This window comes from Suncus etruscus, chromosome 7 (assembly GCF_024139225.1).
Source record: "Suncus etruscus isolate mSunEtr1 chromosome 7, mSunEtr1.pri.cur, whole genome shotgun sequence".
NCBI lineage: Eukaryota > Metazoa > Chordata > Mammalia > Eulipotyphla > Soricidae > Suncus > Suncus etruscus.
In genome coordinates this window covers 40,566,837-40,638,925 of record NC_064854.1, presented here as the reverse complement: position 1 = coordinate 40,638,925, position 72,089 = coordinate 40,566,837, and the positions used below count along the sequence as shown (strand labels likewise).

General features: G+C 44.3%; 1 protein-coding gene, 1 non-coding gene and 1 pseudogene across 2 annotated transcripts; 1 reads left to right on the top strand and 2 right to left on the bottom strand.

The window, feature by feature from the left end:
- Positions 1-24,212: 24,212 nt before the first annotated feature.
- Positions 24,213-24,358, bottom strand: LOC126014939 (uncharacterized; annotated as a pseudogene).
- A 9,482-nt stretch (positions 24,359-33,840) lies between these two features.
- TLR5 (toll like receptor 5) lies at positions 33,841-36,441 on the top strand. The gene has a single exon (XM_049776470.1). It carries the CDS (start codon positions 33,853-33,855, stop codon positions 36,439-36,441), a length of 2,589 nt encoding a protein of 862 aa, XP_049632427.1. The 5' UTR covers positions 33,841-33,852.
- Positions 36,442-52,251: 15,810 nt separating this feature from the next.
- Positions 52,252-52,385, bottom strand: LOC126014788 (small nucleolar RNA SNORA51). Its single transcript, XR_007497781.1, has one exon. It is a non-coding gene; the product is annotated as a small nucleolar RNA SNORA51 (small nucleolar RNA).
- Between the last annotated feature and the right edge of the window lie 19,704 nt (positions 52,386-72,089).

The window sequence follows — 72,089 nt, the reverse complement described above, 5'->3', positions numbered from 1 at the left end:
TAATTAATAATAAATAAAGTCACAGGATTAAAACTGATTACAAGACACATTAAAAAGAAGACCTCTACTTCAGAGTGGTTTTTGAGGAAGTAAAACTAATGCCATTGAAAAATATTTTGAAGCCTTCAAAATGACAAGGATCTAGTCTGGGTGAAGTGAGGTCACAAGATTCACTTCCACACTTCCACCACAGCACCCTGCCTCCTGCAACCCAGCAGCAGCAACTCTGAAGTTTCTCATCCTGGGTGCAAATTTCCCCCAGGACCTCATCACCAAAGATTCCTGAGCCTGAAAGCAGCTGACCTTTTAAAAAGGCACCTCCCAACCTATAGACAATCCCCAGATGCACCCCGATTCTGTGGTTTTACAGCTTGTTGCCTTAAAGGGAACCTTTGTTGCTTTTAATCCTTGTCACTCTTTGAGAAGCACAGGGAACATGAGATAGGGTCTCTATGGGCCCTGCTCAAGAATTTCAGGCTTCTGTTCTCTGAAGCGAAAGGGGGTTCCCAGTTTATGCATGATAAAAGAGAGTAAGAGGGAAATAAGTCAACTCATGGCATGAATAAAAGAGGAAGGAGATGGGGAAATAACTTACTTTCTTATTTTTGGCATTGCTGGGCTGCAGAATGAAACTTGACTGGACTGACCTGTACCCACAGCCAGTTATGCCTCAGGCCAAACAATACCCCCTCTGCCTAAGGAGGAGGTTGGAAGAATGCCTCTGGGTGCCTGTCTATGTTTCCTGGAAAGAAAAAAGTTTTGTTTTGTTTTGTTTTGGGACCAACCTTAGAGCTTACTTCATGCTCTGTGCTCAGGGGACCATTTGGAGTAGCAAGATTGAACCTGAGTCAATTACATACTGACTCAGCACCTTACCTAATCCTCTATGTTATCTCTCCTTACTAGAAAAAAACTTTACTTTGGGGGCCACAAAGGGCTCAAAGGCTGAGCACATACTTTCATACTTCGTGTGTAGAAGTTCAGGATTCTGCGCAGCACATATCCCCGGGATAACTGCTGGGTGTGGCCCAAAAGAAAACAAACAAGTTTTGCTTTAGCAACCAAAGGAAGAAAGTAAAAAAAAAAAAAAAAAAAAAAAGTGGGGGGGGGGGGAATGAAGGTGAACAAAAAGTGAAAGAAAAGGGTAGAAGGCTTTTCCCTTTTTCTTCTTTCTTCTACCTTCTTCCTTTCTTTTTGTCTTCTTTCATCTTTTTTCTTCCTCTTCTATCTTTCTCTTCTTTCTTCTTCTTTCTTCCTCTTCTTTCATTCTCTTCTTCCTCCACTCTCTTGTTCTCTCTACTGTTTTCTACCGTGGTTTTGCAATATTGTTACAGAAGGAATATAATGAATATCACTTTATCTCCTTTCAGAACTAATTCTTGTCCACAGTGATCATTCCCAACTATCATTTTCATAACAGTCCCTTCTCTGTCCTAACGTCACTCCCCTATTGTTTTTGTGGCAAGCTCTCTATCATGAACCAGTTCTGTGTGCACTTAACTCTATTTTCTTTGAGTATTATTGCCATAATAATTTATTTTTATCAGAAATTTACTTTATGACATGTAAGAACTTTAAATTTATTTAGCTTTATAGTCCCAACTAAAACTGTACATCTGTAAAAATGTTTTGTATGTATCAAGAAATAATTTCTGTTCTATAGTCATGAGTGGATAATTCTGTGGGTATCTCTGGTAGATGTTTCATGTTGGGTAGTGTAATAGTTAGAATAGGCTTTATAAGAAATATGTTTGCTGTTCCTGGAACCACCTGTAGGTCATGCAATGGTGGGTATGGGACTAAAAGCTTTGACTTAAAAAAAAAAGGGGGGGGGTAGAAGGAAGCAATTATGAGGAGCATTTTCAAAGGAACAGAAATTGAAATTCAGCAGTAATTGAGCAATGTGGACACATCATGACCAAATCTGGGCAAGCAGAAATTTTCTTTTCTAGGTTAATGCATTGGCTAAAGGTTTCTTCAGAAGTTCAGCGACCAAACTGAGATTACATAAGCTTTAAGGTGTTCCTAAGATCTCCCACCACTGTAGCATGCCCTTCTATAATTAAAGTGTTAAAGAGCTATAAAAGAACAGCAACAAAATTCTATTAAAAACATTTTTTATCTCAAAGATAAACAGACATTCCCCTGAAGAGGACAAGTGGAAGGCTGGTAGGTATATGAAAAAATGTTTGTTGTCACTTGTTATCAGAGAAATGAAAATCAAAACAATAATGAGATATTATTTTATACAGGTGAGAATGAGTTTTATCAAAAAGAATGGAAATGACAGTGCTGGCAGATATGTGGAGAAAAAGGAACTGTCATTCACTGCTATTAGAAATGTCATTAGTTCAGCCTCTATAAAATTGTAATGTCTAAAAATACTGAGACTAAAGCTCCCATATGACCCAGCAATACCACTCGACATCTATCCCCTAAATGCAAAACAGTTAATTAGAAAAGATATATGCACACCTGTGTTCATCATAGCACTAAGTATAATAGCCAGGGTATGAAAAAAAATCCCAGTAGCCAATGACAGATGAATGGATAAATGATTTATTTATATAATGAGAATTATGTGGCCATAAAAAGATAAAATCATGCAGTTTACTACAATGTAGTTGGAACTGAAGGGTAAGTCAAATAAGTCAAAAGGAGGACAAATACCAGATGATCTCACACATTTGTGGTATATGAAGAAATAAAGCAAAGAATCAGAGAGTATTGAACGATGACAAACCCTTGACTTGGATTATAAAATAGAGATTAATGATCAGTGGAGGAAATAGAGAAGAGAAGAAAGGTGGACTAGAAGTGACATAAGAACAGTGAGAGAGGGACTAGGGCCCTTTGAGGACAATGAAGGCAAAGTAACTTTGCATACCAAGACTATAAACATAAATGAACACATCAAAAAAATAAAAATCATTTTACTCCTTCTTAAACAAAGCTACTCTGGCTGATTTTCTAAAAGACATTATTTCCCAGAGGAGCATGGTTAACTTGCTCCAGAGAAGAGGCAACTGCTGTCACCTATAAAGTTCTCTCAAAGCTTTCAGATGACCTGAGCAATACTCAAAGTTACCATGGAAAAAGTCAACACCCTAATTTCTTTCTTTTCTTTTCTTTTTTTTTTTTTTTTGGTTTTTGGGCCAGACCCGGCTGTGCTCATGGGTTACTCCTGGCTGTCTGCTCAGAAATAGCTCCTGGCAGGCACGGGGGACCCTATGGGACACCGGGATTCGAACCAACCACCTTTGGTTCTGGATCGGCTGCTTGCAAGGCAAACACCGCTGTGCTATCTCTCCGGGACAACACCCTAATTTCTAACGTTTGGTTCCTGGTGGTCATGAGAGTGACCTGCATCATTGGTCACACTCTGCCTGCATGTATCCAACACACACCATGCTTCATACTCAGAGTCAAAGGCCAGGCCCTCAAGGTGAAGATGAGGACTGTCCAGAGAGATGCTTGCTGGGAGCTCACAAGCTGGTGGGGACACCAACAGGACCAAATTGAATTTGAGGCAAGAAATGTGGCCCCAAGGACCAAGACAACATGCTATGGCAACACAGGCCAGAAGGAATGATCCATCAGGGCCAAATTTCTCAAGTAGCAAAGAGAGGGTGAGAGTCTAGAGACCAAGAAGAAGTGACACAAAGGCACAGAAATTATATTGGCACCCTACTGGAAAGACAAGACAAGCTTCTCCCAGTGACCAGCTTGGCACTCAGGTGATCAATATCCTCCTGTGTTGGCTTTTACACCAAGATCCAATTTGTGGGGATGAGGAAGGTTCAAACAATGTCCATTCTTTACCTTGAAGTGGCTGAGGGTCCTTAGGTGTGGAACTGAGCTTTTTGTTTAGAGCCTCCCATTCCTGCCTGGAGCTTGGGGTTGCTTATAGTATTCGGCTCCTGTTGATCAGAACATGGAAATTTCTATATTCTTGGAATATAGACCATTTTTAGTTCCTTGAGATCACCCTTGTGTCTTAGTCATGTGGTCCTTGCATAAGACACATAGTAGCATGTGTGTCAACTTCTTGAAAGTCTGACAGTGGCTAAGTCAGTTGCTGAGATAGAATTTTACATCATACAACTTCTCTCTCCCATCAGAGTCTCTGGTCCCACCACAGGGAAGGAACCTCCTTCTCAGGATTCCTCCTCAAGAGGAGTGGGTACTGCAAGGCATAAGAATCTCATCACCAACTCAATTCTGCCTAGTTATCTACAATTTAGCTCAGCCAATCAGAATACTTACTTAACTCTAATATTAATCACTCCCTCTTGATTGAAATCCACATAGATTCTTAACCTCCCTTGATTTTTTTATTTGTCTTTGCAATTGCTGTTTTAGCCTTTCTCTTTTCTATAATTTCTTAAAATGGGATATAATGCCCATACACCCAAGTTCATTAACAATAGTCATACATTGCGATGAACAAAAATAAATCCTGGGCCAGAGAGATAGCACAGTGGTAGGGCGTTTGTCTTGCCCTTGGCAGATGCAGGATGGACCTGGGTTCGATTCCCGGCATCCCATATGGTCCCCCAAGCCTGCCAGGAGCAATTTCTGAGCGTAGAGCCAGAAGTAACTGCCGAGCACCCCCAAATGTAGCCAAAAACCAAACCAAAACACAGCAAAACAAAAAATCCTGCATTGATGTTAAATACTTAGGTTGAGAAATGTAACAGAAGCACCCCAGAGCAGAAGTTTTATTGATAACCCTCTCATCCATGAAAGTTTTAATGGATACTAGGAATGTAGATATGTAACATCCTCTGGATTTGTATAGGGTTGACCTCACCGTTTAGAAGACCCCAGAACTCTTACCCAGTGGGATGCACTTTCTTTCTTGGGTACCAAACTTCCTAAGATGTCCTTTTCTTGACCTTTGAAAATAATTTATCGGGGCCGGGTAGGTGGCGCTGGAGACAAGGTGTCTGCCTTGCAAGCGCTAGCCAAGGAAGGACCGTGGTTCGATCCCCCGGCGTCCCATATGGTCCCCCCAAGCCAGGGGCGATTTCTGAGCACATAGCCAGGAGTAACCCCTGAGCGTCAAACGGGTGTGACCCAAAAACCAAAAAAAAAAAAAAAAAAAAAAAAAAAAAAAAAAAGAAAATAATTTATCAACTAGTCAGTATGCTAAAGAGTATTATCAGGTTTTAATTTATTGTTAAATTTTACATAAATAGAACTTAGTGACTGGGGCCTTGTTTCCTTTGCTCAGCAATTACATTTACTTTTACTCTGTGTTGTTGCATATAAAATCCGTTGACTTTTCCATGATATCTAATGCATCGTTGTATGATCACATTATGTGCTATTTTTGTCTTTTCAGGAAAGTAGGGGAACACACGACAGTGTTCAGGGCTTGCTTTTGGCTCTAAACTCAAGAATGACTTATGGTGATGCTGGGAAACCATACAGAATACAGGAGATCTAACCCGGGTCCATCATATACAAGGCAAACGCCCTCCCCACTGTACTATTGCTTTGGCCCTATGTACCATTTATTTCTTCTACTTTTTTTTCCTTGCTATCCCCCCTTCTTAATTTCCCTTTGTTGTCGCTGATGTTGCTGTTGTGATATGAGGTTGTTGCATGCATTCTTGGCTGTGGTGGTTTCGAATTGAGTTGTGGTACAGACAGAGACCTACATATAAGGCTGCATGCTTGGACGCAATACTGAACCTGAACCTGGACCCAATATACAGACAAATGTGATTACACATTGAGTAATAAATGGAACCAAACTACAAGGAGAGAGAATAGTAGGAAGCAATTGCTTCAAATAGAGTGGCTAAGGAACTTCTCTCTGAAGAACTGGCAGACAACAGGATACTCAGGGTAGGAAGGATTGCACCCACCATTGAGGCAAAAAGAAGATGCATTCTAGGCTGGGGAGGGACCTGATAAAGACTCAAAGAGAGAAGGGCAAAGGAAGAGGCCTCAGAGGTGGGATGGGAGAATGGCTTGGCCGGAGTGTGCAATTGGGATTTCCTTCCCAGTGCTGGGGAAGCCTTGAGGGAGTTTTGTTTATTTATCTATTTATTTACTTTTATTTTTTTAATTTGGGGACTTTTGGTGGTCATATCCTTTTAAGTTTAGAGGCTATTCCTGGCTCTGCATATGGAGTCATATGCAGATTCAGGGACTGAAATGGAGTTGGCTGCATGCTAGGCAAAGGTGGTAGCTTATACCATCTCTCCAGCTCCTATGCCTAGAATTTCAAGCAGAGAAGAAACTAGAGCCTCTAAAAATGCTCTACCAATGAGTATATTGCAGTGCTGCTCTAATTTAATGGATAAAATTAACTAATGGATAAAATGTAAGTTATCACCATTCTGGCTTAGATCTGAAAGGGGTTGGCTCACACCTGCCCCAACCTGTCCCTGCCCCAAGTAGAGAAAGTTAAGGTGTGTTGGGATGAAAGGCAGAAGATACACTAGTGATGGGTGTGGTCTTGGAGTTACATGCTTGAGAAGCCATTATTAACAGTTTTGTAAAACAGGGGCCAGAGAGATAGCATGGAGGTAGGGTGTTTGCCTTGCATGCAGAAGGATGGTGGTTCGAATCCTGGCATACCATATGGTCCCCAGAGCCTGCCAGGAGTGATTTCTGAGTGTAGAGCCAGCAGTAATGCCTGAGTTCTGCCAGGTATGGCCCCAAAACAAAGCAAAACAAAATATTATTGAAAATCATAGAATTTTGGGGCCGGGCGGTGACGCTAGAGGTAAGGTGCCTGCCTTGCCTGCGCTAGCCTAGGACGGACCGTGGTTCGATCCCCCGGTGTCCCATATGGTCCCCCAAGCCAGGAGCGACTTCTGAGCGCATAGCCAGGAGTAACCCCTGAGCGTCACCGGGTGTGGCCCAAAAACCAAAAAAAAAAAAAAAAATCATAGAATTTCAATAGATTTTTTATAAAAAGTTTAAAAAGTTAAAAATTAAGATGAGATTGTTCACAGAAATGAAAATCAAGAAGAAAATAAAGGTCTCCTCCAGGGCCACCTAAAAGAAGGCCCTAGTTGTCTAGGTCCTGCATGTAGGACTGTGCCCTAAGAGTCCTTCCCAGTTGGACTCTTAGTATCCTACAGCCAGGGGACTGGAACTTGTGCCCAAAGCCAATGGCTACCTCAGTGAGACCCTAAGTGTTCCTCCCTCCCCTCCAAAGGGGAGGGAATACCCTTGGGATACAGGACAAGACAGGATAAATGGCATCCTGTATTACCAAGCTCTCCCCATCTACTCTTGGCCCCATGGAGAAAGGGGAACCCTTCAAGCTGGTTTAAAGGCCACACTCTGGCAGCTCCCGGTGCTCCCGGGCGCCCTCATGTCACTGGCTTAGTGCCAGTGAGTACATGCTTTCCACCTGCTCGCAGTTCCACTGCCTTCATTGACGGGGTTAGGGTTGAGTAGGTAGGTGGTTCCGTCCCTCAGCAGGCAGCCCTTGGAGACCTACTTGAGGCAATTTGTCACTGGTACTTCAAGCTGCCTGCCAGGGACAGGCGGGAAGAGAGCAATGAGATTGCTGCTCTGTGATTAAGGGCCAGGCTCTCCCCCTCCATCCTTCCCACTCATGCTTGCCAAGCTCTGTGACTAGGAAGAGCTGTGCTGTGATTGAATGCGGAGCTACCAGGCTCAGATCACTGTGGAGAATGTTTGGGACATGGTGTCTGATCCACCTGCAGCATGGCTGTCCTACTTCATCTTATCCTGTACCTGTTTATTCTAGAATTGGTTTTGACCCCCAAAAGTATACTTCACCATTTATTATTATTATTATTATTATTTTTGCTTTGGGTGGGAGGTTGGGGCTACACCTGGCTGTTCTCATGGCATAGTCCTGGCTCTTCACTCAGGGATCACTCTTTAAGGGGCTCCTTGGAAAATCATATGCAGTGCTGGAGAGCAAACCCCGGTCTGACTACACCACTTTCTTTTTTAAAAAAATTTTGGAAGTTTTTTGTTTTGGGGGGTCACACCTGGCAGTGCACAGGGGTTATCCTGTCTCTGCACACAGGACTGGCAGTGCATGAGCCTCTGGTGAGTGTTTTCTCTGGAGCCGGCCTGCAAATTCCAGCAGCAGAGAAGTGTAGGGAGAAAGAAATGGGGATGTGGGGATTGAAAGGCTAGTGAAGCACTGATGTACCAGAGGATAAATCCTGTCTCTAGCACTTCAGAGAACCCCAGGCTTTCTCCACACAGCCACTCAGGCAGGTCTTGTCTAGGCAGTCACAGGGGGCCAGACAGTGAAGATGTTTTTGTGTATTTTTCTTTCCTCTCCTGAGCAGGATGTGGAGAGTAGTAGTAGACAAGCCAAAGTTGTCCCCTCAGCAACCAGTATCAACTGGTCCTCTCAATCTGGGTGCTGGAACCCTGAGCCAAGCTGCAATAGATTCTCAGTTGTCATGCTAAAATACAGTCCCTGAAAGGAGAATGAAGAAGCTAATGAAACATGATACACAAGGAATCTACTTCCGCTAACTCTGTAGAGCTGAGAGGGTTCCAGGGCTCAGGCATTTGTATGTGAGGCCCCCTTAAAGCTCCTTTGCTAATATGCTGCGTTTTACCACTCCAGTCCGGACTGAAGTTTTCAACCACATCCCCAGCCCTAATCACCCCAACTCTCAATTGTACACATGGCAAACTGGGGTGTATCTAGTAGTCGACACTGAAGGGTGAGTTTTGCTGCACTTGCATTGAGAGTCAGTGTGGGACAAAGGATTCCCTGTGCAGAATTCTGACTGTGTTTTCGGGTAAGGCTGCCCTGCTGTCCTGGACACAGGTTTCCTTGGCTATCAGATGAAAACAAGGAATCAAGGGCCAGGGCCGGCTGCAGCTCTGCCTTATCAATCCTCAACCTTCAGAAACTTTCCCTTCCCTCTTGTGTGTTAGGACAAATTAGCCCAGTCCCAACAGCCTGGGGTTCTCTGGGAGGCATCCAAGGGATGTCAGAAGTGGGCAGAAAATCAAATAGGGCACCTAGAAGAAGGGGCGTGATCACTAGGGTGGGCGTGGTGTTGGGTGGAGCTATGGGCAGGGCCTTTCCTGAAAGGGGCGTGCCCAGGGCTGGGCCAGTGGGATCAGTTTACCGCTTGCTTTAAAGGCGCCTTCTGCGGGGTGGAGCGAGCGCCCACGGCGGGGGAGACCCCTTGGAGGTGAGCGCTGGGGGGAGCCCTAGGGCTAGCTTGGACTGCACTTGGACTGTGCAAGATTGGACTATGCAAGGGGACCGGGCCGGGGCCTTAATCGTGCAAAGCAGAAGTGTCTTCCCGCGGAGTTGGGGCGCTGCTTCTTTGCAAGAGTGTCCTGGGCTAGTTTCCCCCTCGCTGCCAGGCCCCGCGCTCTCTGCGGGGTTTGGAGCGGCTCAGGCCCAGGGTGCAGAGAGGAGCGTGGCGGTGGTCTGGAGCTCATGGATTTTTCCTGTGCTTTCAGGCGGGGCATGGAGAAAATGTGTGTGACACGTATTTGCAATCCCACTTGGCGCTTGTCTATTCCAACTTGTTCCTTTTCATTTTTTCCCTGGAAGAGCAAGTGGCTGTCTTGGAACCACCGGCCACTCCTGCAGGTCATGGAAGTTGCAGAAAGTCATTGCCCCGAACCCCCTGCTGTAGACCCGCGCAAGCCAGAGGTCGAGGCACCTCTGGCTTGTAATAATTATTGCTGGGCTTGGTGTTTTTGTTTTCCTTTTGAGTCTTCCCTGAACATGAATTTATTTGGCAGCTGGGGTAGTATTTCCTAAAGGGTGAGGGTGGGTTTGGCTGATGGTTAGGGACTGAGGGGCTCTGATATCTGTCCCTGGAGACAGATCCACATTGGGATGGAGGAGGTGGGAAGGGTCCGCTATGAAATTTGTGTCAGGAACTGTTTCAACAGCACCTTAAACAGCCCAACTATCAGATGAGAGATGAATGAGACTGATGTTCCCATGGGCTTTTGTTGTTGTGCATCAGTGGTCCTGAGATGTCCTCAGGCCCATACCTGGGAAAGACCTTTAGTGACTACCTGGGACATACAAAGCTGTGTGGACGCAGCAGGAGCCTATGGGGGGGGGGGGGGGAGGTTAAATGGATTTTGTGGCTCCACATTTGTATTTACATCAACGGGGCAGAGCTGTCTACCCCCTCATTCCCTTCATCCTTGTCTTTGGGGAGGGGATGTTCTTTTTCCTTTTAAAATTATTTTATTTAAATACTGTGGCTACAAAGTTGTTCATAATACATTTTTAGAAATAACTTTATATAAGCACCATGATTACAAACATGTTACTAGTTGGGTTTCAGTCATAAAACAAACACCCCCCCCTTTCACCAGTGCAACATTCCACCACCAATGCCCCCCATCTCCCTCCTCCCCCACTTCTTGCCTGCATTCAAAACAGGCATTCTATTTTTCTCCCTCACTACCTTTGTCATGGGTTGTCAGTGTAGTTATTTCTCTAAACTGAACTCACCACTCTTTGTGGTAAGCTTCATATCGTGGGCCAGTCCTTCCAACCCTTATCTCTATTGTCGCTGGGTATTATAATGATTTTAATTTTTTTTAAATCTCATAGATGAGTGAGATTATTCTGTGTCTATCTCTCTCCCTCTGACTTATTTCGCTCAGCATAATAGTTTCCATGTCATAATATATTGTTTTTACAGTTACAAAGTTGTTCATAATTGAGTATCAGTCATACAATCAAATCAAATCAGTCATACTTTCAACAGCCCACCTTTCCCCAGTTTCCCTCCCACCTTCCCCCTGCCTACCTGCCTCTTTTTTCTTTTTCTTTTCTCTCTCTTTTTCTTTTTTTTTTCCTTTAGTTTACAATATCGTTACTAAAAGGGTAACACTTTTTATCCTTTCAGTACCCAGTACTTGTCCAGAGTGATCATTTCCAACTATCATTGTCTTAATGGTTCCTTCTCTGCCCTACCTGCACTTCCCTGCTATTTGTGGCAAGCTTCCTACTAGGTCCTTCTGGCCCTCGTCTCTATTGTCTCTGGATATTATTATCATACTATCTTATTTTTCTGTCCCACAAATGAATGCAATCATTTTGTTTATCCATCTCCCTCTGACTCATTTTACTCAGTGTAATACTCTTCATGTCTATCCATGTATAAATACATTTCATTGTTTCATTTTTTCCTAACAACTGCATAGTATTCCCTTGTATATCACAGCTTCTTTATCCACTCACCTGCACTAGCCTTCACCCTTGTTTTGGTGTCTACAGAGCAGTGGCCAGGATACAACCCGCTGTGTGGAGTCCCAGAAAACAAGCTTTGGATGGGCTGGGAGAGGATTTGTGGCACTATATGCAAAACTAGTGTCAGGGTCATGGTGGTGGTCCTGATGGGTTCCTGAGGTCACAAATACCTATCTAACCTGTACAACAGTCAGAGTGACCATGAAGCCCTGCCAGCCTCCCTGGTACACCAATCCAAATAAGTGCTCAGTTTTGTGCATCATTCCTGGGATTTTAGTACTTGGAGCAAAGCAAGAAGTGCCCATATTTTGCTGCCTGATTACAGAGTCAGTCTTGCCTGTGATTTGTCTTGGTTTTTAGTGGATGGAAGACTTCTGGGGAAGTAATGTGGGGCAGTCCAGAGCTGGGTTTAATCTCCTTGTGTTGGGAGCTTGGTCTTGGTGTAGTTAAGTCCAACTTAGCTTGTTAAACTCTACAGGCTCACAGCAAGAAAATCTCAACACGTACAGGTGCTTGAGCCGGCTACATTTATTTCCTCTTAGCTGCATGGAAAGGAATGCAGAGGCCTATCTAATCTTTCTGATCTTAAGTTTCAGGGTTGTGGGCATTGCTTTACAACCCCTGACCCCCTTGCCACATCCTCTGTGTGTGGCCCTACCCCACCCTGTGCTTAGTTCTGTGGCACAAACTTCAGTTGGAAGCACTAGAAAAGGCACTAGGAGTGACTGGGGTTTTCAGCAAGGGTCTTCAGGAACCCAGTTAATCTGGGAGCAGAAGCCTGAAAAGTGACAAAGTCCTTTCTTAGGCTAGATCCGGCAGCCTTTCTCACTTCTCCAGCTTCACTGATCTTCCAGTAGCTTTGCCTTCTCTTAAAACTAAAGGACCCAAAATGAAAGACAATCAGGCATCGATTTGTGATAAAGGAATTGCAGTTGGAGGTACAGGCTTTCAAGGACAAGCCTACTGTGTGATCCAAGAAAGAGTCAAAGTTGAAGGGAGGTGATGGGAAGAAAAGAGGAAGATGGTATGAGTGACTGAAAAAAAACTATACCAGCAATAGTAGAGAGGTTAAGGCGCTTGCCTTGTGTGAAATTGATCCTGGCTAAATGCCCAGTGGCACATCCATATGTTCCTTGAGCAGCAAGCAGGAGTAAGCCTTGAGCAGAAGGGAAGGAAGGGAGGAGGAAGGGAGTAAAGAAGGAAAGGAGGGAGAGAAAGAGAGAGGGAAAGGGAGTGAGGGAGAAAGGAAAGGGTGAGTCACCTTGACTTCCCTATGCCTCCCACCCACACTCAAACTGACCCACCCAGGCTAATCTTCAGGTTTGGTTGAGAAGTTTCTCCATGACCTTCTTTAGCTCTTGGCATGAATCTCTGGTGAAACTCAACCTACTGTGATTCCTGGGCCTCAAGGGTTCTTCCATTTCTCATTCCCTCAAGCAGGGTGAGTCTCTCTCCTCCAAAATCCCCTGAGCCAAAATTGCTGTCCAGCACTTGGCAGGCATTTGGCAAGAGAATCTCCAGCTGGAGCTGGGCACCATGAGGGGTATTTTGCCTGCTTGGAGCAGAGCATCTGTGTTGACTGTCAAAATTTGGGGGCTGCCAAGTCCCAGAGACCTTGGACGCATGGATTTTGTGCAATGGTTGTATTCAAATCCTTAGCAGCCCCCTCCCATCAAAACATACTCCTTGGTCTGGCCCCAGTATGTCCCTTCTCACCCACCTTCCACCTGTGCATGGATCTTCTGGGCCACTTTCACCAGGGACTCCCATGCCCAGGCTCCTATGGCAATGCTGATTGAAGCTTGGATTCCCTCTTTGGGGATGTCCTCCCAAGCCTCTGGACACAGCAAGTCTCTTCCTGAAAGATAGAGGCCCCACAGGTTGGTGATATGTCCTCTGTGCCCTTCAGCACAGCCTATAAGAACTCTAACCTCATCATGCCCTTGTGGAGCTGCCTCCTACTTTCCACTCTCAGCTCTCTGAGGTGGTGATTGGGCTGTCTTTGGTGGAACCCAACTTTGTTCATCATCCCAAGCAGAAGGCAGTGGGTAGAGATTAAACCAGGGCAGGGAAAATCTTAGTAGATGGGAAGAACTGGGCTTTGGTGAATGGTTGTTAGGAAAAGGCAAAGGTACAATAAGACATCCAGATGGTGATGTTTCAAAACATAGACACTGGTGTGTACCACTGGTGGTTCACACTTGAATGTGACTTATGAACGCAATTTACAGTCATGGCTAAAAATGGCACTTGAAAAGCAGGTGAGGTCAGCACAAGAAAGATATTGTGGATCCCAATGGACTTTGGTCCAGCTTGTTATCATTGCAGGAAGAGGCTGAAGCTAAGAATAAGGACTTGTAGAGAATCAATCAGCTGAGGGAACAGAGGCAAGGAAAAAGAAATGGTAGGGAATTGGAATGTGAGATGAAAATCAAGGAGGACATATTTTGGGACAAGGTAGGTGATTGAAGCTGCCTGCGGAGAGAAAAGATGGTGGGTTTGGGCTGTAGCAGAGGATGAGACAGACTTAGGAGACAAGGTTCTCTCAGAAAAGACAGAGCTGTGGGCTCCTTCAGGGGTTGTGGAGACATTAGGTGGAGTGTTTATACCTCATGCCTGAGGAATTTGGCCGTGAAATAAAGGGTGGTTGTGTGATTTCTCAGCCAAAAAGGAAGTGTAGTGTGTGCCAAGAGAGGATTTTTTTTTTCTGATTAAAAAAAAATCTTTTCAAGTGTGAGGGTAGGCAGACAGGAGCCTGTGCTTGCTATACATATAGATCATTGCCTCTCTTCAAGGCATTGTATTACACTGTACCTCCCTCCTCTGCCTTGGCCCTGTTGAGCTTCTGCCTGGGTCATCTTCGCATGCCAGAGTATTACTAAGTCCTATCACGGAATGTGACTATGCTGAGGCAGTTGGCTCTATCCTACCTGACCATGGTCTAATTCTCCCTCTTGAGAGCATCTTGGAGATGCTGGGAAGAACTTTTATCTATAACAGTGGAAAACAAACAAACCATAGTCATAATAATAGTAGGGCCAGAGAGATAATACTGCAAGCCCAGTACTTTCTTTTTATGAGCTTAATCTCTAACACCACATATCTAACATGGGCCAGAAGTGAATCAGAGTTAGGAATAAGTCATAAGAATAGTTGTGGTCTCCACCACTAATAAAATAGCAATTATTGTTACTATTAACAATAGTAATAATAATAACCCTACTAGCAGTAATAATAATAGTAGTAGTATCATAGCAATACCCTAGTATAATAGTAATATATATATAATAGTAATAGTAGTAATAATAACAGTAATAGTAACAATAATAGTAATAACCCCAGTAATAATAACAGCAAATAGCATTTACTTTGAACAGACACCATTCTGCACAGCATAGTTATTTTCATTTTGTGGCTCTTGGGATTTGCTTGGTAAAGCATAGCATATACAGGATAAACTCAGCTTCAAGCTAGACATGTGTGGAGTGAGAGTTCCTGTATTAAACCACTTGTGATCCAAGAGAGACAAGTTCCCTCTGTAGTGAAGATCAATACTCTTGTTCCCAATTGCACTTTGAGATTCATGGTCCAGCCCTGCCAACAGCATAGGTCAAGGTCCCCTAACCTGTCTCCAGACCAATTTTCCTTGTGAATCTGACAGTGAATAAGTAATTTCACAGTTACTGGGTAACCTACCATGTGCAAGGCCTTGGGAGGGCCTCCAAACTGGAGCTTCATATCTCATTTCATTCTTTGTAGCTGTTCCTCTTTTGTACATTGAGAAACTAGTAGTTGAACTCGGACAGAATGACCAGATTTCACTTCTGGCCCTAAATTGCCGGGAGCTGAATCAGATCAGGGCAGAATTGGTTCTAGAGAGTTTCCAGGTATCCTGGTCCTTTACGGCATGCAAAGTGAAAATAGAACAAGTGACATTTCTCAGAGCTAATATTTCTCAGAGAAGGAATTCTGCCTCTTTGCTTTCAAAGGTATCAGTTCCCTCTGGGTTGGTAGGTATTGGCCATGGCACTTTCATCTCAGCAAGCTGGCAAGAATAGAAGCTACACAGGGCAATTTAGGATCTTGGGAGTGCCAAAGAGGGTGCTGGGCTGCTGGGAGTGTGTGTGTGTGTGTGGGGGGGGGTGTTTCTATCTGGTCTATGGTGTTCTATGTAGCATATTGTTGTCCTTGTGTCCCTGGTCTCTATTTCTACATCCTACCACCATCCCTGAGATCTTACTGAAATCCTGGCACCTGTATATTTGGTTTCCTCTCTTGTCTGCTCCAAGCTTTTTGGTTTCTCCCCTACCAGCAGTCGCTACCCTCACTGCACCCTATAGTTCTCTAGCTCCTGGAAAAACCTCTACTTCCTTGATCTGTTAGAAGACAAGTCAGAAGAACCAATTTATTTTGGGGACAGTTCTGCCATGGACCTGGCCTGGGGCAGTGACAGAAACAACCTCCCAAGTTGGACAGGAAAGTGGGGGTGGGGGTACAGATAAACTTTTCAGTCCACACAGGGTTGAGCTCTTAGGCTCTCAGGGAAGGAAATTTGCTACTGGGGGTCCGGTCTGGCTAGAGAGGAAGCATCTTCTTCTCATTTTTTATTGTGCAAGTGGTGTTCATTGGCACTCACTCTTTCTTGCTCTTCTGTCACGGATGTGGAAATTTGCCAGAAGGAAGGCTGAGTGATTCCTATCCCAGGAGGGGTCTGTGGTTGCTCAGAGGATCCTCAATACATTCCATTAGAAAATTTGACAGAGTCCAGCACTAGGAAAATGCCTTTAGTTTCCTCCTTGCTTTGTTCACACAAATGAAAACAGGACATGGAAAGTTAAAGCATCCAGGACTCCTAGAGGATGATGGGTGGAGGGAATTAGAGCTCCTGCGTTCAGGGCCAGGATCTCAAGCATCTTGGAAACCTCTATCTCTAGCAAGTTAGATCAAAGTGTCTGTTGATTCAGGCCCCCAATGACAGGAGCCCAGCACAGCTAGGGCAGATTCTACTCTCAACAGCTCTCAAAGGCCCGGATGTTTGTACACTTGGCAAGGACACTTGTTGCTGTAGCCAACCCCAGGCACAAGCTCTGGAGCTCTGCCATGGAATTCTTCTCCTCTTGAGTTCTGCAGGTCTGGGAACACTGGAGCCAGCCCCTAGACCTCACTCCACCCTTCGCCTCCCCTTTACCAGCAGAGACTTAGCTGGCCCAGCACACAAGCCAAGTCCCTCCCAGTTTCCTAATCTCTCTTCACTTTTTCATTCCCTGTGTCTAATGAATCATAGATTAATATGGCCTTTTCTTCCATGCATTCCTTCCCTCCCTGCTCATCCTCCCTCTCTACCATGCTTCCATTTACATGACAATCCACATGATTTCTGCTGCTCCTAGCAGATTGTGAGTGTGTGAGTGTGTGTGTGTGTGTGTGTGTGTGTGTGTGTGTGTGTGTGTGCAAGAGCTCCTCTGTTTCAGCTCCTGACCTTGCACTGGCCCATCTTTCCTGCTAATTTGCTTTGCTGTGCACCACGCCAGGTTCAGCTTCAGGGAGGCGGCATGGAAGCCTGAGATATTAATTTTCTAATTGAGGTTATTGGTGCTGCTGGACCTGAGAGCAGGTGGGGGGTGTTCATTTCCTAGAGGAGCTATCTTTCCACAAGTACTTGACATAGGTCAAGCTAGTTGTTCATTTTTAAATATTGCTAGGGTGGAATTCTCTTTTCTTCCATCCAACATGTTAGAACTGTGTGGTAAGGATTTTAGAATGAGCCGAGAGAAGGGAACTTTGAACATTTTTATCTCCAAATTCTTTGAGTTGTCAACGTAATGTCTTCAGAATAGTGAAGAGGACTCTAGACAGTGTTGATTTTATTTTGTTAGTTGGGGGGATCATGAGGGAGAGAGGCTAGAAGATTACTTGAAGATGTTGCAAAAATAGGGGAAGCTTTTGTATAATTTCCCCTGAGTGCTAAAATGCCCCCCCTACCCCCAGCCTCAGTGTCTAGAGAAATTGCTTCCTTTTCTCACTGTCCTCTTGCAGCGAATTCTAAAAGGACCACGTTTCTGGTGAGGTAGGTTGGAGAAATGAAGTCTGTCAACCTAAGCAAGTGAGAAATATTGGAGCATTATGCCTTCCTGCTGGATTCTCTGGCTTGGCCAAGAAGAGATCCTCAGAGGCTTCCCCCAGGGAAGTAGAAACTATTTGTGGCTGCTTTTGCATCATTAAACTGACGCTCAGGCCCTTGCCCCAGGTCACACAGCTCTTAAATCCTGGAGCCTGGATTTGAAATCAGCTGCGAACTTAGTTGTCGTTTTGATCCTTAAACAAAAACCAAACCAAACCGTGAGCTCTACGAAACAGATACAGGGTCTTAATGGGTGCCCTGGAATTGGGGTGGTCGTGGATCATTCTTGCTAAAAAAGCGTGCTGAGGAAGCAATTACAGGTCTGTTTGGAAATGCTGTAGGGACCTAAGGAAAGATTGCATGCCAGGAGAGCCTGCCTGACTCAAACGTAAACAGCATCAGAAACCAACCACGCCTCCCAACCCCCACCCAAGTTCGGCTCTCCCCTCCCACCGGCCTTTTAGGGCTCCTTCCCTCCTCCTCGGTCTTTTTGCGCTCCCCCTTCTGGCCTCTTGGAGAAGCGCCTGTCTAGGAAACAAATGACTTCAGGCTCATTTCTCTAGGTCTAAGGCAGTGCTTCTCAATTATTTTCTGTCATGCCCCCCTAAGAAGAAGAAACACTTTTCATGCCCCCCCGTGCTACTGTAAATAGTATATTTATTAAAAAACTTTAACATGCAAAACAAATATATAAAATAATTTGAGCTGATTTTTAAATCAGAGGTGATGTCTGCATTAATGGCTACAATGAGCACATTTTTACAATGCATAGCTTTTCGAAGCGGGGTTTGAAGCAGGACACAGCAACTCTCAGCTCCAGAGACACACAGAGACATAAACACGGGGCTTAGCTTGTTATGACAGTGTTTGCTGAAGTCAAACACACCCCCTTCACTATTTGAAGAAGCACTGGTCTAAGGGAATTGTGGCCAACTCTCCTTTCTTAGAAAAGTCTTGAATAAATCCTCTGTATAATCTTCACCCTTCAGAACTGAGAGCTGGAGGGTAAAATATTACCCTTCTTGCTTGGGCCTATTTTATTCCCATAATGCAGAGCCGTGATTTGTAAGACTTGACAATAGTCCTTTACACAGTGGTCAACAGGCAGAATTAGGCGGCTGAGTCTTTGAGGCTCCCTTTGCTTTTTGTGGTGTCCTCAGTTTTCCTTAAAGATCTGAATGACAACTGAGGTTGCTGCAGAGTTTGATGAGTCAGACAATTAAACAGGGGTGTCATTTGGGGCTGGAAGTTACTTTCTTTCTCTGCTTTCAGTTTAATTAGCTCTTAACAGTGATTTTTCAACCTCCCGCCCCATTACCAGTGCTCCTCCACAGAAATTTCCTGCAGGTTTGAGGGAAAGTTATTGCCACTGAGCACATGATCTGTATGGATGGTAGAGCAGAGTGTCCCATAGTCCATGATCTATGTCCATGCGAGCTGTCCCCCACCATGAGTGTAGGCAAGCATTACTGTACCGTGTAGGGAGTGTTTCTTCTATTTTCACCATCTGCTGAAGTAAAAAGGTGGAAAGTTTGGGGTCTATAAAATGATGCAAGTATTCACATCTTCAACTCTCAGGCAGCTACCCTCACAGACCTGAGGACCAATGTCCCTTCCCTCATTCCTAACCTCGCTGCTGTTTTGAAAGGTTGGACTTAGTTCTGTTTTCCCCCAGAGATTTCAAGTTTTGCTCTCTTTGTAGACTGAGGGTTGAACTCATCGTTGGGTATGGGTCATTAGTAACAAATGACCACAGAATAACATGAAAGGAACTTCTTGGTCCCACATAGCAACTTCCTTTCCATCACAGTGAGATAACTGTTTTGTGCCCTTTTTGGGGGGAGTATTTGACCACTTTCTGTGGTGCTCAGAGGCCACTCCCAACTACATGTTTGGGGGATGTGTGGGGTATGAGGGATGGACACAGCCTCCTACATGCAAAGCCTATAGATTTTTTTTTTAATGCACTGGAATATAAAGGAAAGTGTCATTTCTTTCTTGGAGTGATGAGAGTAAGTTGCCCATCTGGTTTAGAATTATCAAAATGCTTTCAGCAACACTTATCCCATACACACACGCTGCCATTTACAAACTGGCATTGTTCTTTCCCAATAAAGAGCCCCTTACTCAGAGACAAACAGAAGTTTTTTATTCTTCTACAAAGCCACTGTGGGATAGTATAGAAAGAGAACTCCTAGTCACCTTTTCTTTCTTTCTTTCTTTCTTTCTTTCTTTCTTTCTTTCTTTCTTTCTTTCTTTCTTTCTTTCTTTCTTTCTTTCTTTCTTTCTTTCTTTCTTTCTTTCTTTCTTTCTTTCTTTCTTTCTTTCTTTCTTTCTTTCTTTTTTTGTTTTTGTTTTTTTTTTGTTTGTTTTTTGGGCCACACCCGGTGATGCTCAGGGGTTACTCCTGGCTGTCTGCTCAGAAATAGCTCCTGGCAGGCACGGGGGCCCATATGGGACACCGGGATTCGAACCAACCACCTTTGGTTCTGGATCAGCTGCTTGCAAGGCAAACGCCGTTGTGCTATCTCTCCGGGCCCCCTAGTCACCTTTTCAATTCTCTCCAAAGGTCTGTTTTTCTTTGTTTACCCACAGAACATCGACCCATGTTTTTGTGATGATGTCCCTATAGCCTCCTGACTGAAGGGGTTTAACTTTGTTTGTTTGTTTGTTTTAAGGAACTGAAGTTTTTTTCATGATCAGGGGACTGTATCCCTAGAATGAAATATTGGCATTCCTTTTATCAGGACTGGGAGGTGAGTATGTGTATTTTAAAGAAAATCAATCTTTGCAGGGCCAAAAAGATAGTATAATGGGTAGGGCATTTGCCTTGCATGTGGCTGACCTGGATCAGGTTTTCATCCCTTACATTTCCATCCCACCCATCAATCTTCAGTACTGGAGGGATAGTATAGTGGGTAGGAAGCTAGCTTTGCACAACTGACCGAGATTTGATCCCAGGTTCTACATGGTTCCCTGAGCATAACCAGGAGTGATCCCCAAGCTCAAAACTAGGAGTAAACCCTGAAACCACCTGGTGTGGCCCCAAAACAGACAAAAAAATCAATCTTTGAAGTATAAATCGGTAATATAATCTTGCAGGTGCGCTTAAATTGTGTCATGTACTTGCAGGAGCTCCTTAGGAAGGAACTGGGAACTTGTCCCAGACTTCTACCAATTAACCATGAAAGCAGAAAGTTAAAAATGGCCAGGGGGCCTGAGAGATAGTACAGGAGTAAGATAATTTTGCCTTGCATACATTCAGCCTCAGTTTGATACCTCAGTTTGAATCTCAGATGTGGTTCTCCAACACATCTAGAGTCAGGAGTAAGCCCACAGCAGCAGCAGGTGTTTTCCACCTCACAAAAATATAAAATAAAAAGGAAATATGGTGAAGATATGGTCAGAGAGAAGGAGAGGAAGTATGCTGGGGGTGGAAGGTAGGGAAAGGCTCAGGAATTGCTCCCAAGAGAGCCCTCGGGGTGAGCAGGAATTTGGTGAATAGAGGTGACACATCAGAGGCCCTTACCCCAGGACAGAATAAAAAGCCCTTAGAAAGACATTCTACCAAAGACACCGGCCAAGATTAGACAGAAGCAGGACTGTCCCCTCCTGTCAAATGAGGGGTTATGGCTCTACCCTGGTAGAGAACTTTGGTGCCCACACATGACAATGCTCAGGGCTTACTCATGGTTCTGTGCTCAGGGATCACTCATGGCACTCAGGGAACCGTCTCTGGTACTGGGGATTAAGCCATAGTTGGTTGTCTGTAAGGCAAGCACTTTTCTTGCCTTGTACTATCTTTCTAGCCCCACATACACTCACAGAGAGCAGAACAAAACCAGCAAGAACCCAAGGTCCTGCTCTGTCCCTGCGGTAAAACATGCTATAATGGAGTCACTGAAGTCCTAAGGCCTCTGGTCCTAAGGCCCCTGAAGTGTCACTGTGTCCTCTACAGTTGGCGAGAAAGGTATGCCTGGGGCCAGGCAGGAGGTGGTGGGCTAGGGAGCTTGCACAGAGGGTGATTGCACAGTTGGGAAAGGAAGTGACTGTGAGGGAGGAATTCCAAAGATGGCCCAGTGCTTGTGTGGAGGCCAGAGTGTCCTTGACTTCCAACTCCATGTTCAGATACACCTTTCCTTATAGTGGCACAGGAACCCCCAGCCAAGATGTGTATGAGGACCTCTTAGAAGACACACAGGAAGCTTATCCCCTTCCATGTACTCAGAGTTGAGGGGAAATGCTACTGAGCCCCTAAAGGTGTTTCATTTATCTGTGTCCAGGTGAGGAAGGCAGGAGGCAGCTGTTGGTAGGTGTTATGGGGTCTCTGCTTCCTGGGAGGGAAGAAACAAGGGCACCTGTGAGATGAAGCTATTCTGGAAGACATTTTGGCTCAGGGCTAGTGCCTGAGACCCCTGAACTGGCCCTCCCAGGGCCTATATTTCACTTAGTGCCACTGATTAGTATAATAAGTTCTAGGAGGAAGGTCATGAGAGAGAGACTCAGACACCCTCTACCCACAGATTTTGTGTGTGTGTGTGTGTGTGTGTGTGTGTGTGTGTGTTAGCCCACCCCTGGCAGTGCTCAAGGCTTACTCCTGGCTCTGTGCTTAGAGATCACTCTTGGAAGAGCTCAGGGGATACTATATGGTGCCAGGGATCAAACCTGGATTGATTACATGAATGTCAATAATACTATATCTCCGGCCCTAGAAATAATATTTTAATTTGCAAACTTCTGAATCTAATAGTATCAGTGAGCATTTTTAGAAGATCATTATCGCTTCTGAGAAAGATAGTGGGAACCCCCTTCATGTGGACATAAGCTCACCTGTAGTTCCTGACCCATCCATGCCAATGGGGTTGTTAGCTTCTCCACTTCTAGTCGGGCCAGCTTGGGATAGTGTCCCCTTCCCATACCCACCCTAATGCCCACAGCTACACAGAACCCCATTTAGGCTTGCACCCAGAAGATGCTCTATGAGGGGCCAAGCAAAGAGGCCCAGACTTATTTGATCTACTGCCCCATTTCAAGACACAGAAAAATGAATCAGAAAGCCCTCAAACACTACCCTGCAAACACCAGAGCAGCACTTTTTATTATAACACATGCAAGTGTGAACCAAAGGTGTTACAGACCTAAGTCACATAATAAGTGAACAAGCAGAGAGTGCCCCTGACTGGCATCTGAAGCCACTACTATTGCTTCCATTTTCTAGTAGCCCCTTGGGAGATAGCACCTACTTTGAGAAAGAGTGATTGATCTTGGCTTTTTTTCTGAGGCTAAACTTGCCTCTAGTATCCACCTTTGGAGTCAGTTCAGAACCTTCAGTGCTATATGAGCTTTGGAAAAACTCTCCCAAGCACCTCTAGGGAAAGAAGTCAAATGTTCACACAAGAGGCCCCAGGCTCCAGCAGTCTGCCTCTGCCTATCTTTTTCTTTGCAGAACTCCAGATACTGTTCTTTAAGGGCCAAGCTTTAAAGAGGAGCTTGAAGCCTTTCTAGAGGGAAGTGGAGGCTGCGTGAGGTGTAGGAAGAAGAGGGACCCTGAATCACAAGCTGTACCCTGTGGGGATCCAGGCCTGTAATGAACCCCAGTTTTGGTCAGGGGCTCAATGCAGGCAAAAAAAGTTAAGACCGGGAATCTGCTCAGCTAATGGCTGGATTAAAGCTGAGAGAATTCAATTCAGATGAAGGGAAGACTGACCCCTCTCCCTCCGGTCTCATTATCTTAATTAACAGACTTGGCAAGAGTATTGAGGCCGGCATTGATTGTGCAGCTTCTTTTTCCTTGAGTTGTCAGTCTGGCCTTCGGAACGAAAGCCCAGCAGCCTCTGAGTTCCCTTTCACCCTTCTTCCACTGGGAGGACTATGGCAGGCAGGGTTGGGGAGTTGGTGGGGTCTTCTAAACCAGCTCCCAAAGCCTGGAGAACCACCTATACCCAAGTTCCTGTGAAGATGCCCATTGAGACTCCATTAGGCCATGGAACCCATTTTTTTTATGATTTGGGCTTAAGGATCTTTAATGTTGGTTTACCATTAATATTTTTTTTTTGTGGGGAGACAAGGGGGGGGGGGAGCATGCCCTGCCATGCTCAAGAGCTCATTCCTGCTCAGTGTTTGAAAGTTGCTTCTGGTAGTACTGGGGGAACCATGTGGCGCCAGGGATAGAACCAAACCTCCTGAATGTCAAGTATGTGCCCCAATGCTCTGAGCCATCTCTCCAGGCTCCTCATTAAATTTCTTGAAGTTACAGTAAAATATACATGCATAAAATTAGCTTATTTTCAAAGATGGAATTCTGTTGCAGAAAGTACATTCACATTCTTGTACAAATATCACCAGCATTTTTTATTTCCAGAAACTTTTCCTCTTTTCTTTTTTTTTTTTGTTTTGTTTTTTGGGCCACATCCGTTTGATGCTCAGGGGTTACTCCTGGCTATGTGTTCAGAAATTGCCCCTGGCTTGGGGGGACCATATGGGACACCGGGGGATCGAACTGAGGTCCTTCCTTGGCTAGCGCTTGCAAGGCAGACACCTTACCTCTAGCGCCACCTTCCCAGCCCCTACTTTTCCTCTTTTCAAACTAAAGCTCTACACCCATTAAATAGTACCCTTCCCAGGGCAGGAGCGCAGTAGTAGGGTGTTTACAACCTGGGTTCAATCCCTGGTATTCCATATAGTCCCCTGAGCCTGCCAGGAGTAACCCCTGAGTGCCACCAGGTGTGGGCCCCAAACAAAAGCAAACAAGGAAACAAACTGAAAAACAGTAACCTTTTCTTCTTTCCCCCACAGCTCCAGAAATGCCCTCTCCATGAACTTGCCTATTGTAGGTGCCTTATGTAACTTTCGATGCGGTATCTGTCCTCCATGTGTGTATGTAGCATATTGTCTTCCAGTTCTTTCCATGTTGTATGTCATAGTTCCATTAGGGCGGCACACCCAGCAGTGTTTTGGGATTACTCCTGGCTTTGTTAAACTGATAAGAACAGATACTACACTTGATCTTAGCCAAAAGGCCGAGAAGCGATACTCCTGGCTTTGTTTTTAAGGTTTGCTCCTGGCAGTGCTCAGGGGCCCATATGGAGAACCAGGGATCCAACTCAGGTCAGCTCTGTGCAAGGCAAGTGGCCTATCTTCTGTACCCACCTACCTACAAGCTCCAAGACCCATTTCTTTTTAAAGGCAAGTCACGTTTCCTTCATACTAGAACACATTTCATTTAGTTCCTGTAAATAGATATTTGGCTTGTTTCCATCTGTCAGTTCTTGAGGATCCATTTCTATGAGTTTAGGAATACAAATTACTATGCGAAGTCCTGCTCTGTTCTTTCAGGTTTAATTCCCAAACTGCAATTATGGGGTCAGGCAGTAATTCTTTGTTTATTTGAAGCAAACAGGGCCAGAGTGATAGTACAGCAGTAAAAGCACTTGCCTTGCACCTAGTTGACCCTGTTTGATCCCTGGCACAGCCAGGAGTGATCCCTGAACACAGAGCCCAGGGTAAGTCCTGACCACATTTGCCTATGGCCCCAACGCAAAAATAAATAAATAAGCAACCGAGTAGTTTTGAGGTGAAACCAAGATGGGTCCATCCTACTAGACCCCTTAAAGACTTAATAACTCTGCTTGTGTTGGCCATATGTTAGGCCCACACTTTTCTCTCTCAGAAGAAATCCTACAGCCTGTATTTTAGTTTTTCTCTCTTTTTTAAATTGATTTTATTATAACATTTCAAATCTTTATAATTGCATGAAACATTTATGGATTGATGTACAAAAGCTCCCCAGCGATTCCAGTGTTTCCCACCAGCTAATCTTAAATTTGACTGTGCAGAAAATTCATGCACTCATTAAGAGTATTCCTGAGACCCATCTTTAAAAATCACTTAATTTTTCTATGGGAGCTCCTTCAGGTGGAGTACCAGGGATCCAACCCAGGTGATCTTTATGTGGCCTGGATCCAGAACTTTTAGTTCTGTTTAGTGTTTCATGGAAACAGGAGCACTATGGGGCTGCTGGAGCTGATGTGAGTCTCTGAGTCTTTTAGACCCAAGTCAGTACAGCCCAGACATGGCTCCCAAGACAGTCCCACAAGGTCACCAAACTTGGCCAAACAGGTTAAGAGGATCTGGTATCTAACTGTAAATATACTGATTCTTTTCAACCCTTGAATTTATTTTGTTGTTGTTTTGAGGCTACACCCAGTAGTGTATAGGGCTTACTTCTGGCTCTGTGTTCAGGGATTACTCTGGGCAGTTCTTGATGTGGGGTGCCAGGGATAATACCTGGGTCAGCCACATGCAAGGCAAGCCCCAGCTATATTGTGTACCACTTTGGTCTTCTACTTTTGATCTTAGCCTTGAATAGAATACAGTTGTTCTACTTTAATGCTTGTTTTGACAGCGAATTTCTTCCAACTTAATTGGCACATCAAGGAACAAAATTGCTATGTTAGAAAAGATTATTGATATATTAAGGAACAATATTAGGAAATTAGTGAATGAGTATTTTAGTTGCTTATTGATAATTCTATACATTTAAATGAGGAAAGCGGCACAAGTAGATTCAGCAACCCATGTATAGACAGAATACACTTCAAATCTAGCAGCTGCCTCAGACTGCGGCGATTGTTCTGGGCTTGGAGCCAATCCCCTTCCCACAGATTTGACATCACAACATCCTTGTTGATATTAGATTCCCTCTTGGTCAAAAGTAGCATCTCTTTCCCTCACACTTCCATAGATAATGGTGAAGATTTCTCTAGAGGGCACCGTTGATGGCTTGGGTCATGCCTTTCTTTTACCATGGACTATGCAAAAAGTGTTTTTCAGGAGGTAATTTTTTTTTTACTTTTGAAATTTTAATTTATCAAAACATTATGATTTACAAGGTTGTTAATATACAGTTGGGTTTCTTTTCACAGTTACAAAGTTGTTCCTGATTGAGTTTCAGTCATATAGTGTACAACATCCTTCATCAGTGCATGTTTCCCACCATCAATGCCCCCAGTTTCCCTCTCTTTCTGCCCTCTCTCCCTTTATCTCTCTTCCTCTAGTTTTTCTTTTAGACATTGTGGTTTGCAATATTGTTTCTGAGGGGTATTCTATCACTTTATCACCTTTTAGTACCCAGTTCTTGTTCAGAATAATTACTTCCACTATCATTGTTATAGTGATCCCTTCTCTGCCCTAACTGCACTCTCTGGCCATCTGTGGCAAGCTTCCTTTCATGGACTGGTCCTTGTGACCCTCATCTCTATTATCTCTGGATATTATTTTAATGTGTTCAGTCCCATTTGCTTCAACGTGTTTGGTCAGTGGTGTTTCATCCTTAAATATGCCTTTAGCTTCAGTGTCATGAAGTGTTTTGCCTATGTTTTTTTTTATAGTTTCTTGTCTAATATCAAGGTCTTTATTTATTTATTTATTTATTTTTTTAATTTTTGGGTCATACCCGGCAGTGCTCGGGGTTACTCCTGACTGTCTGCTCAGAAATAGCTCCTGGCAGGCATGGGGGACCATATGGGATACCGGGATTCGAACCAACCACCTTAGGTTCTGGATCGGCTGCTTGCAAGGCAAGCACTGCTGTGCTATCTCTCCGGGCCCATATCAAGGTCTTTAATCCATTTTGACTTTAATTTTGTGCATGGTGTCAAAGAGAGGTTGAGTTCATTTTTTTTTTGCATGTAGTTGACCAGTTTTCAGGAGGTATTTTAGGTGTCAATTCCAAGCAGGTTTCCTTTTACCCTAGAAGCCTAGTGATTTTTAATTGTGGGATTTTTTCAGAGTGCAGTGACCTATTTCAGGACAAAAAGCATGCCTTACCCTACGGAAGAACTGATAATAGGAGTATTTGTGTATGTTGCATCTCATCTTTTGTTTGTTTATTTGTTTTGTCTTTTGGGTCATACCCAGAAGTGTTCAGGGATTACCCCTGACTCTACTCTCAGGAATTACTCCTGGAGTGTACGGGATACCATATGAGATGCCGAGAATCGAACCTGGGTCAACCGCGTGCAAGGCAAATGCTCTACCCTCTGTACTATTACTAAGATCCTAGCATCTAATCGTTTTAATAATTTGACCGGTGTGCTAAACCAAACTCTCTGCCCACTGACTCGGCGGTGACCTTGCTATAGACACCACAAGGTGGCGCTGGTCTCTGAATTTGGGGAACCTCAGCAGCCCAGGCTTCTCGACCCTATTACAAATATTCTCACCTCCCTAACACCCAGTACTCTCATCCCTTGACTTTGACGTCCTTAGAGGCTTTAGATTACTCATTTCTCTCCCTTGGATTCCTCCATGTCCACACCTGGGCTCTATTAAATTTTCTTAGGACCTTTAGATTAACATTTTAATCTCTGGAGTTTAACCTCCATGAATCTAGTGCCAAAAGTGGAGAAAAGAAGAGACACATGGACTGTCAGGGACCCGGGGGTTGGGGATGGAAGAAACTCATGGAGGCTGAGGTCACTGAGAGAGCACAGAGGAGGAGGAGGGAGAACAGCAGAGGGATGACTTGGGTCATGGCGTCTTTACTCCAAACTTCTCATCTTTCTGCTCATCCACTGTCCTGACCTCTGATGAGACCTGCCCTGTAGCAATGTCCCTTTATTCACATGGTCTTCACACTGTCTGGCTTCTGCCTCTCCCTAAAACACAATCCCAATATTTTTCTTTAAAAGCCTCTTTCCTCAACTGGCTTTCTCCACCTTCCTGTGTTATTTTCACGACAAACAGGGTATGTTGAAACATCTATTGGTGGGGACTTTGACACGTTGTGGCCACAGTCCAGGTCAAGCCCCCTGCCTCTGTGTGTGCATTGGGGGCCAACACTGAGCCCTCTGTAAAGAGACATTTAACCCTCTTCTCTGAGAATGTCTGCATCGCACTCCTGTGTCTACAGGGATATTTTTGCGTGGTGACCTAAGAGGTGGATTCTGAGGTTAGAACAAAGCAGTGGCAGCAGCCTCTCTCAGCTTTGTGGGGGAACCAGTTTAGTGCTTCCTGTGAATTCGCATGCTCTAGGTTCAGAATGGTTTGTTAGAAAGTCACTTTCAACCTTCCTGCAAATCAAGGTGTCTCTTCTAGAAAGGAGATCTGCACCCTGGGGTCTTTGGATAGTAGAAGCTAAAATAATCACTAGATGATGCTGCAGAATAAGTTTCCCATATTTTATTCTGGAACTCATGAAAGTTATTCTATGTGTATACACACACACACACACACACACAAACACACACATATACACTAGGGGTGTCTTGAGGAAGAGGGTGAAAGGGGCAGTGGAACCTTCTGAAATTGGATGTAAGGGTTTTTTGGGGGGTTGTTTGGTATTTTGGGGCCACAACCGGTGATGTTCAGGAGTTACTCCTGGCTATGCACTCAGAAATTGCTCCTGGCTTGGGGGACCATACGAGATGCTGGGAGATCTAACCGCGGTATGTCCTAGGTTAGTGGCATGCAGGACAAACACCCTACTGCTGCATTATCACTCTGGCCCCTGAATGTAAGTTCTGGTTTGTGTTGCATAGATGCCTTTGGGGATGCAAAGAGGCTGAGCTATCGCTGGACTCTCAGAGGGATGATTATGGCAGCTCTCATGAAGAAAGTACAGACAGTACAATCTGTAGGAGATGTTCTGTTTTCATGAACATATATTTTCCTATTCTAGTTTTCTCATCTCCTTAGACTCACCATAAGAACCACTAGACTGGAGAATAAATAGTTCATACTTCTTACCATGTGGCTAATCTGTGACTCCTGTCGCCCACATCTATACTGTCCAGAAAGGTTAGTACCCTTTAGTACCCTTCTAAACTGTCAGTACCTACTTTTTCTCACATTCTGTGATATCCCTCTCTCTCCTGATTGTTATATTCTGGAGGTGTTAGGGGTCCTTAAGGGAACTGTGTAAAATGTCAGTTGCAAGTGCCTTGATGAAGATGGTAGGGAGGTGGATTCCAGAGTCTGCCCCTCGAGAGGACTTGTGCCAAAATACAGGATAGTAGGGATTTGGGTTTGTCATTGTGAATTTCTTTGAACAGAAGAGTCCACATCTGCTCCAGGTAGTTTCTGTTTTCATTTTGGTTTGTTTGATCTTTTCAGTTAATCCACTTCCAACTATTAACATTTTTTTGTTGTTGTCTACTTTTTTTGGTGGTTGGCCAACTGTGCTTTGGGCTACCAAGGCTACTGCTGACAATAGTTGGAGGACCTAAGCATACTAGGGTCCAAAGCCAGAACCTTGCACGTACTAGACATATGCTCTACTACTGAGCCACATCTACGGCACTTAAATGTTTTAATTTGAGCAATAGCATATATATGCTCCATTATGTTCATTCTCTTTGATCAATAAATGACATTTTTGTCTGATTTACCTCCACCTATCATTTTCTTCTGGTGATCAGAATTGATTTGATAGCCCCAAAGTTTATTTAATTAATTAAAATTTTAATGTATGCATAGGAGTGAACTTCTCCATTTGGCTTACTTCACTAAGCCTAATAACTTTTTGTGTCATTTGGGGTGGTAGGATTTTGTTTTCATTTACAGCTGAATAGTGTTTCCTGTGTTATTTTTTTATCTGGTCATCTCTTTATGGGTATTTAAATTGATTCCAACTCTTGGCTCTTGTGGATAACTCTTCATACAGTCCCAAACTCAACAATGTATTTTTCCTTTCTGAAACATTCAGAATAGGGCTAAAACAGTGTGATTTCTACTTTGCTGGCATGTAAAAACTGAGTTAGGCTCTGAGGTCATTTTTTTAAACTTTATTTGATTGATTGATTGGCTGGTTTTTGGGCCACACCTGGCACCACTCAGGGGTTACTCCTGGTTCTGCACTCAGAGATCACCCCTGACAGGCTGGGGGGACCATATGGGATGCCGGGAATCGAACCAGGGTCAGCAGCATGCAAGGCAAATGCCCCACTGCTGTGTTATCTCCCTGGCCCCCTAGGTCATTTTGAGTGGAGACTTTATCTTTACCTATCTGACAGGACCCCTAAAGTACAATGAATGCCAGACTGTTTGTTTCAGAATGTTTGAGCATGCACTGTTAGATCTCTAGGGATATACCACCCCATGATGACTGCGTGACATATTACTAAGCAGAATGCTCCCTCAGGGCTGATTAGAGAGAGCTCAAAGAGCTAGCACACAGGCTTTGCATGAAGGAGGCCTGGATCCCGGAACCACATGACCAAAGCTACTGAGAGTAGCTCCCTAGGTCTGGTCATAGGTATAACCCAAAAAATAACCCAAAAAAAAAACCCCAAACAAAACCCTCTTGAACATTCAGCATCCACATTCAGAGTCCCTGTTTTACATGGAAAGTTGTGTGTGTGTGTGTGCGTGCATGTGTGTATATGCATGTGCATGTGTGTGCACATGCTTGCAAAACTGGGGCAGAACCAGGAGTTCACACACAGAGCCTCTTCCACGGTTTCCCCATGGAAAAGTAAAATGTCTTCCTTAAAATAGGGAAGTTTCTTCCCTGTACCTCATGGCTTTATGTCTCTTTGGTGGCAGGGTGTTTATTCAGCTTGCTTTTGTTTTGCTGAACACTGTTCCTTCTAAGTACTTACTGAACTTATGGAGAATAGAGAGCCTCAGAGGAGAGCTGTATGGTGACTAAAGTTAGACAGGATCATTAATGCTTTGTGAAAAATGAGGTGGTTTGGAAGAGCATAATTAGGAGTTGGGGAGACTCTATGAGGAAATGTTGGCTTGAGAGATAGCCTCGGGAAGAGGAGAGAGAAAAAGTTCTTTCAATGAGCAGAAGTTCTCTAATTTACATGCTGTCCTTTTTCAGCAAACAACAACAAGAACAAACCATCTCTGTCACCCTCCTGAGAGCTATCTTCTTTAAGCCAGCAAACAAAAAGTGCCCATCTCTCACTCTGCACCCAATGCTTCTACCACCTACCTCTCAAGCTGATTCCTATGCCCCCTCCCAAGTGGTATAGCCCCTTTGGAAAAAGTTAAGCAGTGTGTGCCACGCTCAGCCCCCACCTGAGACCGTCCCTCTGCCTCATTGCAGGCTCTCTCCCTTCCTACAGATAATCTCCTGCTCAAGAAAATGGCATCAGAGAGGTCTCTTCTGATCCCCTGAATCACTTGCTCTGGCATGCCCCAACTCCCTTGTCCTTTGTGATTCCTGTTGCAAGTGTTTCCTCTTTTGTTGACATTACTCTCCATGGGAATGTCAGCCCTGTGAGGACAGTCGTGGGCACTGCTGCCTGTTCTTATGGGGCTGGTGGTAGAGTGGAGTGAGACACAGACAAGAATGACCTAAATTGTGTCCCTCTGTGGCCTAGATGCTCTGATTTTTCTGGTCTTTCCTTTCCCAAAAACAGCACTCCACAAATAGAGTTTCCATGAAGACCAATTTTTGGAGTACGTTGTTGAGAAGAAAAGTGCTGAACGGACAGGTGGGACTCAATCCTGTGAGTCCTGATAGGACTTGATTCTGAGAGCAGTGGGAGGGAGTAACTTGCCTGTATGGAGAGAAAACACATGAATTGTTTTGTTTTTATTGAAAAATTTCTTTACTTTAACATTGTATTGTACATTCAGGGGAAGTTGAAATCAAATAAAAACAATCCCCCACCCAAAGAGGAAGATTAAAAAGCCATGCACTTTTAGTGAGTTTCATATTTATGTCATGTATAATTACAACTAGTACAATATCAAAACCAGAAACTTGGACTGGAGAGATAACAGAAATTATAGAGCATGCACCAGCTCAATTCTGATATTGCATATGATCCCCCAAGAAGATTTAAGACTAGAATATGAAACTAGAAATAGGAGTCTTCAGTTGATGTGGAATGGAGTGGGATTGTGAGGGGAGACTTTCTAACATGAGATGATGATCCCCTCAAGCAGACAGGGTGATATGGTTATTGTTAACCTAGAGTCTCTTGCAAATAGATTGAAGAGATTTAGTATACTAGAAAACATTTTTCCTAGACGTCTCTAATCCACAGTCCCCTGCACTTACGTGTGAGTGGTTTCTGAACTCAAGGCCAACTCACTGTCCATGTTTCTTTCTAGTTTGCTGTGAGTGGTCTCTTAATCACAAAGGTTTTGTGGAAACTGCATCACAGGTCAATTCTAACCCAAAACATAAAAGCTCTGCAGAGCCCATTCATGATCCTGGGCTAGATTGTGCTACTTAAACACCATGAATGCTTGGTGCTAACTTATCTTGAAAATAAACCTGGTCCGAAACAATAGTACAGCAGGAGTTAAGGCACTATCTTTGCACTCAGCCATCCTCGTTGCTCCATAAAGTCTCCCAATCTTGCCAAAAGTAATCTCTGAGCACAGAGCCAGGAGTAAGTCCTGAGCTTTTCTAACTGCGACCTAAAAATGATTAATTAATTAATTAATTATAAATAAAATGAACCTGGACCAGTGAAGAGCACTGTGTAATGAAAGCACTTTGTGACTAATTCCTTTTCCTTGTTTATTTTAATTTGCCTCTTTTGTTTAATTTGTTTGTTTGTTTGTTTGATTGATTTGGGCTATACCTGGTCGTGCTCAGGGCTTAATCCTGACTCTGTGCTCAGGGGTGATTCCTGTTGATACTTAGGGTATCTAACATGATCCCATGTCCACCCCTGCCCCCATGACATTTTCCATCATCTCTTGCCCTATGTCATGTTATGTTTTCCTCACTTACTAGAGAATTCTCAGGATTCACACTTAGAGAAAGTTGAACATGCCAACTAGAGGATATGCCACAGACACCAGACATAAAGATTTTCTGCAGTGGTTAGATATTGTGTTAGATATTCTGAGGGAGAGCCTGGAAATGTTTCTTCTGCACTCCTAGCAGGAACCCTGTAATGCTCAGAAACTAAGCCATAAAGATTACTTGAGCACCTTTTGTTGTTGTGTGATGTTGACACACGGCACAGTCAGAAGGTGAATCCTGACTCTGGCTCACCCAAGTAGTTTACTATCATCACACACTTCCATAAGCCTCCCAGAGGTCCAGCAGGATGTGGGTCTACCATAAACCTTCAGTGAGGAAATCTGACTCTTGGTACCAATTTTTGTACTATCAGCTGGCAAGATTGTATGTAGAATCTGAATGGTGGTGCACTCTTGACTCGTCAGAAGAGAAAAATCAGTGGATTTATGTCCCACTCATTAGGGGTGGTACTGGGAATGGGTCCCTGGCTTAGGTGAACTAAAATGAGTCTCTCCAGCTTCCTTCAGTAAACTGTGTGTATGAACTAATGAATGAATGTAGTCATTAGTATAAAGATTAAAGGAAACCTGTCTACTTCCAATGGTGCTGACTGGAAAGTGTCACCAGAGTCAGAGAAAGAAAAAAAAAAAAGCTGTGTTTGTACTACATTCACATCCATGGCGCTAGAGGAAAGAGGGAAAAGAGAGAGCAAATGTACACAAAACCATCCCCAAGCTTTGAGAAACCAAGTAACCATGCCTCAAGCTCTAACATGTGTTTTTATTCTTCCTTCTTCCTCATAGGATCATGAGAGATCACCTTGACCTTCTCGTAGTAGTGCTGCTTGTGGCTAGTTCGGTGCTTGGAATTTCCTCCTGTTCCTTGGAGGGTCAGATAGCCATATACTATTTCTGCAACCTCACTTCTGTTCCCCAGGTCCTCAATACAATGGAACGCCTCCTGCTCAGCTTCAACTATATTAAGAAACTCACAACAACGTCCTTCCCCTTCCTGGAGAAACTGTGGTTGCTAGAGATTGGGGCTCAATTTACTCCCCTGACTATTGACAAAGAAGCCTTCAGAAACCTGCCCAATCTTAGAATCTTAGACCTGGGCAAGAATCAAATAGACTTCTTGCACCCAGATGCTTTTCAGGGACTATCTCATCTGTCTGAACTTAGACTGTTCTACTGCGGACTTTCTGAAGTTGTATTAAAAGATGGTTATTTCAGAAACTTAGTATCTTTGACCCACCTGGACCTCTCCAGGAATCAACTTCACAGCCTTGAGCTTCATCCTTCATTCAGAGAACTAAATTCCCTGCAGACCCTTGATCTTTCCTTCAACAACATACCCAGTGTGTGTGAGCGGGATCTCCAGCCCCTCCAGGGGAAGACCATCTCCTTTTTAAATCTGGCTGCCAACAGTCTGTACAGAATGTACAGAGGAGTTTCCATGAACTGGGAGAAGTGCATGAACCCATTTAGAAACATTGTCTTGAAAACCCTAGATGTTTCTCAAAATGGCTGGAGTGTGGACTTAATCAGAAACTTTAACAATGCCATCAATGGAAGCAAGATAGCTTCTTTGGTGCTCCAATACCATGTTATGGGTCCTGGGTTTGGCTTCAATAATTTAAAAGATCCTGACTGGGACACATTTCTTGGCTTGGCCCATAGCTCCGTGATACATTTGGATCTTTCACATGGGTACCTCTTTGCCCTCAACTCTCAACTTTTTGCAGTCCTCAAGGAGTTAAAGGTTCTGAATCTTGCCTCCAACAAGATAAACAAGATTGCAGAGAATGCCTTTCAGGGCCTTGGCAACCTCCAAGTTCTCAACATGTCAAATAACCTTCTGGGGGAACTCTATAATTTTCATTTCCATGGTCTTCCTAAGGTTACTTATATTGATCTGCAAAAGAATCACATTGGAATCATTCAAGATCAAACATTTGCATTCCTGGATAAATTGAGTACCTTGGACCTCCGAGATAATGCTCTTAAAACAATGAACTTTATGAAAAGCATAGATACCATTTTCTTGGGTGGCAATAAATTGGTGGATTTGCCTGACACCATCAAATTTACAGCCAGCTTTATCCAATTATCAGAGAATAGGCTAGAAGATTTAGCTAATCTCTATTTCCTTCTGCAGATACCACACCTGCAAGTTCTCATTCTAAAGCAGAATCGTCTTTCTTCTTGTAACCAGCACCATTCCCCTTCTGAGAATCTCAGCTTGGAAAAGCTTTTTCTTGGAGAAAATATGTTGCAGCTTGCTTGGGATACAGGTTCCTGTTGGGATGTTTTTCAAGGGCTTTCCCATCTCCAACTACTGTATTTGAATGACAACTACCTGAATTTCCTTCCCCCAGGGGTATTTAGTAAATTGACTGCATTAAGGGGACTTAGCCTTAGTTCCAACAGGTTGATGGTTCTTTTTTCTCAAGACTTTCCCCCTAATTTAGAGATCTTGGATGTATCTAGAAATCATCTCCTATCTCCTGATCCAGAGGTGTTTGCCACCCTTCAATTTGTGGACATAACTCATAACAAATTCAGTTGTGAATGTGAACTTAGCAATTTCCTCCATTGGCTCAATCATACCAATGTCTCTATATTTGGGTCTCCTGAAGATATGTACTGTATGTTCCCCAAGTCACTCTTAGGGGTTCCCCTCAACTTTATTTCCACAGAGGACTGTGATGAAGAGAAAGTCTTAAAGACCCTCAGGTTTTCCCTTTTCGTATTATTCTCTGTCACTATAACTCTCTTTCTCACAAGCATTCTCATAGTCACAAAGTTCCGGGGATTTTGTTTTGTCTGTTCTAAGAGAGTCTGGAGACGGATATTTAGGGAGCAGGCCCAGGGAAGAGAAGCAGACCAGTATAAATACGATGCCTATTTATGCTTCAGTAGCAAAGACTTTGAATGGGTACAGAATGCTTTAATCAAGCACCTGGATGCTCAGTATGACCATCACAACAGATTTAATCTGTGCTTTGAAGAAAGAGACTTTGTCCCTGGGGAAAACCACATCATCAACATCCAGGATGCTGTATGGAACAGCAGAAAGGTCATCTGTATTGTGAGCAGACACTTCCTTGGGGATGGGTGGTGCCTAGAAGCCTTCACGCATGCCCAGAGCAGGTGCTCCTCGCACCTTACCAGCAGCCTCATCATGGTGGTGGTGGGGTCCCTGACCCAGTACCAACTGATGAAGCATCAGAGAATTCGAGGATTTGTACAGACACAACAGTACTTGAAATGGCCTGAGGATCTCCAAGATGTTGACTGGTTTCTTAACAAACTTTCTCAGTGTATACTACAGAGAGAAAAGGAAAGGAAGAATGACAATAACATTCAGTTGCAAGCTATAGTCAGCACCAACTAGTCAAAGGAGCCAGTTCAATTTACCTCATAGTACAACTAACTTTGCACCTAAACTCCTTTCTGGAGTTCCTGTTCCACTTCCCAGTTGGTTATCAATTTAAGGGGGTGAAAATGGGACCACCAGTGTTGTTCAGAGACTCTTCCTAGTTCTGTGCTCAAGAGTGACTCCAGTTTGTCCTCAAGGTACCAGATGTGGCACTTAGGATAGAAACTGGAGTAAGTGGAGTGCAAGGCAAGCAAGCACTTTAATCCCGATACTGACTCTCCAGCCCCAATATAATTTTTTTGATTTTTAGAGTAACATCATGTTTGTCTCAACAACCTCCAAGTGGGTAGAAATAGGTCTAGAAATTACAGCTGCCTCCAGAGGTTCCCACCCTTCAATAACAATGTTCTCTCCTTTTTTTCCTACCCAGAACCATTTGAAAAATATATAATTTAAATCATGGACTTTGCAACAAAGGCAGAGGTCAAAGGCAACCAAAGCACCTGTATTTCCTGCCACATGCCATCTGACTTCACAGGCTGTATATGACCCGTAGGCTAGACATTCTGTACTCTTGATTCAAACCCAAGGCAGGTATATGAGAATTGCCATATAGCTTTACACACACACACACACACACACACACACACACACACACACACACACACACACACATATATATATATATATATATATATTATATAGCCTCAAGCTGACTATTTCCATTTGAGGTGTATACCTCAATCTAGACACATATAGAATCCCTTTCCACCTCATTGAGACCCCCAGTCCTCCAGTTTCTTTGACACTCTTGTTGTAAGATAATGACTTTTTCTGCTGTTTAATGGATAACAGTTCTTCATATATTAGAATTGACCTTCTTAACACCCCTTCCCCCCCCCCACACACACACTACCCCTTCAGATAGAGCCTTCTGTCTCTGTCCTTTCATCCTGAAGGGTCTTCCAACCTAGCCTACTAAACCTTCAGGGATGCCTGCACCCCACAATCCTCTCTCCCTTTGTGTCAACTTAGTGCATATTATCTTTTCCATCATACACATGTATGGAACTTTCTGTCCCCTTTGAGGATGGTCAACAAGTCTGAGGATGATCCAACGAGTCTAGGGCTGACCCTTTGGCCTTCTAGGGGGAAATTATTCAAGGTTTTTACCCTTTGTGGTCATAATAGAAAACATGTGATTTGGGGACCATGTATCACTCGCCTAAACATGTCGATGCTTCTTACCACCCCTGGAGGTTTCTTCTCCCAGATGCATAAAAAGCAAGCCATAATTTGTCAAAATAATACATTTATCTGAAAAGAAAGATTCATTTTCATCATGCAAATAGAAAAGAACCCCTATGTATCTTAAGAGAAGAAAAATGGACAATAGACTTAAAAACTCATCATAGGGAAGGAATAAAAAGAAAAGATATTTAGCCTCCTTTAGCCATCATGAAAATGCAAATGAAAGTATGTACCATTGAACACCCACAAGGATGGCTAAAATTAAGATGACTGACAGTACCAAGAATTGGCATGGATGCAGAGCCGTGAAGTCTTACATCTGTTAATAGTGACAATGTAAATTTCTATAGCTTTAAAACATCTTGTTATGTACTAAAATGGTGTCCACCCATGCCCTATGATACTGTCCTGCACTTTAGAAATCCAGGTTTTATGCTCCAGAAGATGAAAACGGCGATAGCAGCATTATGGCAGCTGCCAACAATGTAAATAATCCTCTTACCCATCACTTATTTAAAAAATGACAAATAAATGATAATTGAAGTGACCAATAAGTGATAATGACCAATTCTAGGTCCTTGCAGTAAAATGCATGAATTTCACAAAGACGTTAAGTCAAAGAGATGAGACATAAACAATACATCTTGCGTCATCTCACATTTAGAAATTTCAAAAAGATAAACTCATCTATTATGATAATGAGGATATATTCCAAAATGCTGGAAAAATACCATTTGCTTTTATTTTATTTTATTTTTATGTCATACCCAGTATGTTGCTAGTGGGCTACTCAGTGCTCAGAGGTCACTTCTAGCAATGCTCAATAGGAATTGAATCTGTATGTGCTCCCTCTCTTTGAACTATTTCCCTGGCTCTTGCTCAATTTCTCTGGGATAGGTGAGAGGGTTTTTTTTTTGCCACACCTAGCAGTGCTGAAAGGCTATTCTCCCTCTGTGCTTGGTGGTCACTCAAATGACCATGAACTGCTAGGGCTTAAGCTCAGGTCTCCTACATGCAAAAAATGTGCTTTAGCCTGTTGAGTTCTCTCTCCTTTGTTCCCTAGGTGATGATAGTATAGTTTTGTATACTTTGTGATAATACATTTTTTTACTATGTCAATTTGTGCAGTTTTATGTATGGCTTTATTTGGGGGGGTGGGCATACCCGGTGATGCTCAGGGGTTACTCCTTGCTATGTGCTCAGAAATTGCTCCTGGTGAATGGGACTATATGGGATGCCAGGGGATCAAACCATGGTCCATCCTGGGCAGCCACATGCAAGGCAAATGCCCTATCACTGTGCTATTGCTCTAGCCCATGTATGGCTTTATTCTTTTGGGAAAGTGCACCCAGTAGTACTCAGGGATTAAGGCTATACCTCCAGAGATCACTCCCGATGGGCTTGGTGGTCCATATGTGTTGCTAGAGATTGAACCCAGGCAAGTTACATGCAAGACAAATTCACTACCCCATGTACGATTATGATGACCCCTGCATGGCATTATTCTTTTGTCTTGTTTTATTGTCATATATAATGATGCTCAGAGCTTATTCCTGGATCCTCACTCAGGAATTATTTCTTGCAGTGCTTAAGGGACCATAGGGGTGCTGGTGATCAAATCTGGGTCAGCTGCAAGCAAGGCAAATGCACAATTCACTGTTCTATGGTCTGAGCCCCTAATTTTAAGAGCCAGGCATAATTTTTTATTTAAGGACTAGAAGACGTGTAGCTGGCTAGTTCATGTAAAGCTGCTGGGCCTCTTCCCTCAATACTTCGCATTATTAGGAATGTCCTCTGGTTCAAGTGTTTTCTTTTCTTTTCTTCTTTTCTTCCTTTCTTTCTTTCTTTTTTATTTTTTTTATTTTATTTTGTTTTTTTGGGTCACACCCGGCAATGCTCAGGGGTTACTCTTGGCTCTATGCTCAGAAATCATTCCTGGCAGGCTCAGAGGACCATATGGGATGCCAGGATTTGAACCACCATCCTTTTGCATGCAAGGTAAACACCCTGCCTCCATGCTACTCTCTGGCCCTCTGGTTCAAGTGTTTTCTTACTCATCTCAACCAAAGGAAAACATAAGTGACTGTTCTGAGGGCCCTGGGAAAATTGAGAAGGTAAGTGATACAGGGAACTGAAATGATTCATATGAGACTTTGCTATCATTTAGTGTTCTTCTTGCATGCATCCATTAAAACATTTTACTATAGATCAGAATAAGCAATCAATACCTAGACACATTAAGTGGAAATGGTAAATTCTGCCTGTAGCAAAGACAGAATAGGAAAAATTTAGCTATCCTTTCAAAATTAAATCAACAAAGCAAAACAACATTATTCCCAGAGGTGAATATGCATGTGATTGATAGATTATGTTTTCCTTTAAGTTATTTTTTTTAGGGTTTACTTCCCAGTGATGATCAGGGCTTACCCTGGCTTTGTACTCAGACAACACTCCTGGTGGTGCTCAGGAAACCATATATGGTGCTGAGGATTGAATCCAGGATAGCTGTATGCAAGGCAAATGCCTTACCCACTGTGCTATTGCTCCAATCCCAATTTTTCTTAATATTTAAGAAATTTCACTTAGCAGTTAAAATATTTTTTCTGCTTGGACACAACAACTTTCATTTATCTAATCTTGTGAGAGATTAAATATTTTGTTTTATAGAAAATATTTCTATAAAATAACGGACCCCACTGGGGCCGACAGTCCAAGAGAGTCAATGTGGCTTTATTTCTAAGACACGAAGACCTGGCCCAACAGGCCTGGAAATGAAACTTTTTTCAGCTCATGACCCTGATTTCCTGTTTTCTCTGGGACAAGTTTTTTGGGGGAGATGTAATAAAAATAAAGTCACATCTCATTGGACCCTTTGAAGAAGCAGGTGCTTGGCCAAGTGGAACTGGACCCATTCTGCTGACCTGGGTTTGCTGCTCAAGCTGCCTTCAGGTCTAACACACACTGGAGGCAACTCTCTTGGTTTCTCCAGTGACCTTGACTATGAATGGGCTCCCATTCTTTTTTGGGGGAGCACACCGGTGACGGTCAGGGGTTACTCATGGCTATGTGCTCAGAAATCTCTCCTGGCTTGGGGAACCATATGGGACGCTGGGGGATCAAACTGTGGTCCATCCTAGGCTAGCGCGGGCAAGGCAGAGATGCCTTACTGCTTGCACAACCACTCCAGCCCTCCAGGCTCCCCATCCTTTCCCCAGCTGCAGCTGTGTTAGAATACCATAACCTCTGCAATGTAGAATGTGCAGATTTTAGGATCTTTAATACAGGAACATGATACCAACAACAGAGACTGTGTGAAAAATAAAAGTGTATTGGCACTACAGACAATGACTTGGATTGGACAAACTAGCTTGCCTGGGGCCTAGAGATACCAGGAAACTTCAGGGGTAGGGTCTCCTTGTATTTAGGCCAAGGCTTTTTTTTCTTTCCATGTCCCTCATATTTTGGTGGGCCTATGCAAATAATAACTGCCACTCTAACACCGTTTTTACTGTGCTCCTTTGACTCTAATCCTCAAGAAAAACAACCCACTTAAACTTTTGAGGTTAACTTAAACTAATATGCATGTGCATGGAAATGTAAAAAGGTACTATGCCTTCAATGTTTAAGGAGTTACATAAATTTTATGGCTTTAGATTGCTTTGTGTGCTGCTAAGAAATATTATGTATTACAATCTGGGGACTTGTGGGACAAAGTAATTGTACATAGGTTCTGTTTTATTTTTCTTAATGTTCTTTGGCTGAAAGTTCAAAGTTAAGATATCAGCAAGGGGACTTCTGAGAATTTTGTTTATGGGTGATTGTCCTTCTACTGTAACTTTACCTTGTCCTTTTTCTTTGCATCTTTGTTCTCATAATTAAAAATAAAAAATTAATTAAAAAAAAGAATACCAGAACCTTCAAGGTCTGCAGGTTGTGCCAAACTCGGCATATTTTGCAAAACTTAGTCACCAGGTTTCTGTGCTTTTCCAGCTGAAAACTAGGGGACCCTGTGGAACAGGGCCTTCTATGAATGACTTCCAATTTTCGTTGTCAGATAAAGGAAGAAGAGCTGGGGGAAGACCCGGCCCAGCGCGTCACTACTAGCCGAGTAAGGGTTGCTGACTCAGAGGAGCCTGAATAGGACTGAGCTGGAGGCGGCAAACATCCTCCCAAGAGAGGCCTAAAGAATCAGAAGTGCTCAGGGCTTGGCCTCAAAGTCAGAGTCCAGCTGGTGCTGTTGAACTCCTTGGGTCTTGAGGTCTGAGTTTTTGCTATTGTCTGTCCTTTCTCTCTTCCAGGATCAAAAGATGTGTAGAAACGACTGTCATCATTCCTAGCACAAAATAAATGTCCATGAATCTTGGTGAGTGTAGAGGCAAAGCGAGGCTGATGACATAGGCCCTGTGGGTCTCCCAGGTTCTCTTAGCTCTGTCTTCACTTCCTGGTCTGCACACTCTGGTCAATATTCTTGGGAAAAGCCAGGGAAAATTGACCTTTTAGGAGGTCCAAGCACTACCTCTAGAAACCTGAGAAAGAAAGAACTTGTAGTGGCACCGGTGGCCTTTTAAGATTCAAAGAGGGGGGACTGGAGTGATAGCACAATGATAGGGCCTTGCATGCTGTCAACCTGGTATGGACCTGGGGTTCAATCCCCTGCATCCCATATGGTTCCCCCCTAGCCTGCCAGGAGTGATTTCTGAGTGCAGAGCCAGGAGTAACCCCTACCTGAGTGCCACAGAGTGTGGCCCAAAAACAAAAAAAAGAAAAAAAAAGATACAAAGAGGTAGAGCTCCTAAATTTACATTTTAGTGTGTTTCCACATTCATGTAAACATTGCCTCAATATAAGGGGTTTATCCATCATTTCAAAATTTCTCTCTTGTCCTTTTCCTGCCTCATTTCACCCCGACAACAATTTCCAACAGTTATGACGAACTGTACCCATTTTAGAATGTCACATAATGAAAATCATTCAACCTATTTTGGTAGCTGGCTTGTTTTATCTTCTTTCCTCCCTCCCTCCCTCCCTCCCCCTCCCTCCCCCTCCCTCCCTTCCTCCCTTCCTCCCTTCCTTCCTTCCTTCCTTCCTTCCTTCCTCCTCCCTTCCTCCCTCCCTCCCTCCCTTTTCTTTCTTTCTTTCTTCTTTCTTTCTTTCTTTCTTTCTTTCTTTCTTTCTTTCTTTCTTTTCTTTCTTTCTTTCTTTCTTTCTTTCTTCTTTTTCTTTCTTTCTTCTTTCTTTCTTTCTTTCTTTCTTTCTTTCTTTCTTTCTTTCTTTCTTTCTTTCTTCTTTCTTCCTTCCTTCCTTCCTTCCTTCCTTCCTTCCTTCCTTCCTTCCTCCTTCCTTCCTTCCTTCCTTCCTTCCTTCCTTCCTTCCTTCCTTCCTTCCTTCCTTCCTTCCTTCCTTCCTTCCTTTATTGGGGTGTGTGGTTTGGGTCATATGGCTGTGCTCAGGGATCACTTCTGACAGTGCCTGAAGTTGTTCTACCTGAAGCCTGTTATATTCAAAGCAAGTACCTTAATCCCTGTACTATTTTTCTATCCAGGGGTCATTTCTTGAATTATAGGTTCTGAAAAGCAGGCAAGTTCCAAAATATTTTATTTTATTTATTTTTAAATTTTGGGCCACACCTGGTGACACTCAGGGATTACTCCTGGCAATGCGCTCAGAAAAGGCTCCTGGCTTGGGGGACCATATAGAATGCCTGGAGATCCATCCAGGTTTGTCCTGGGTCAGCTGCATACAAGGCAAACACCCTACTGCAATTCTATCACTTTGGTCACAAGTTCCAAAATATTTTTTTTTAAAGATAATATAGTGGGGAGGGTGTTAACCTTGCTCATGGCTTACCTGGGCTTAGTCTTCAGCATCCCATATGGTCCACTGAGTCAGTCAGGAGTTAATTCCTTTGCAACCTCTGAACATCACCAGGTGTGGCCACAAAACAAAACAAGTAAACGAATGAATTTAGAAATAACATTTATTTTATTTTGTTTTGGGAGTCACAACTCTTGGTTATCAGGGGTTAGTTCTTGGCTCTGCAGGCTTGGAGGACCAGATGGGATCCATGTAAGCCTGTGCAAGGCAAATGCCCTACCCATTGTGCTCTCACTCTGGCCTCTAGAAATACATTTATAAAAATGATTTGCTTGAGTTCTATAGATTGCAATGGATGTGTTTGGAAAGGGAGCATTAAATACCCGAAACTCTGTTATGAAGTGCTTTATAATCATGCTGTCATAATCATCATCAATGGAATATTTAAGAAAAGGATTTTTATATTTTTATTTAAACACTTGGTTACAAGGTTGTTAATATAGTTTTTTCCACAGATAAAGTTGTTCCTGATTGAGTTACAGTCATACGATGTACAACCTTCACCAGTACGCATTTTCTGCCACCAATGTCTCCAGTTTTCCTCTCATCCTCCTGATGTCCTCTTCTCTCCCACCCATTCTCTTCTGCCTGCCTCTGGGGCAGGAATTTTACTTTCTCTCTTTTTTGACACTGTGGTTTGCACTACTGTTAATGAAGAGGTGATGTGCATATTGCTTTATCCCCTTTCAGCACCTTCAACTATCACTTTCATAATATACCCTTCTCTACTCTTAACTGCACTCTTCACTCTTTGTGGCAAGCTTCCTACCAAACACTGGTCCTCCTAATCTTCATTTCTATTATCTTTGGATATCATTATTTTTAAGAAAAGTTCTTAACAGAAAATGAATATAAAACAAGTACTAAAATGCAAAATATTGATGCAAATCAAATAAGAATTATTAAGTGGGAAAAACTCATTGAAAAACTAATAATAATGTAAATAGCGGCAGGCTATGAAAAAGGAAACAACTTAGGGATCAATACCAAGTCTACTCTCCCCTATTCCCACAGATAACATGTCATTCAAAAAACTAATGAAGTCAGGTGGGACACTTTATGGCTGGCATTCTAAGACTGTTCCAAATTTTCTACCCCATGTCGCTTGTGTGGATGAAGCACAGGCTGTTCAGAGCAGTCACTAAACTTCCTAAACCAGACCAAACAAATGATTGTCCTGAAGATGCATAAGTTTTGTCTCCCTGGAAGGGAAGGTTGCTGGACAGAGAAGCAACCCAAGACCCTGGGGCAGCATGGTCATCCTTGGGCCAGCATCCCTCCTCAAGCAGTTATTAGGTACCCATGAAGATCAAAGATCATGATAGCCAAATAGGAAGTTTTAAGGCATGTGACATCACACAAGTTTGAGTCATAATTTCTGGTCACCCAGGAATTTCTAACTGGTCCCTTTTTCATTCTATTTTCTTGGGGAAGCCAGGTGACAGTTTGCTTGGTCAATGGACTTTCTTGCTTCATGAGTGTCTAGGTTGGACATGAAAATAAAGTGAAATAATGCTATCAGGGCTAAGATGTCATTGATTTTAAGATGCTCCTGGAGTTGACATATCAGCAATAAATATTTTTAAATTGTCATTTAAATAATGCTGAGAGTTTAATGTGAAATATGGGGGGGGGGCATTGTTAATGTTTCCAAGTGGATTGGAGGCTGGTAGTAAAATGCACAACTTCCCTTCACCCCTCACCCAAAATGACCTCATATGCACACCCTATACCCCCATACCCAACACACACACACATACACACAAAAGATGATCAAGACCTTCTCTATGGCCTTTTGGGTTCCCTACTCTCCCTCCAATTTGGGTCCTGTTCCTCTTTAGGGAAGGTTCCCAGTGTTTCCAGGGTCCAGGCCCTCTGCTGAACTGGAAGAGGAGTGCTACATCCCTGTCATTTACAAGACTCTCAGTTACCAGGGGATTTATAGCTCAGGGTATCCCAAATGTAGATCCTGGCCTCCATGTTGTCTCTTGGGCCAAACTGGAGGGAAGTGTTTTGGTTGTCAGGAGTGCAGAAGTGGAGCTGAGGATTAGGCTAGAAGAAGTTGGGAGACCACCATTTCTTCCTCTGGAAAGGAACCTCATTTTTGCCTTCTCTCCTGCTAAGTTCCTAGCCAAGGTCTCTGAAAACAAAACCCAGCCTAACTAGAGAAAAACAAAAGGAAGTGTATTTGCTGGCCAACCAAGCTCTAGCAGGCCTGGGAAATAAAGAATAACACCTGGGATGATTTAGCATTTAGGCTGAAATTCCATCTTACTAGGGAGAGCAGAGGGGCTGTAGCTTTCATGAAAATGGAGGGCCTTGGTGGCACTTGGGAAGATGAATGGGCCCTCTAGGAAGGTGGGGGGGCGGGTGATCATTGCTGAGCAGGCTGTTGGGGTGTGGTTCCGGGCTGCTGAGTCAATGCATCCAGGTTGGTGAGATTTATGAGCACTGAGTTCCTTTTGGAGGATTTGTCTCTGGGTAAATAAGGGGAGTTTGGAGCTAACGACAGGCACTGACAGCTGAAAAATAATGAATATGCCGAAGCAGCATGTTTAGAGGAGACAATTCTGCCAGCCTTTCCCCATGCTCAGATGGGGAGAACTTTTCTTTCCTCTCTTAGCCCAGACTGCATCATCCATCAGCAGGCTCTATCATTGCCTCCCTATCCCCTAGGGTAGCTTTCCAACTCAACCACCTGCCACCCCACAAACCCTTCACACCCTGGATCCTTGCGACAATTCCAGAAAAGCCGTGCAGAGTTGGAAAACAACACCAAGGGCTAGGCATGTCACCCACTATAGAGCTCTTTGCACGTGAGAGGCCCTGGGTGAAATTCTGAGTATCTGAATAAAAGTAGCAAAGGGCTTCTGCTTTCACTCTGCTGGACTCAGCTGTGGCAAGACAGTGGAACTCCTGTGATAGCTGTCAAACTGCAGGCCATTGCACTAGACTCCTTGTGAGCTGCCTGGGGACCCAGAGCATTAAACGTTGGAGTGCTGCTCTGGGTGTGAGCCCCATCTTCTAATTCAGGGGTCTCAAACTCGAGGCCCACGGGCCATTTGAGGCTCTCCATACAACAATTTGTGGCCGTGCCCTAGAGGAATCTTTTTTTTGTTTTGTTTTCTTTTAGCTGTTTGGGTCACACCCCCCAATGTTCAAGGCTTACTACTGCCTTTGCACTCAAGGATCACCCCGACCTTGCCTCCTGCGGCCCCCAGGTAAATTGAGTTTGAGACCCCTGTCTAATTCCTCCAAGACGCATCCTGAAGGGGAGACAGAGCCCATGACAATCCAATGGGTAGGAAAGATACAACTTGAGGGCAGAAGATTTTAGTTAAAAGATGTTTTTATTTTTTATAAGGGCACTCGAGTGAGAAAAGATAAAGACTCAGCGAGCCTGGTATTGGGCCTGATCTGGATTTGGGTTTAGGGAGTAAATGTGGGGGTGCTTGCTGTGAGGCTGTGAGCTGAAGCAGAAAAACAGATCAAACCCAAGAGGGGGGTTAGCAAGGCAGGTGAGAGTACCTAACAATGACCATGTGGGGTCCAGTTTTCTCAGCTGTAACACTGGGAGGAAGAGGTTGTGAGGATGACACCTATACTCCTTCCGGCACTCAGTGGTGCAGTAGTGCTGCCCTTGTGAGCTGTGTGCATGGGTATTTACAGCACATAGGGTAACACCTGGTTTGTGAAAGAAGCGGGCTGGAGGAGGTTGAGGAGAGGTGTGGACTGAGACCTTTAGGCATTCCCGGCTGCTTCCCTGAGCAACTGTTGGGTGGTGGGCGGATCCAGTTGTTTTTCCCAGCAGTGGTGCGTTAAAGTAGAGCAGAGTGAGGAAGGAGTCAAGCACAGACAAGGAAGGCGGCAGGACCAGAGTCCTTCCAGGGCATACTTTTGTCATCCCACAAAGGGAGAAGTGAGAGTGTGCCATGGACTGGCCCCAGGGTCCAGGAGGAAGAGAGCTGCAAAAGGTGTTGATATTTAAGGTAGAAGTGGGGAAAGAAACCAAGAGATTGGACTTGGGGCTGGGAAGCAAGCAGAGACCAGTTCTGAAAACAGACTTCAAATCCCTAGGTAGGGATGTTAGTGTGTCTGTGGTGTCTGTGTGCACGTCTGTGGTATGTGTCGTGTATGTGTATTGCTGTGTGCATGTTCATGCACATGTATAGAATATGGGCATGCTATGTGTGGTAATGTGTGATTAAGTACGTGGGGTGCCATGGTGTGTGTATGTTGAGTGGGTGTAGTTGCGTTTGGTGGGCTGTGTGGTTGTGATGCATGTGTGTATATGTGTGTGGTATGTGGTAATATGTATGTATATGTGCTATGTGTGGTGATAGAACTATGGTTATGTCATATGTGGGTGATTATGTGGGGAGTGTGGTGATAGCATCTGTGTGTGGTTGTGTGTGGCAATGTGAGTGCGTGTGTAGATGGCCAGATGGCCAATGGATGCATGAGTGGTTGGCCAGATGGGCGGACAGATGGTCATTGTCAAGCCCCGGCGTGGAAATCCCATCATAGCAGACCAGACTTTGTCTCCATGGAGTGTCCCGCTGCATGCAGAGCAGTGTCAGGAAACCATACGGCAGTTGTTTGGGAGATGACTGGTGGTGAGCGTGTGTAGAATGATCTAGAAGGCTGTGAAAGTTTTTAAGAGGGAGATGCGTGATTTGGAGGGTTTGGTTCCAAGATGGAAGAGCCTTGAGGGTGTTGACATGGTCATGGAAAGACCTGGCACGGAGGGGACATCTGAGGGCCTGGCAGAGCGAAGGGTTCACCATAGGGTATGGCTAAGAAATGACACTGACTGACTCAAAAATAAGCCACATGAATTGAATGAGTGTAGGCAAGAGGGAATAAGACAGATGAGGCCATGCAACAGCCTCTCTGAAAATATCCGTGACTGTTTATAGACAAGGCCATAGGGGTGCATTTGAATTTGGAAGACAGAAGCCAGACACAAATAGGATAAAACTCACAGCCTTCACAGTGCTGGCTGCTTCCCAGTGTCAATAATAAAAAAACAAGCAAAACACTGAAGCTGTTTTGCATTTAGACCTCAACCCCATCCCCCATTTAGCACTTGAACGCATATTCTTGGCTGAACTGACTTTGTGTTAGCAAACTCTTTTCATCAATATTTTCAAAGACTATAATGTGTGTGTAACTGTGTGATATTTTGTCATGCTTCAAGTTTCAGTTAAGCAAATGAAACCATGCAGATTTTTCGGGGATAGAAATGTTCCTTTCCCATTGTTGAGTCACTGTAGAGGGACCAAGTAACTGGACTGGGACATGCTCAATATACATGCATCAGGGTTGAACATTAGTGACGGCACAGGGATCCACAACCATCTGCCTCTCATCAGCCCCTCTTGGTTAACAACACTTAACTTTTGTGTGGAGGGATTTTTCTCCTGACACACTATCTGAGTCATTCTGGTAAGAGAATCTTTTGAAGAGAAAGAAAGGGAGTCAGATTCCTTTAACTGATTTTGGACTTAAGGGGAAAAAACACACACACACGAGCTCTCTTTTTTAGAAGAAGAGGAAAAACACTGACCTATTTTTACCCAGTTCCCTAACAGTGGAGATGTAACCCCCAAACTTGGCAAGACTGGGCCTGACATCTTTAAAGAGGCAAATCCAGCTGACTCAAAGGAACCAGGCCACAGATAGCACAGAAGTTTTAGATCCTGCATTGGAGTCAAGAGAGCTTCAGCAAACCTTGTTAGAGGAGCTCACAAAAAAGCTGCAGGAACATTGCCAGGCGCCATTTCTTTTCATTAAAAACAAATCTGGAAGAAGTAGCAGCAGGAAAGAAAACAACTTCTCCATCAGAACACAATGGGGGTAGTGTGTGTGTGTGTGTGTGTGTGTGTGTGTGTACATGTGGTGTGTACATGTCTGTGTGGGTGACAAATTCCTAAGCTCTTCTTCAAAAACTTGAGCTCCTGCAGACCCCTTAGCTGACTCAGGAACCAATTGCAACAAGTTTTCTGGGGGAATGTGTGTATTTTAAACCTGAAGTTGAAGCATGAACAGCACCAGGAGGCTAAATATCAAGCCATGAAAGGATTAAGGCAGCCAGCTGATTTGCTTTTCCAAAGTACATCTGAAGAAAATTCAAACGCAGCAGAGCATTCACTCAAAGCAGTTCTGCTCTGCCCACAGACAAACAGTAAGGACGATGCACTGACATAAAGGATGAGACGGTTGGTAGCTCTGTGAAAGATGCTGGTCCTCACCCACCAGGAGCTAGATTCACCCTCCTCTGAGCCAGCTAGGGAGACAGTGACCAAGTGAGTTAGCAGAGCACAAGGGTTGGATCCGAGGACCCTCAGTGGCGCCATTTCTGATGAAGACCTGGATTCCATGAGACACAGTTACTCCATGCAGGGGTGTTGTGAGGCCTGCTACACAACATGTGTTCAATTGACCAGTGTACAGGATCCATAACATCCTAGTTCTGTCTCTGTTCTTTACTTCCTGCACTTCAGGGAGTCCCAATTTATTTATTTATTTTTTAGTTTTATTCATGGGATGGTAAGATGAAAGAGATGGTGAGATCTACTCTAAAAAAAAACCACTCAGGCTGGAGAGATAATACTAAGATGATGCAAGCAGCTGACCTCAGTTTCACCCCCAACACAGAACCAGGAGAAACTCCTAAGCACCATGGGATATGGCCCTATTCCCAACCCATATATTCCACTTCTCACCGCCCCCCCCATCAAAGAACACTAATTTGGTTGCCTATATTCCCTGCGAAGCTCCCTTCCTTCCAGTGTTAGAGATCAATGATACAAAAGAGCTTGTGAGCTCTAAAGAACTACACAAATGTTAGTTTATTTTGATTAATATATTGGGTATAAGTGTAGTAGATAAGCCATAAAGGTACACACTGCAGAAGTTGAGATTTTTAATAATGGGACTGTAAAAAGTTCTCTATCCTATTGGACCTATTGCAGGGTTGCCAGCCTCCTGGTTAGAATATAAACCCCTAAAGTCATGATCTTCTAAGCCCAGCGTTCTTAGCATAGTCAGCACCCCAAATGCAGAGAAGGGTGGTGGTTCTTCTTATGGTGACTGGCAACCTGAAAGAACCACAATGGGGGTATCTTCCCTGCCCTCTTCCATTCTCTTCTACTGTCCTTGCCTCTGGCTCTTGCATCTCGTTCACTTCCCTCAGCTCACAGAGAGTTCAGACAGGCCACAGGTTCTCCAAGAGTAACTGACCCAGGGGCCGGCGAGATAGCATGGAGGTAAGGCGTTTGCTTTTCATGCAGAAGGATCGTGGTTCGAATTCCGGCATCCAGTATGGTCCCCCGTGCCTGCCAGGGACGATTTTTGAGCATAGAGCCAGGAGTACCCCTGAGCGCTGCCTGCCGGGTGTGACCCCAAAAAAACAAAAACATAAACAAACAAAAAAAAAAGAGTAACTGGCCCAAAGCCAGAGACAGCAGGCCAGAGAGATGGATACCAGGTCTCAGAACCCTCACAGATCACCTCAATTACGTGGCCCTACCAACCATGATGATGCTCCCAACCAATTTATTTAGCGGGAAGGGGCATTAGGCAAATTCCAATTCTTTGGCTTTACAGAAAACAGCTCCTTGAGTGCAAATTGATTTTGACCCTGTTGGGGTGCCAAATGTCTCGGGCTTCCCCTCCCTCTGAAGGCAGCAGGAGATCAAAGGGAGCAGACACTCTGCTTGTTAAACACCAGCTTTTTTTTTTTATTTTATTTCCAGTACCTCCCAAACCATCCCAGGCACAGACAACATATTTTGAAAAGCAAGAAATCTGGAGAGGATGTTGAAGTAAGTCACTCCCAATAGAAGGGGTTCAATGTGTGTGTGGCATCCATTCTAGGGGCTCAGAAACAAGTGGAGGGAGTCTTGGGTGTGTCCGTGTCCTACATGTGCTAAGTCTGGGAAAAGACCCAGGAGGTGGCCTGGCCTGCCAGAGGGCAGGCCAACATTTGTCTAGCAAATGTTGAGCTCCTAGAGTCACAGCACAGGGTATTAAGCTCCTGGGAGAGGGGCTAAGAGAGAATCAAAACTAGTTTGTGCTATGCACAAGATTCTGACCACACAAGAAAAAACTGACATGGTAAACTCACCACTAGACAAATGAAAGTGGAAGCTGTGCGGACAAGCCTTCTGGAGTTTTCACTTATGACCCCTTTTCTTTTGCCTGAGACATGTTTATGTGACCCTGGATCTATAGGTATAGAGGGTAAGTCTACAAATAAGTCAGGATTACTGATTGAAAATCCTCAATGCATTTGTTTTAAGATAAAAATTTAAGATTTTTGGTACCCCTGCATTCAATTAAATGACTCCAGGGGTGGGTCCTAACATGCAGTTTAAGAACTTAGGGTATAGGTAAGTCACTTTGAGGAATTCAGCTGTTTTTAAATAGAATAAAGTTAATTCTGGTGTGTAAGGTAGAGGACTAAGAACTGGTCCTTAAAGAGTCTAGACAGATAGCTTAAAGTGCTGGTGCTACTGATTTTATGCTGGAGATCCAGGTTCGATCTCTGACTCCTCACGATCACTAGAGATAGAAATTAACCTCAAATGGTGTGGGCCAGAAAAAAATAAAAAGATCTAGATTTGACCTTGTGTCTGCATATTGCTTCCCCCATGAATGAAACTGGAGGAAAGCAAGTCAGTCCTTTTTTTTTTTTTTTGTCCCCCCTCATTCACAATACAGACCAGGCAAAGGGCCTGGTTTGAGGTATATATGGGGAGCATTTACTGTACCTCCTCTTCTATACAATCAGTGTAAAGAACACAGCCTGTAGTAAGCATTTGGGGGCCTTTTCTTTTCTATTTTTGATTTATATATATATATAAAACCTTCACCAGTGCAACATTCCCATGACCAATATCCCAAGTGTCCCTCCTCCCCACCCCACACAGGCCTGTACTCTAGATAGGCTTTCTACTTCCCTCATTTAGTCACATTTTGTTATGATAGTGTAATCAGTGTAATTATTTCTGTGACTGGACTAAACGATCCCTGTGATGAGCTTCATGTCAGGAGCTGGACCCTTCAGTCCTCCTCTATTTTGTCTCTGAGAATCATTGCACAAATGTTTTTCATTTTTCTCAAAACTCATAGATGAGTGAGACCATTCAGTGTTTATCTCTCTCCCTCTGACTTATTTCACTCAGCATAATAGATGACAGCCTAGATGCCCCTCAATAGATGAATGGCTAAAGAAACTATGGTACATATATACAATGAAAAATGGAATATTATGCAGCCATCATCTGGGACCCCTCCTACCCTTCCATTCCAGGCTGTTAACAAAAGAAAAGGCATCTGAACTCCTCTTAGAGCACAAACACACATTAGCACCCTGTGGAATTGGGGGTGCTTGGGCAGTGAGCAACACCTGAAAACAAATCAGATCTGCTCCTCTCAGGAATGTCTCCCAACTTTGGTTATGTTGTAAGATACACAAATCTATATCCTGGAGATAGCTTGATAGCCCAATGGACAGAGCACAGGGAATGTATGTAGGGAATCTGGGTATGAGGCCCACATCATTGAGTCCCCTAAGTACCACCAGGAGTGATTGCGAAGCACAGAGTGTGGAGAAGACCCTAAACACTTCCGGGTGTTCTTCCTACCCTAAACACACAAACTCAGCTCCCAAGCTTGTCTGATATCTTTTCAGTCCATAATGCTAATCACTGAGGGAGGTGAAGGTTTTATGATCCAGCTTTGTGGTCTGCCTTGGTCCTGATATCTGGAGAATGTGTAGAATTTCCTTCCTAAATACAATAACATTTAGACATCATTTTACCAATACTAGAGAAGATCTGTGTGATGCTCTTATGGAGCTTGAATCAGAAGACAGTGTAAAACTGGTTTCTGCATAAGGGGGAAAGCATTGGTGGTGGGAATGTTGCACTGGTGAAGGGGGTGCTCTTTATATGATTGAAACCGTACAACTACAATCATATTTGTAATCACGGTGTTTAAATAAAGATAATTAAATAAAAGGGGGGAAAGCATGGGTATTGGTATATCCAATGGGTCTCATGCCATGGCACTAAGATGGGCTAGAATTGAAATTTAGCAGTACAAACAGCACCAATACTGCCACTGAGGGCTTCGGTGGCCTCAAGGACTCTCATTTTGTTGCAAGAAGGAAGAAATTGTTCAGTTCTTCTCAGCACTGGAAATTGAGGCAAACAGAGAATCTCATTGCCTAGAAACTCCAAGGGTAAGATTATCAGGAACAGCATGGTGCAAGGAACTTCACAGAAGTTAGCTGAGATGTACAGGAAAGAATGGTGCAAGGGTATAATGAAGCAGTCCAGAACATTCTGTTCAGGAACAAGTAAAGCCACACTCAGATTTCAACTGGAAGTGTAGTCTGTGCAGCAGCCAGAATCTTATTTCAATCATGGTACAGCCCTAAAGGACATTTTCATAGTCACAAAAGAATAAGATGAAATCTGGTGCCTCTGGGCAGACTACAATGTCACTGAGGACCTAACTCCCTTAGGTTTTCATGGACACTGAGAACAGCACACAGACTACCAGATGTCTGCAGCCTTCTAGTTCTTTACTTATAGTGCACAGAGGTACCTACATCTCTGCAAGCTGATTCTTAGATGGAAACAGCAGCAGCAGCAGCAGCAGCAGCAGCAGCAGCAGCAGCAGCAGGAGGAGGAGGAGGAAATTGGATTCAGCAGCAACAGCAAACTTTGTGACCAACAAAGCAACACCTGAGCTTATATGCTTTATTGTATTCATCCTTTTGCTGCTTTCATTATCTAATCAGTTATACCCTATGTAAATGAGGGCTTGTAGGACTGACCAATCCAATGGCATATAATATATGCCATATATAAATGAGGGACCAATTGGAAGTCCTGGTTATCTGACCCCTTTATTCTCTCTTCCTCCCAAACTCTGATTACAAAGAGAACAGTAGCCCCAGTGGTGGTGGCTTTCCTACTGATCTGTTTGGCAGAGGCCTTAGTTACTAAGGTCAGTAAGATCACAGATATGGGAAGGATGAGTTCCTTGTCCAGAGCAGCACTAGATATAGTGACCACAGGACAGGGAAGTCAGACAAAGCACGCACAACTTTTTTCCACTCTTATTGAAATTGTCCGTATTGAGATGGTCTCTGGTGGAGCAGCGGCAGGTAAAGTTGATGTCAAGTTTGCCACTTGCAAAGAAGCCAACACTATGTCCAACCAGCAGCATAAATGCAAAAAGCACTTCTTAAATTCTAAAACAGAGGCCAACAAGGTGGCATGGAGCAGCCAGATGATGATGTAAAGTCAGGGGGTGTCTGGTCAGTCCATGTATAGAATACATGAGAGGCAATCTGTGAGTACAGATTGTGTGTAATTGTATGTAATTGTAATTGTACAGACATCTGTAATGGGGTTGGCTACAGTGGTCAGAACAATATGGGAGAACTTGACTCACTTCAAAGGGAGTCAGTTTTGAATGATTCTATCAAATACTCACACACAGTCAGTAAGATAGGAAAACCCGTTATTTCTCTAGAGAAAACTGTGAGGCTCATTTGTGCACCATGGGTTTGTGAACTCTGTGTTTTAAAAAATAACTTTGGTGTTTTATTTATTTACGAAAATTTTTATCTAACATGTGATACTGAGCAAACAGAAATTTTTTTCAGATTTTTTACAATAGTAACATTTGGCAGTGTACTTCAGAGAATGGTATCTGAATTGAAATAGTTGAGAATACTGTATTCGAGTACCCCACAATCAACCTAGATATTTTGGATACACCTTTTTGCAAAAAAAATATACTACAGGGTTTGACCATTATGTGGTGCTGACAATGATGCTGTGAGATATAGTTCATTCAAGGGGGTCTTTAATCCCACATCGTGCAGAACACAATGGGGAGATAAGCAAGGTGTTAGAGCCCTTATTTAAAGAGTACAAATTTTCAGATTTGTTCATTTTCATCTATTTTTATTTAAAATATTAGATTTAAAATATTAGATTAAGTTTAAGCTTTTTAAAAGTTAGTTTTGAGGGCCCAGAGAGATAGCACAGCAGCGTTTGCCTTGCAAGCAGCTGATCCAGGACCAAAGGTGGTTGGTTCGAATCCCGGTATCCCATATGGTCCCCCGTGCCTGCCAGGAGCTATTTCTGAGCAACGCCGGGTGTGGCCCAAAAACTAAAAAAAAAAAAAAATGTTAGTTTTGAGGAGCCAGAGAGATAGCATGGAAGTAAGGCATTTGTCTTGCATTCAGAAGGTTGGTGGTTCAAATCCTGGCATCCCATATGGTCCCCCGAGACTGCTAGGAATGATTTCTGAGCATAGAGCCAGGAGGAACCCCTGAGCACTGCCAGGTGTGACCCAAAAACCAAAACAACAACAACAAAAAGTTAGTTTTGAAAATTGAGAATAACTCCAATTCTGTAGGGATTGTTGAGATCGTGATTTAAAATTTTCTTTTGTTCCATGTTTTTCTATTTGGTATATACCCTTAACTAAAATGTGTTGATATTTGTGTTTGCTAAAATTTTTCCCTAAAGACATTTTGATAATAAAAAGAACAGCCACAAACAGAATACTGTCTTAAATCAATGTCCACTGAGTTTAGTCTATTTCTATTTTATATACCTTTTTGGTTTTGAATATAAAAATGTAAAATATAAGGGCAAATTTTAGCAGTCAATAAGGAATTTTAAAGTACCTGACATTTAAAATGCTATGTTTAATGTAGGCTGATGGCTCTGTCTTTTTTAAAATCTTGTATTAGAATTTCTGCACAGCTTTAGAAAGAAAGAAAAAAGACATAAAGAAAACAATTGCTGCACAATTTTGACACTAGTTGAGGCTATTTTTTAAATTTGTCATTCAAAAGTCTTCGTTGCAGTGACTTGTTTCTCTAAATTCCCTTAATTTGTTAAGTTCAAATATTTCTCTTTGTGTTTCTGTCCCTATCTCTCTGTGTCTATCTTTGTTTTTGTTTTTAATCTATCTTTCTGTCTCCGTCTCTCTGTCTGTGTCTCTAAGATCAAATCCCTCCAAAGTTTTCTTTCTTGGGACAACTGCCTTATCCATTCCCCACAAACCCACATATTCCGTCTTCCCCTTCACCTTCTCTTCATCCCTCTCTCTAAGAGCCACTTCCACTGCAGATCCACTTTCAAATCCCATTCAGCAGAAGCTTTGATTCTGTCAGACAAAATGGGTGTGGGCACAACATGCTTTACTCATAAACTTCGCATGGTCAAGCCCTCATCATGCCCAATTCCTTCCAGTAGAGCATTACTCGGTGATAGTGTCTTCAGAAAACCAGCCCGGTGAACATGAGGTCACTAGACCTGAACTTTATCCAGTATGCTGGCATTCTTCTGTAAAACAAAAATGCAGGGACAGACACCATGACACTGACCCCAAGGAAGGAGGAGAAACCAGAAATGAGAAATGAGAAACCAGAAAATCTGTCAGGATAGGATTGCATGAACATGTTAACAATGTCCTCCCCCTTCTATTTCATTGCAGGGGATGAGAATAAGAGGAAATGAACCATACTCAAGCATAGTCACTGTCACACTAGAACTATGTCTCAGCCCATGCCTGTAACCCAGCCTTCCTGGAAGTGCTTCCTGTTTTCTTTTCCTCAAAAAAAATTTTTTTTCTTGAGAATGGACAGTTGAGTGGCCGGGGGCTGCTTTGAGAATGAGTCAGCCATGCAGCATGCCAGTTCCAACTGCCACTGTTTCTGTCATTTGGCACTAAAGCATCCATAGCCAAACATTCTTGGCTACAATAGAAGACAAACATCAAGGCTTTGACTAGGGAGGAGGAGGCCAGACAAAGCTTCTCCCTCCTGGTCCTTGACCATACCTTGGCTTCCAGAACCAGGAGAAAATAAACCTGTTTTCTGTTTTCTTTAAGCCCTGCCCTTTGCCTTGTGGCACTTTGTTACAGGGTCCTGGCTGACAACTCTTTCTCCAGAGAGGCATCTTCCTCCATGTGCCATTCCCTGGAGAAGAGCTTTGCCAGTAATTCAAGAGGGCAAGCCCTAAGGTCAGATTCTGGACCTGACTTTGAGGAGATGATGGCAGGTATGACAGCCTAGGTAAGAGGGTGGCAGATTGAGGTGGGACTGAAGTCCATGTGAAGTGCATTTCTCCTTCCACAGTGAGTGCAGCCTACCCCCTTGGTCTGAATATGCCACTTGGGTTATCCCCTGCTGCCCACAGTCCCTCTGGTTCCGTAATCTTCTCTTAGCTCTGTTCTTCCTTTAGATCCTCTCTCTTAGGATCTGAAGCCCCTGCTCTTTGGCCTGTTACTGGATTATCTCTGCTGGTCCTTCCTACCAGCAGAGAGAGTGTGTGTGTGTGTGTGTGTGTGTGTGTGTGTGTGTGTGTGTGTGTGTGTGTGTGTGTGTGTGTGTGTTGGTATGTGGAAGGGGAGGGGAGAGAAGGGGAATGCCAAGGTGTTCAGGTATTCAGTGTGTTCTAAGCCTCAATTTCCCACGTCTGGAAATGAGAGAGCCAGATTCAACAATCACCTGAGTAGGAAAAGATCTTTGGATGTTTTGATCAAAAGTGGAGCCAGAGGGGCAGGAAAAGGTCTTCAGGCCCTTCTGGAATTGCTAGCACGGTGGTATCAACCTGAACCCAAGATTTCTGGGCAAGTTATTTCCTGTTAATTAAGGAAAACAAACAAAAAAAACACCCACTAAATGTCTTTCAAAAAGGAGGAGTGGAGGGAGGAGTCATTTGAGGTCAGTGCCCTAGAGGGGTCCTCTGATACAGCTCAGGGAAGGCTGATAGGGTGGTAGGCATAAGGAGAGGTCCGCCTCCTTCACCCAATGTATATCCCCATTACTGCCACCAGGTGGCGCTGTAGGACCACATCCCTGAGCCATCCTCAGCTCAAAGTTCCCCCCACAGCTCCTCCTGGGGAGAACATAGGCCCGACTGCATTCCGGCATTCCAGAACCTGCTGGAGCCTTCCAAATCAATTGACTCAAAGGCATCTAGCGTGTCCTTGCCACCTGACATCAGAAGTGACACAGAGCTGAGAGCCTGGCTGTTGGAATTCGCACTGGGTCAGTACCCAGGGCCAGCCTGTCTCTCTGGAACCGCGGGGGGTGGGGGGGGGCCTGACTCCCACCTCCCAGACACAGCTGCCTCAGGAGAGCAGGCCTCAAAAGAAAAAACACAAATAGAAGAGAAAGCAGCAGCAGACAGTCCTCACAGAGAAGAGCAACACCTACATTCCCTCTGTGATTTTCCCACACTCCCAGGCCCCCACACCACCATCCCCCCCCAGACACACACCCCACAAGCACGCAAAACTCATGTCATAATCAAAATGTCTGCCATATGCTTGCATTCCACACACATCCTATACACCACACATATCTCATATAGTACCAGCCTTACCACACATGTATCACACATGCCGATTGTACTCACACAGATTTATACACATCAGAGATTTTTGGGCAATTTTGCCTCCTTTCTCCCTCAAAACCACGAACTCTGAAGTGAAGAAAAGCTAAAAGCAGACCTCCAGTTTGAGGCCTCTGATTTGGGGCATGGCGCCATCTGTCTCTCCGGGAAAAGCACCCAAGTTTGTTCTACTGGCTCTGATTGGGTCAAGACCTACAGAATACTCGTGCTCTCAGGGACCCCACCCCCAATGGGGCCTCCCCAATGGAGCCTCCTGGATCTCCACCACCCTCTTTTCAGTGTCATACTAAGTAAGACATACCTCACCATATTCTGCACATGTAATCTGTCTGTATCATATGTTCTTCACTTACATGTGATCGCTGGCTTCCCCATGAATATGCATGAATTCCTGAAAAGCTACAAGAATTTGTACAAATCATGATATTTCTCTACTTCTGCTGGGCTTAAAACCAGGCCCCAGCTCCCTCTCTTAGGCTCTTGTTGGCTAGCCCTGTGGGCACATCCTTGCATTCTAGTCAAGCCTCCCTTTTCTCTCCTGTCTTTTATGGGGAAGGGTGGCTTTTGGACTACATCCAGCAATATTCAGGGTTGCTCCTGTCTCTGCACTCAGGAATCACTCCTGATGGTGCCTAGGCAGATGGGATGTCCGGGATTGAATCTAAGTTGATTGTAATGCATGCAATGACCAATCCACATACTACTGCTCTTGCAGCAACTCAGAACTGGCTTACTCCCCACAACCATGCATCCTGGCCTGGATTCACCTGCAGATCTTGCCATAGGCAGCAGACTTGAAGTCCAACAGACTTTTTAGAATAATCTGAGGGGGGTCTGATAAATGCATATTTACTAAACACATTGCTAAAAGGGTCCCTTTCCTTCATTCCACTTGTGGGCAAGGGGCCTGTATGAACAGAAGAGCACTTTGTTGGACTCAAGAGCAGAGCCACTCAGTGTAAAAACTGCTCGAGAGAAAATCACAGAGACCCCAGTGTTAGCAGAATCAGCCCTGTGTGACCCCTGGTCTGGCTGCTCCTGTTAGCATAGCCCAAATGGGGCATGAACCAGAGAGAAGATGTAGATGAAGGGCCCATCCCTCATCTACGTCTTCCCTTCCCCAGCCCCAATGCTCCCGAGAAAACCAGGAAACCTATTGTTGAGCACCTGGGAAATGCAAACACAACCTGTGATGTGTGCCCCACAGAGATTCGCCCTTCTCAGGGCACTGTCCAATTTATTCCTTGTGCATACTCCACTGGGTACATGAAGCTGTGGCTGCCCAGAGCCACTTGACCCATTTAACTTTGGGCTTAGGAAGTTTGGCACAACCCACAGTCCCTGTTTCTCTTTGGTCGAGAGATTGTTTACTCGACGATAACTTAGCCATTATGAGCTGAAAAGATCACAGAAGGAGCCAGAGATCTTTAGCGAGAGTCCAGCTTCTCTGTAGAGGGATTTGTTCTAATCCTTCCAGCTTTCTGGAAAGGGCCCCCTTTCCTCAGCCAACATACTGGCAAGATTGATTCTTCATTCTATTGATGTTAGATTTTCCTCGCAGAACTATTACCCCTCAATTCCAACTCCCCCTAAAGCCCCACCAAGATGTCTTTTCCCCCTACCTAGACAGATTGACCTGGTTCAGCAATGACCTTTTTTCCCTCCTATCTTCTCTTCCCTGAGAATAAACAGTGTTGGTGACCAGGCCCAACAATGGGGAGCTAGCTTTGCTGGATGAAGCACATGGAATTCCTGAAGAAGGCCCCAAATATAGTTCTTCTTTCTAACCTGCAGGATTTGCATGTGGGAAGGAGAACAGAGCATTGCACTTCGCAGATAGCTGTTCAGTCAGCAAGTAAGAAGTCAGATGGAATGAGCCATCTCAAGGGCAGAGCACTGACAGATAAGACTTGTTCTGAGAGGTGTCTCTGACCCTCAAAAGAAAAAGAAAAATGGCTGCTTTCTCTCCCCTCTCTCTGCCCCCACCACACATTCTAGAAAGGCAGAGGGGAGTGTCATATGCCCAGACCCCTCCCTGGAGAAGGCCCCTCAGAAATGGCTCTTGGAGAGGAGTTAGACCTGACTCTAGGGATGAAAGGCTTTTCTCTGAGGCCAGACCTCACCTTCCAGCACCTTCTCCATAGATCCAGACACTGCCAGTTCTGTGCCTCCTTTGCTGCTACACTGAGGGTGTTTATTCTCATGGAATATCTATGTGGTCCCCCACTTTGTATCTGTGAAGTACAAAGACTTATGTCTGCTTCAGTTTCAGAGACCCCTGTGGATGTGTTTTCTTGGACAGATGTTCAGTCAGCTAGGAAGTCAGACAGAAAGAGGAGAGAGTGAGAGACTTGGATGTGGAGACACCAGGAAAGGGCCTTCCCTGAAACCCAAGAGGTGAATTCCAGGCAGAAAGTCTGGCCTATCTCCAACCCTGCTGAGCAAAAGAGACTGTGTGATTACTGAGCCCCAATAGAGGCCACAGAGGTTATCCCCAGTCCCCCAGCAGTGCCAGGTGGGGTGAGGTCCACTGCCATTGCAAAATGTGGCCCCTTCCCATCACTGGGGCTGCCCCATCACATCCCAGCACAGCAGGATGGACGGGAGAGGTTTCTGGCACAGAGCCCATCTCCTGAGCCACAGCAGCATCCACTCACTTGGCCTTCTGTGGCTTTCCTTCCTTTCACATGGGCTATTATTGGCATTTCCTAGTCTTCAAGACTGGAAAGAAATCCTGCAAACCACAAGAAGGAGAGAGGGAGAAGTTCCTCATATGCCCACAGGAAGGCCGGTCTTTCCTGTTCAGACATCGTGTCTGGCAGAAGGAAATCAAGACCGAAGTAACAATAATAATTACACAAAACTATAATGTGTTAACATCCCAAGTATCAAAAATGGATCTGTTTGTCTCGGGCCTGCCAAGCCTGATGGGGCTGTGGTGGTGGTAAGTGAGATGTGGGGGTTGAAAGACTTCACTAGGGAGCAGATGACTTAGGGAGATGCCATGGGAACCAGAGGGTCCTTTAAGGGTTGCAGAGATTGGCCTTTGGGCAGAGGCAGCAACATGAACTAACAGGAGGGATGATAGTTTTACTTGCAGCTCAGGATCAAAATCCAGTCCCGGGGCCGGAGAGATAGCATGGAGGTAAGGCTTTTGCCTTGCATGCAGAAGGATGGTGGTTTGAATCCCAGCATCCCATATGGTCCCCCGAGCCTGCCAGGAGTGATTTCTGAACATAAAGCCAGGAGTAACCTTTGAGTACTGCTGGGTGTGACACCCCACCCCCCCCCCCAAAAAAATCCAGTCCCAATCAGCCAGACCTCAGACCCAGGAATCACACTCAGCTTCCTTCCTGGTAGATTCTTTGACTGGAACGAGCTATGACACAGCAACCACAACTCCGTCAGCTCAAGAAATCATTAGTATGTGTGAGACATCCCCTTCAACATCTCCCAGTCACCTTGAGCCCATTTAGAAACTCAGCTATTAGTGGCAGGGAAGATAGCACTAAAGTGGAATGTTGGCCTATATGTGGTGATGGCCCCTACAACCCTGATATGAGTCCTTTATCATCACATATGCTCTTTTGAGCCTCACAGGAGTGATTTCTGAGTAGGGAGTTAGGAGTGAGCCCTGAGCACTGCCAGGTGTGGCCCCCAACCCAAATAAAAAAAATAAGAAAAGAAACTCAGAAGCTAAAGGTTTACTTAATGTTGAGAAGGAAGTTGTTGGGAAGGAAGGAGGCAAAGACACTTGGCTGCCAGTGGGAGAAGAGCTCTCCTGTGGGTGGGTCACACCTGCCTCATTCTATTCTTGGGAGCTGATTGGTACCACCCAGAGGAGCCTCAGCTCTTATTCCCAGCTGAATAGAGGCCTCTGCTAGGTCCTGGAGCTGACTTGGAGCAGCCCACAACTTGTGCTCCATGCATTCAACTCCAGACAAGTTTGAGAGCTGGGGCACATTAGGCAGCATGTCCCTACAGGATGCAGAGGCAGCACGAAAAGAGAAAGTGGCCCAACCATCTCTCAGATCTTCCTTAGCTCTTAGTCTGTGACTTTTGAGGAAGTTTAAATGAGTGGAGTGCAGCTAAGGAGAATCCTTGTTAAATGCCAAAGGGCTTCCTGAATATAAGGACTGTGCTTGGAAGTTTCCTTTGATTGCTTGGCTTTCATTCTTTAAGGACATTTCTGCTTCTGGTACAGATGAACTGGCCACACTAGCACTGTGGGAGAAAAAGCAGGTGAGTGATTTGCAAATCAGAAAAGGAATCTGGAAAGCTAATAGAGCCTAGTGAAAGTCTTCTCCCTTCCATCCATTCCCAATAATCAACTGGGTTCCCCAGGGTTGGGTTGAAGTGTCGTGTGTGTGTGTGTGTGTGTGTGTGTGTGTGTGTGTGTGTATGTGTGTGTGTGTGTGTGTTTAAATTAAACTGTGAAGTGTGTATGAGAGTTCTTTCTGAACCTAACAAATGGTAAGTAAAGCTATAAACATCAAGGCTAAATGCTGAGTCCTAACATCTTCCCACACTATTGATGAACTTGGGTGGCAGGAGAAGTCAAACTCTGCCTTTGGAACAGAGGCATCGACCTGGCACATGCCTCTCATTTGCCAGCAGCTTGTGGACACAAAGTAACCACACCCCAGTTCGTGTCCACAAATTCACTGTCCCCAGGGCACGGACATGTCACGGGGGCTCAACACAGCCAGCCCATAACCACATTGCCATTTGCTCTCTTCCCAAGACCACAAAAAACAGGCAAATAATCCCTTTCTAAAGAAAGAAGCAACTTCTGAGCTGGCCTGAGGGTCATTTGCTGCTGTTGTGGCTGAGAGAAATTCCAGACTCTGTTCTTGCCTCAGAATCATGGTCACCATCTATCCCCTGCACTTCTCTCCACCCATCTCTCAGCCCATCTTGCTTGATGCATACCCCCACTACACACACACAGACACAGACACACACACAGACACACACACACACACACACACACCACACACACACACACACACACACACACAGTGGCTTCTGGGATGCCCAGAAAGAGCTTTCCTGATAGACCCAGTAGCTAAGAACTTTCCAGAGAACTCCAAGGCAGGGAGAGGCCACACTGATTTGTCTGTAGCAAGAGTGCATAGTCTGTAACATCTCAACTTGGATCTCTGAGAGTATTTTTAGACCAATATAAATAGGCTTCTGCAGAAATGGTCCTGACAGTACAAATAAATGGCACCTCACTGTTGGCTGATTGCCCTCCCCATGAGGATGAGGTTTCTATTGGCGCCAGGATGGGTGTCTTGTTAGCTGTTTTATGGCCGTAGTGCACGGAACTGAACATGTGGCATGTAGTAGTTGTTTAGGAAATGCTGCAGAAAGGAGTAGATAGCAAGTCCCTAGGCTTCTGGCTCATAGCTATGGATCAGAATCTGTGCTAACAACAACCTCTCCACCAAGATGTAAAGCATCAACTTCTGTCTATGGGACCAAATCCAAAGGCACCATCTTTGCTGTGAGTGCAGGGGACACCAAGAAAAGCAAAGCCAAAGCAAGAAGGACCCCAAGTACATTAATGGCCACCCAAAGGGCTGCCAGGTCTCCCAAATAAACCATTCTGTGCTAGGAACTAAATACACCGAGATTGTGTATTCCAGTAGCTTCCAGATGAAGCCACTTGGGAAATAACTGTGCAGGAGACTGTCTGAGCTGTCTTGATCAGGACACAGGCTATCAAAGCAGCAGATGAATAGGGCTGTGAGTTCTAGCCAGGCTCTTTCTGCTTCTGAGGGGAGCCCCAAGTCCAGGCTGGCATTTATTAGAAAACTTGGGAGTCAATAACATATCCTCACTTTTAAGAAATAAAGTCCGGGGCCGGAGAGATAGCATGGAGGTAAGGCGTTTGCCTTTCATGCAGGAGGTCATCGGTTCGAATCCTGGCGCCCCATATGGTCCCCTGTGCCTGCCAGGAGCAATTTCTGAGCCTGGAGCCAGGAATAACCCCTGAGCACTGCCAGGTGTGACCCAAAAACCAAAAACCAAAAAAAAAAAAAAAAAGAAATAAAGTCCTCTTGGGGTCTGAGATCATGCAGGAGTTAAGGCATACGCCTTATTTCTAATTGATTCTGGTTTGATTCCAGGCACCACATGGTTCCTTGAGCTTCTCTGAATGCAGCACCAAGGCCACCTAAGCACTTTCATGTGTGGGCCAGGAGGCCTCCAGAACCATGGGGTGCTCTTTAGCATTGCAGTCGAGCAGCCCCATATCCTCACCCTCATTGAATCAGAGATCTGCTAGGTCCAGACTTGTAGCAAGTCAGCCCCTGAAGAGGTTGACTGATGGTGGGATGAAGGATGAGGCCTTTCTCTTCCAGCTCGGAGCACGTGTCTGCCACCCTGTCTAGCCGACGGTTCTGAGGTGAAACGGCGGGTAAACAGCTCGCAGACAATCAGGCTCGTGGAAATATTCGCTTTATTCGGTGGACAAGATTGAAGTCCAAAGACTCAGCCTCAGTTCCAGCAAAAAAGCCCCTCGCCTTCCACAGACCCTTGTTTTTATCCTCCAGAATCAGGTACCACCCAATGGTGGGATCAGATACCAACCAATGGTGGAAGCAGAATCAGGTACTACCCTAGGGTGGGGGCAGAATGCCAGGTCACACCCTAGGGTAGGGCACAATCAGCGATCAGTTTAGGGTGAGCAACATAGTAATCCCCTAAAATGTTTACATACACAACACAGACTCTAGGCTTCCTGAGTATCCTTTAGGAGGCTCTAGTTCCACCTCCCAAAAGAAATAAAGTCCCAACTCTTAATGTCATTGTTATTGTTTTGTTTCTGGGCTACAGCTGGCTATGTTCAGGGCTTACTCCTGGCTTTGTGCTAAAAGATCACTCCTGATGGGGCTCAAAGGATCATATGAGGTGTTGGAGATCAAACCTGGATCAGCTAAGAGCCAGACAAGTGCTTACCCACTGTACTATCACTCAAATTCTGACAATCTTCTCTTCCGCTTAGAGTCCCTTCTCTGATTTACTTTCCACTAACTGATAGATCTTCTGAACCTGACCCATTTCTTCATGTGAGAAATCTCTCCTTGGCCAAGTATAGCCTTTTAAATCATTAGATGAAAATAGTATGGTCCAGCCAGTGGTCCTCAAACTATGGCCCGCGGGCCACATATTATATTTGTATCTGTTTTGTTTCTTCATTGCAAAATAAGATATGACATATGCAGTGTGCATAAGAATTCGTTCATAAGTTTTGTTTTTACTATAGTCAGACCCTCCAATGGTCTGAGGGACAGTGAACTGGCCCCCTGTTTAAAAAGTTTGAGGACCCCTGGTCCAGGCTGTAGGGTCCAGAAGAACCAGGAAAAATTTCACAACAAACTTCAGGCACAAGAACTCAAGTCACTGGGGCCGGAGAGATAACATGGAGGTAATGTGTTTGCCTTGCACGCAGAAGGTTGGTGGTTCAAATCCTGGCATCCCATGTGATCCCCTGAGTCTGCCAGGAGCGATTTCTGAGCATAGAGCCAGGAATAACCCCTGAGTGCTGCTGAGTGTGACCCAAAAACCAAACCCCCCCCAAAAAAAGAACTCAAGTCACTCCCAGAGCTAGGCACAAGTCTGCCCTGTGCATGTCCAGATCCAGCTCCAGCTCCCATTTGCAGGGCCTTGAAATGGCTCCTTGACCCCTTTCCATATCTGGCCACTTCTCAAGGACTTCTAGAACTCACCCATGGCCAGTTCAATGCTGCCAGAAATAGTAGGGTAAAAGCTTCATCTCCCCAAGCTCATCTGCACTTTGCCCTCTCACTATAAACCCAGAACTGAAAGTGCCACCCCAATTCAGGGTAGGCAGGCCTTCTCTTTAACTCCTGCATTAGCATAACCAGAAAGCCTTGCGTGACTCACAAGTTTGAATTTCCGAGGGTTGAGGGTCTGTGAACCAAAAACCCTGGTTAAAGGTGAAATAGATTATTTTAATTTTTAAATTATTTAAATACTGGGATTACAAGATTCTTTGTAATACAATTGAGTTTCTCTTTTTTTCCCATAGTTACAGGGTTGTTCATAATTGAGCTTCAGTCATAAAAAAGTAGATTTTTTTTTTTGTGGTTTTTGGGTCACACCTGACAGTGCTCAGGGGTTTCTCCTGGCTCTATGCTCAGAAATCGCTCCTGGCAGGCTCGGGAGACCATATGGGATACTAGGATCCGAACCACTGTCTTTCTGCATGCAAGGCAAACGCCTTATCTCCATGCAATCTCTCCGGCCCCCAAAATAAATTTTTTTTATTATTTCTTATAAAATAATATCAGCGAGCCAATTTAAAGAAAAAAATATTTTTTTGAGAATTTCCTCTTTGCCTGTGCTTTCAAGGCTCCAAAAGCATCAAGGCTGAACCTCAGAACATCTAGGTCCTTGATAAATGAACAGAAAAGACATATCCATTTTGAAAAGTGTCCTTTACTGACAGGAAGCTCCTGATCGAATGGGGACAGTGGAACCAGGCTTTGGTGAATGAACCCAAGTTGACAAGACAAGGAGTCTTCATTTCCGGTCTTCTGAGCATCCCACCCATTGGGACCAGTGGTTTATAATGGTAGTGACTGTTTTGATAGATCCGTAGGTAACACATGAGACTGGGGTGCCTGAGACCCTTCTGCACCATGTTGCACCTAACTTGAGATGAGCCACTACTGATTTGATGTTGGCACCGGGTATGAGCCATGCCCTCCTCCCACAGCCACATTCCACTTTGGGTTGAGAACCAGGTGCCCTCGGATGCCATCCACAATGTGAAGCCAGCATGTTCTTTACCTTAACGTCCAATTTTTCACAAGGTCACTGTCTTCCTTGGGGCTACTCATTCCTAGATTCTTCCTAGAGTTACTAGGATCACTAGGTAACACAGGCAAACCGACCATCTCTACAGACTCATGATCTCCGAAGTCTCTGGGGACTGAGCATATTACTCTTTCCATTTGCCTACCCTACCTCTTCTCCTTCTTATCATCCTCACTCCTTCACCACTTCCCAAAACCTCCCAGGCCCTCAGGATCTTAGTGTGAGGATATATATGGACACATATTTATGGATTTAACAAATGTTCATTGAACACCTACCATGTGCTACCTGCTAGAGAGGAGGAACCCATCAATATTCCAGAACTAACTTCTTGGGACCTGCCAGGCATTTCTCATAATCAAATTGTTCCTTCTTTTCAGCTCTGGACTTATGTCGTTAAATCTTCAGGTATGGTTAAGAAAGAGCCCACAGGTAAGAGACTTGCCTTGCATGTAGCTGACCTGGGTTTGATAACTAGCACTGCAAATAGTCCCCCCAAGCAGTGACAAGAGTGATCCTTGAGCAGAGCAAGGAGTAAGCCCTGAGCATCTCTGTGAGAGCAATTTTAACAGAGCCATGAGTCAGCTCTGAGCACAGTCAGGAATTGTCCAAGAGGTACTTGCATGTATACATACATAAGCTTCCATGTGTACCTCCACCTAAAATTGTTGGTCTTCTTAGGACTCTGAGGGACAGTGGAGCACACACAGGCCTGGGAGAGGAAGGAGGTGCTGATATTAAGATGCACAGAGAGATCCCAGATCCCCACACTGGTGAGCTGATGAACTGGTTTGTCCATATTGCTCTCAGCACTACCCTGCCGAGACTTCATAGGTATTTCTTCTTCACAAAGCACTGATAAATGCCTGGTTCACGTTTTTAGCAAACCCAGGAGGTTAATTAAAATGAGAACATGTTTTCAGTGACTTTAAAACAGTGAGCATAAGACAATTTAGTTAATCAGTCTCACTGTTTTGTACTCAATAAAAATGTTTTTAATTCTTTCACTTCTAATTAATTGTCTTGTGACTCAATAGAGTTTTACAATCATTAATCTGATCCAAAAAAAAAAAAAAGTTAGCAGCCAAACTCTAGTAAAGAGGAGAAAGGATATTAGAGGTTGCATTGGTTGTGTTTTGAGTTGTTTTGTTACATTATGTGCTGAATTCCAGAGATATGAACACAGATGATACAGTCCTGAGTTTCTAATTGTTCTTACCAGTCTGTAGTTAACTCAACTACAAGCCAATGCTTGAATCTTTGTCAGATTCTCTAGGTAGAAAGGATTTTTGAAAAGTCATTTTGAAGGATCAGATTTATGTATATGGGTTTAATATGCTTATCTTGCATCCTACCAACCCCGGTTCAAATTTTCAGCACCACATAGGATCCCCAAGTACTGCCAGGGGTCCTTCTTCAGCACAAAGTCTGGAATAAGCCCTGATCACCCCCAGATGTGGCGCAAACTCTCCTCCAAAGTCTAAGGGGCTTTGTCTAACACTTACTATGGACATTTCTGTGGTTATTTGGATCCTTCTTTCTCACTGACATGCCAGCTTAGGTTGAATGTCCACCCACACCACACAGTTCAAGGGGAAAGACAGCAGAGGAGGGGCAGGATTGCATCTGGGTCATCAACCCCTGGGTCTTTTGTCCCAGTTGCCTATTTTCATAATGATGGGACTGAACGTACAAACCTTGCAAAGTTGGGTTCTTCCTTTTAGTCACCCCCACTTGCCTGAAACCCTGACCTTTATCCCAACTGGGAGGACCACTGCCCTGAATATAGCCCACAGAAGCAGGGGCACTATTCCCACTGAAATAGTTTCCCTGGGGGCAAGCCTCCCCATATGGGGCTCTGGGATCATAGTGGAGGACCCAAGAACAACTACAATTTAAGATACTGCTTTAGGGCTTTTTCACCAAGGGGCAAGTCTATAAAGTCTGCAGAGTGAGGGTCTCCATTGTGCCAGCCAGTTCTGGTGGACAGGCTAGAAGTGGTGTCTGGAGTGATAGATAGCTCAGGAAATGTACAGGTGGTGAATTTCTGGGGGACTTGAAGATGGGCAGGGGAGTAGGATGGAACTGAATCTGATTGTATTGTTTTCTTGTCAAGACCAAAAGTAGCCCTGAGGGCCAGAGTAGTATAAGGCACTTGGCCAGCCTGGACTAAACCCAGATCAATTCCTGGCATCCTATAAAAGTTCCCCAGCGCTCTGATAGAAATGATTTCTAAGCAGAGAGACAAGAGTATGTCTCAACCTTCTATCCCCCAGAAAAGAAAGTAACCCTGGCCCTGGCCTTATTGAGGCCTAAGCCAGAGCTTGCTTTCCTATCCACAGTTGCTCACATGTTGTCTTCTTTACACAGTTGCCTGCCTCCTGGAAAGGCACAGCAAATCTCCTCTCCTTCTAGTTCACATTCTAGTTCACTTCTCTCATATTCTGTTCTCATTCTTCTCAGCTCTCTTGTATCAGAGCCTCCAAGCAGCAGAGAACATGTTTGCTTTGCTTCATATCACCCCCTCGACAAACATCAGAAGGGCCATCATAATGACAGTCATTACATTCAGAATATGACAAAGGGCTTGCCATATGTCAGGCACTGTTAAGTGTCTTCTCCTCGAGAACAGAACAACAAAATGGTGGTCATGGCCAAAATATGTATCAACTATATCAACAGCTCCCTGTACAAGTGAGCAACAGGGGAGGACAATAGATAGGCACCCCAGGGCCTGGAGACCTCCAGGTACAAATCCCGGCTTTAAACCCAGTACATTCCATACTGAAATCAGGACTTTCTCCAGTAGGGGGGGACCTTCTTGCCAGGTTCCCTAGGTTCTCAGAGAAGGTGAGCGTGAACTATCTGAAATGGTGGAAATGAAGATTGTCTTGCTCTAAGAAGCATCTAGAAATAACACTCAGTAACCAGAGAGCCCCCAGCACTTCTGTGCTGGGGTCGGTGACATTGGATGCTCCCGGAAGCTCTAACATAGGCCTATTACTCCCTAGAAGTTGCATCTGGTGAGGTTAAGGAAAGCATGTGTCTTTTGCAAGGAGTAGTTACTTCTGGGGAGGAGCTGGGCAGCAAAAGGAGGGTGGGTACTTGGGGGAATGCCCTATGAAAATAGGTAGAGAAAGGCCTGTCTGCTAGGTAAACTGCCAGCTTATTTAAGATGGGCTGGAGTAGATAAGGCACTTGCATGCTGACAGTCCTGGTTTGATCCCTGTACCACAGAGGATCCCTGTACCACAGAGGGCTTCTCAATCCCTGCCAGGAGTAATTCCTGAGCACAGAGACATGAGTAAGTTCTGAGCACTTCTAGGTGTGGCCCAAACCTCAGCCACCCTTATAAATTCTCCACGAATTGACTCAATCTGGTCCATCACTGAGGCCCAGGGAGAAAGTTTCTACAGATTGCAAAAGGCCCTATAACTTGCCTGAGCTTTTCCAATGTCTCACACACGTAACACAGCACAGCACAACACAGACTTCTACCTGTATCCCCATGTTACAGAAGAGAAACTTTATTGTTTTTGTGGTTTCTTAAATAATTTTTCATTAAATTTTAAGATAAAATAAAACATTTCAAGTCATTTTTAATGGAGTCACTGTGAGATATAGTTAGAAAGTTATTAGGCTTGGGGTTTAGTCATACAATGTTCCAACACCTATCCCTTCTCCAGTGCACATTTTCCACCACCAATGTCCCCAGTTTCTCTTTCACCCTCCACCCTGCCTCTGTGAGAGACACTTTTCTTCTCTCTCTATCCCAAAGAACTTTAGAGCCAAGGGTCTTCCCAATACTTGGAATCAAATCCAGCTCATGTCTGAATACAAATCCAAGTGCACTGTTCACTCCAGCATACAAAGGAAGGAAGAAGGCAGAATTGGTGCTAGACAGACCTCACCCATGCAGCAGCCTGAGTGCCAGATGGGGACTCATCAGCTGATCCTCCCTGCTTACTGTCCCCACCTGCTTGGGCAGCCAAGTCACTGTTAAAGTCATTGTCCTCTTCGTTCCCTTAGAGCAGGGATCCTCCAGGACTTCGGCTGGTTGAGTCACTCAGAGCTAAGGCCTTAACAGCAGAGTTCTGGGAGAAAGACAATCTAGCCATTAGGCACTTGAGCAAGCAGGGCAGACAGTTTTCTAAAGGTGAAGGCAGGTATGTCCATCTGTTTTCCAATTTAAATATTTTAGCTGCTCAGTGAGAGCCAGGCCTG

What these genes read in the sequence shown, in the direction of transcription:
- TLR5 (XM_049776470.1), top strand. Translation starts at nt 33,853, where the DNA reads ATGAGAGATCACCTTGACCTTCTCGTAGTAGTGCTGCTTGTGGCTAGT.